Below are 72,089 nucleotides of genomic sequence, written 5' to 3' on the forward strand. Positions count from 1 at the left end.
CTTCCTCTTTTTATCCTATTCTTTCTCTTTCAACTTTCTCTCCCTTCTTGTTCAAAATTTCCTCTATCCTTCACTGTTTCAAACTGCCTTACCCGACTAACATTATTAACTACTGAACCCTATTAACCATCACCTCATTAATTCACCCTACTATCTTTTTACTTCTTTTTCATTTCATTACTTCGTTCAGTTTAATTCCACACCTCATCTTTTCTTTATCCCTCTCTTTCCCTTAAAATTTTTGTCTTTATACCCTACACCACAGCCCTCTACTTTTTGTCTTTGACTTTTCCAAGAAAATTTTTACCTCTCCAACTAACATCACATCACTTAATTTCAGTTCTCACATTCAGATCCATTATCATTACAAATAAATTATATCAATATTCTTTTTCTTACGTTGGTTTTATTTTATTCAGTACACTTTCAATATTATTTTCATTTTAATTCCATTCGTGTATCAACTGGACTTAACAGCTATAATCATACTTTTCTTTATCTCTAACTTCACATACCCTCACTTTGTCACAAGAATTCTCCCAAAACTTTTGAAATAAAATTAAAAAATAAAACATCTCATAACAATTACAATTCTTTTTCATTCACATATTACACACTTTTAATTATTTGACTGTATCCTAACTCAAATCCATTATTTACAAAAATTTGCATTTATTTTTTTAAATAACAATATTTTCCTTTTACATATACAACCACCAATACAATATAGACTATATTAAATTGCCTACCAATTTATTCATTTTGTACAATAACATTCCAACTAATACTGATTCTTTCTCTTCTCTCACCTTCATCTATTTTTATCTTTTTATCATTATTGACAGCAGCTCAACTTTCTTTCTATCAATTTGATCAATCTAATGTTATGGTATACAGTCAATATAAATAATCTTATATTCTAAATTAATTTTGTATATCACAAGTTCTTTTCAATAACCAATAGATTTAAAATGTTAGACATTTTCAGATATTAAAATTTTTATCATTTGTTGTGGGTCATGACCTTTTGGTTAATTAACTTTAAAATCGACTACCTTTTTCTCTACTGTCAATGTCACTTCAAACAGTTCCATACACACTAGTGTCACTTTATAGTCAAAGTTGGCCTAAGATGGTTGATTGAGGTTTTGGTAGGGTTTCACCATGTTCCCATAGGCAATATCCTGTAACATCGGCGTTTAGCCTGTTGAATATTATTTTTAAATAATGTAAATTGAATTTTAAATTCAACCATTGTTTGGTTCTGGGGCTATTTAGCAAGTATGCACGTAAGTAATCTAACCACATTTTTAGCTTTTTTAAAAATTTCAGCCATCTTTCAATTCTAATAGTGGGATTACTTATTTTATTGTAGATTCACTGATGATGGACCGATAGGTCTGAAAACGTTCTGAATTGGACATATTTTATTCAATCCATTGGGATTTTTAAGTTTTAATAAATATACCAATTTACATAGAAGTGGTTTTACTTCTTGTTAGAGTTTTTTAACTATATGGTATACAGCCAACCTAGGGAACTTCCCTTTTAGTTAATACTTATATGTAAACTTTGAGTATTGACACTTGGGCCAGTTTTTGCGCGATTCCGCAGTATGTCCAATATCAAATATTCAGTATTCATATCCGAAATTTGACAGTATCATTTTATCACCCAGTAGATCGAATGCATTTATTTGTTATTAAACACACACACGTAATTAATTAAATTCCATACACATTTGGTCACTTATCAATAATATAATTTGGACATCAGCCAAAAGTTGCTGACATAAGGTAAACAATTTACCTTAATTAGATACACAAAATCACGCGGGGCCCGTGTTTACATTGACCCAATTTAAACTTATATAAAACTAAGATCTCTTGTCTAGAAATTAAATTATTATAAATTCATTAACGCGAGTGATTGTCTTCAACGCTCATCATTTAAGTCTCTACTCAAAGTACCCCGGGTCAACATCCATATTGTAAGTCTCATCAATAAACTCTGCTACTATTATTTGGTGTTTCCATCACAACTTAAAGACCATCTACACTGAGCCAACGAAGGGATATTGTTCAACAATCTTAAAACCTGCGTGGACCTACGGCATCCAGCTGTGGGGAACTGCTAGCAACTCCAACATATCCATCTTGCAGAGGTTCCAAAATAAAGTACTGCGAACTATTGTTGATGCTCCCTACTACGTCAGTAACGAAAATATTTAGTATGATATCCCTTTAGAATCCATCAAAGATGCCATACATCGTTTTATTGTCAACTATAGTGAAAAAGTGTCACCCAAATCGGTTAGCGGCTCAACTAAACGTGCGCGATGCCAATGGAATCCGTAGGCTAAAACGTGTACTGCCATCCGTTCTATCTAAATCACACAGACTTTAGTTTAGTTTTTTTAAGGCAAATTATTGTAAATTCATACAAACAATATTTAACTTAGGTTTAGATATATTTAAAAGAGATTATTCATTGGAATAATACTCTACAACTCTACATATCACCAGCTTCATTGTCAGAAAAAACGCTTATTGCCTAATAGGCAGATTGCAGATCTCTCCAAGGAGTTAATTAAAAAACCAGCAACTGCTGGTTAAAATTGACTGCTGTTATAAAAATTATGTAGTTGCTAAATTATACAAATCTCCGAGTCTGTGCAAATATCTATTTTGAATATTGGTCAGAGAGTTATTCCCGCTCGGAATTTGGCATAGCGTTCGGAGGGACGTGAGTGCGGAGCGAGGTGTACCCTACTCTCCGGAGGAATTCGCTTCGGCGGCGGAGTCCCTTAAGTCGCGCAAGGCTCCCGGTCTAGATGGATTACCGCCAAAGGCGGTTAAATGTCTGGGCAATTGGAGCCTGCTTGGCTTTTCTTTTTCTTCTTCTACAGCCCAAATTGAGCCTTGGCCTCCTTTATTTTTTGCCTCCACCCTTGCTTGTCTGTGGCTGCTCTTCTCCATTCACGGACTCCTAAAAGGGCTTGTGCGTTGCTGTTTGCTGTGTCTTCCCAGCGCTTTCTTGGCTTTCCAACCGGTCTCTTTTCTGCATTCTAGCATTCAGTGCTCTTTTGGTAGCCTATCCTCTCCCATTCTTAGCACATGTCCAGCCCATTGCAATATTTGTATTCTAATGAAGTCTGCTTAGCTTTTGGGTCACATAAATGCCCTGCTTGAGGTACAGGTGTCTCCGGAGCCTTGAAAAATCTCTAGGCTCGTAGTACTCCTACCGAAAGGTGCCGAAAAGTATCGACCTATTTGTCTTCTTTCTAGCATAAACAAGCTGTACGAGAGGATGTTGCATGACAGGATCGAAGTGGTGATAGAGACATCCAGGAAATTGCTCCCAAGACGAATTGTATTGATTTTGTAAGGGTAAGAGCACGGTAGATGCGGTGATGCAGGTGTTTAGAGTGGTGAAGGGGAGGGGAGACCGCAACAATTGGGCGGTTCTGCTCCTTTTCGACGTTCGAAGCGCTTTTAATGCGTTACAGTGGTCCTCTGTGCTAGGTCCTCTAGCGGTGAGAATATTTGATAAATATCGTGTCGGACTGTCTTTCCGAGACGAAAATCGTAGTAGAAAGAGGCGCGTTTGTAGACGTTACGGCTGGAGTGCTCCAGGGGTCCGTCCTTGGCCCGTTGCTGTGGAACTTGGCATACGACGGGGTCATGCACTGCGAATTCGGAGAGGGGAACCCTCTTCGCGTTCGCGGATCATTCGTGGTGCTAGTAGCAGCGTGGGATACGGAGGAACTCCTGTTTCAAGTATGGTATTCAAGTGTGCTGATTCAGGACTGGATGAATGACCATGATTTGAGTCTCGCGGCGGAGAAGACTGAGGTGGTTGTCCTTAAAGGCCGGAGAAAGAGAGATAGAATGGTGTTTGATAGTGCGGGCGCGCGGATCACTCCTAATAAGTACGTCAAATACTTAAGAGTGGTCTTGCATACGAATTGTAGTTGGGCAGAACACGACCGGGAGGCGACCCGTACGGCAGCGGAAAGAGCGGCTGCGCTGGGGAGGGTAATGCCCAATATTAGGGGACCTAAATCAGAAATGGGGAAGGTTCTAAACGGTGTTGTTCAATTTATCATCCTCTTCGCGGCACCAGTATGGAGTGCAGGTGTGGAAATACAGGTATACAAGAGGCTCTTGGTACGCGCGGACCGAACTAGTCCGCTTCGGGTGGTAAGTGCTTACAGGACTGTGTCTGCTGCTCCCCTGTGGGTGATCACTGGATGTATCCCCTTACATGTGTTGGTGAGAGAGAGAATATTCCAGCAAAGAAATAGGGAATTACAAGGAGAGAACATTAGAAGTGAGAAGACGGCCACATCTATTCAAATGTGGTAGGCGGAATGGGATGTAACGAAGCATGTGGCATAGTGGACGAAGTCACTGATACCGAATCTGCGGAGCTGGCTAAACTGCGGACTTAGACGCCTAGACTTTTATCTGACGCAAGTGATCATAGGACAGGAGAGCTTCCGTAGCTACTTGCACAGATTAAAAAAGACCGAATCAGACAATTGCCTGTATTGTGGGACTTCGGACACTGTGTCACATACCATTTTGGAGTGCGTCAGATGGGCAAGACATAGGAATCAGCTAAAGATAGTGCTTAAGTTTGTGAGATGGTGGGATAAAATCCACAACTATGTGATAAAGGTGCTGTCGATAAAAGAGAACGAGGAGCGGGAGCTAGATGTGGAACTCGTCGTCAGGAGTTTTATGTTATAATTATTACAAATCATTTAAAACCATTACTCGGGGAGTTTTGGGGGTCGCTGAACATGAATTTCATAACGGTGATGGTCTCCAAGGTACCTGGTGCCCAGGGTGGAACTCGTCGTCTGGAGTTTTATGGTATAATCATACAAAATCAGTAAATAACCATTACTATGAGCGTTTTAAGTGTCGCTGGACACCAATTTCATGTTGACGATGGTCTTGAAGGTAGGTATACAATAATCTAAAAAATACGTGTTAAATTAAATATTAGTGCACGTATTCATAATCAATTTATTTGTATAATATAATAAAAAAATTAATAAAAAAGTAAAATAAAATAAAAAAATATATTTACTTACTTGAAGTTACACAAATTTCTCTCTTCCGCAATTTCGAAAACCAAAAATTATAAAACAGCGCAGCTATAGACTGAAAATACCTTTAATACCAATCTTAAACGGCTTGATATTATAATATTATTATTTATTTTGTAATTAACAAAACTAATAAGTAAAAAATATATGACTTTTTCAAAACACCAACATTAAAAACTTACTTTGCTTTAAATACGGTATCACTTTTTAGATGTTTTTTTATAATTAATTAAAATTTTTTAAAAGAACAGAGCTACATAAAAGTATAGCTTGGAGGTATTCACATATATACTATGCTTTCTTTTTAAACCAGGAGCAGTAAAATAAAAAGACAGATTCACACCCAAGAAAGTCAATAGAAAAATCACCATATATATTTTCTTTTTTGGTTGATCATATCGGCCTTCGACGGTAATCCATCAATATTATATTATACTAATACGTCGCTAAAGAGTTCTAAAAACCACTGTTTTTTTTATATAAAAGCAGACTAGAAATCTAAAAATTAAAATAATACCGCAGAAAACACAAAAAATAGCTGATATAACTTAATTACCCTTGAAATGCCAATTATGTCAAAATTTCTTAAATGTCATTAGTGTCAAAATTTAACGACAACTGCTTTAAAAGCGACAAAATTTTAAAATAATTTTTAAATAGGTAATTTTTTAGGATATAATATAAAAGTGTTATAAGAAAAATTAATAATGAAAAATATATTTAGCGAACCCCAAAACACCGAAGTAATGGATATTGACTGATTTTAAATGAATATAACATAAAACTGCAGGCAACCAGTTCCATTCTAGGCACCAGGTACTTTGGAGACCATCGCCGACATGAAATTCGTACTCAGAGACGCCAAAAAACCCCCGAGTAATGGTTATTGACTGGTTTTGAATGGTTACAACATAAACTGCTAGGCAACGAGTTCCAATCCTTGGCACCAGATACCTTGGGCACCATCGCCGACATGAAATTCGTACTCAGGTACTCTCAAAACCACCAGGGTAATAGTTTTTGACTTATTTTGAATAATTATAACTAAAAATTACAGGCGACGAGTTCCACTTTAGGCACCAGGTATCTTGGAGACCATCGCCGACATTAAATTCGTGGTTAGCGACCCCAAAAACCGATGTGTAATGGATATTGACTGATTTTTAATTATTATAACATAAAACTCCAGGCTACGAGTTCCACCCTGGGCACCAGGTATCTTGGATGCCATCGCCAACATTAAATTCGTGGCCGGCGACCCCAAAAACCGCCCGACTAATGGATATTGACTGATTTTTAATGAATATAACATAAAACTCTAGGCGGCGAGTTCCACCGTGGGCACCAGGTACCTTGGAGACCATCGCCTATATGAAATTCGTGCTCAGCGATCCCCAAAACCCCCGAGTATAAAAATTCAACTCATATCCGTCAATATTTCCCAAGTTCTAAATTTTTCATTTTCACCTCTTCGAGATGCACTTTTAAAATGCATTTTCTTATGCACAAAAATTTTTGCCCTAGATGAATTTAGTTCACAAAGTTGCCTGACACTCTCTCTAATCGAATGCAAAAAGTTCCATGACGATTCATCTTACTGCACAAAATTCCTAGGTTTTGGGCTTTTTAGTGCTTCGTTGCTTCGTCTATAAAGAATCGCTTGGATTGACATGCAATTTGGCATACGCATAACTAACAAGCTAAAGAAAAAAAAGTGATATTGTGCCCATGTGTGCTTTTGCCCTGGGGGCGAGTTTCACCCCTTCTCGGTAATGAAAAAATATACGTCCAAAATAAGTCCGGAATTAGTTAAAATGACAAGTCTAAGCAACTTTTGTTCTAAAGAGTTAACCTTTACCAAGTCCGTACTTTTCGAGTGTATAATATGTTCATTTTTTAACAAAATACCCACGTTTTTAGACGCTTTTTCGCAAATAACTCAAAAAGTAAATATTTTGTCGAAAAAAAAAATAGTCTTATCAAAAATATAGCCTGTAAAAAGTAAAAAAATGATAATGTATATATTGCTAAATACAGCTAATGAAAAATAGGTTCATATTTGTCATCAAATTTCAAATTGATTATTTTAACGTGAAATAACCAAAAAATAAAGCACTTTTAGGGGAAAACTCATTACAACTTTTTAAAGTGTTTACAAATAATTATTTTTGTTTTATAAAAAAATTTCTAGCATTAAAAGTAAACAAGTTGGTAAAAAAATCGGGAAAATTACTTCCTCATTAGCATCTCAAAAGAACTTATTTGTTACCACTTTACAAGTTGAGTTACTGGTGTATGTATTGTTTATACGATCTGTAAGTTTCATCGGCTCAACGTTTTTATTTTTGAAACGGCTGTAGTTGAAAGGGCTTCAACGAGTCACTAATCACGAATGTATTCAAATTTAGAAACACCAAATCTTAACCAATTTTTGTGTTGCAGAAAAACAAAGAAATACAAGATATTCAGAAAAGCAAAGCAGACTTTTTTCGTTGTTTCAGATTTTTAGTACCTTCAATATTTTTAAGGTATTTTAAAGTGAATCATTTTTTTCAAAATTATACTTTTTTAAATTTTATTTTAAAACCAATTTTTTTCAAAAATAAGCACGTTAAATCGATGAAACTTACAGATCATATAGAAACATAAAGAAAATATAAATAAAGCAACTTGTGAAGCAGTAACGATTTAAGTTGCTAATTAGGGGGTGATTTTCTCGATTTATTTTTTGCCAAAACAAAAGGGACCAACTGTATTTTGAGCGAAACTTGCTTACATTTCATGATGGAATCTTTTTTTTTTTATAAAAACCGAAATAAAAATTTTTAAATGTTCTAAAAAAGTTGTAACGAGTTTTCTCCAAAAAGTGCTTCATTTTTTTGTTATTTCACGTTGAAATATTTTATTTGGGATTTGGCGAATATTAACCAATTTTGCTTTAGCTATGCTATAACTCTGTTTCTACTAGGTCTAGAGATTTCATGCATACACCATTTTTTTTTTCGATCAAATACTAACTGTTTGAATTATTTGCCAAAAAATGTCTAAAAACGTGTTTGTTTTGTAGAAAAATGAACATATTCACTCGCAAATAACTCGAAAATTATCGACTTGGTGAAAATACTCTATAGAACAAAAGTTGCTTAGAATTAGTCAGTTTATCGAATTCCGGACTTATTTTGGACATATATTTTTTACCCCCGAGAAGGGGTGAAAGTCACCACCAGGACAAAAGCACACATCGGCACAATATTACTTTTTTCTTTGACATGTTTGCTACGCGTACGCCCAATTTCATATCAATGTAAGCAGTTCTTTAAAATTTTCAGCAAAAACCGTCAAAGAATGTTATTATGCTTCTTGCTAAATAATTTTGTTATCACTAGGTGGGGAATCTGCAAACAGACGTCGGAGGTAAATATCTCCGACAGTGCTGGGTTCCTGAGCTAAAACCTCATCAGTGCCACGTCGACCAGTTAAGCCCTAAGTAGGACCTAACCTCCCTGCCCTCCGTAACTCCAACGTGGCGGAGACGATCTTAACCATACTAGGGCGTCGGGGTGGAGTCATCCGTTAGAACATTACTTCTCCCCGATATTCTTCTCTTGCCCGATTCTCAGTCGCTCGCCATCACGCATCAACGTCCGTCTCTCGCACTCATCCGATCACCAAGTCCTTTATCCCTATGCTGTCAGCCTCTCTTTCTTCCTACCTCTGCGGACCCACTTCTGCCTCCTCGATACCTGCTGGAACTGAGAGAATTTCTTCCACTTTGGGCACCAGGTACCTTGGAGACCATCGAAAACATGAAATTATTGTTCTGCGACCCCCAAATCCTCAGAGTAATGGTTATTGACTGATTTTGAATGATTATAACATAAAACTTCAGGCGACGAGTCCCAGCCTGGGCACCAGGTACACAGGAGACCATCGCCGTCATGAAATTCGTGCTCAGCGACCCCCAAAACCCCCCGCGTAATGGTTTTAAATGATTTGGAATAATTATAACATAATACTCCAGACGACGAGCTCCACCCTGGGCACCAGGTACCTTGGAGACCATCGCCGATATGAAATTCGTGCTCAGCGATCCCCAAAACCCCCGATTATAAAAATTAAACTCATTTTTATCAATATTGCCCGAGTTCTAATTCATTTTCAACTCTTCGAGATGCACTTTTAAAATGCATTTTCTTATGCACAAAAATGTTTGCCCTAGATGAATTTAGTTCAAAAAGTTGCCTGACACGCTCTCTAATCAAATGCAAAAAGTTGCATGACGATTCATCTTACTGCACAAAATTCCTAGGTTTAATGCTTCGTTGCTTCGTCTATTAAAATTTAGAGGTTTTGCAATATTTTACCGTTAAAGAACGTACTAAATGAATAATTTTAGCTGCTAATCTTCAAATTAGAGGAATAATCGAAACATAGTAAGCAACTTGATTTCAATAACCTTAAAAAATAGAAAAAATCTGTTTTTTGGCTTAACAAGTTCCTTAGGCGTTGCCTTCATTGTGGAATAATGTCATATACAGTCGGAAAAATGAAAGAATACCCATGAACGAACATATAAAACACGCTGAATTTTCCTGTCACCGTGCCACAAAGAAAATTGCCCAGCGCAAGTACACGTAATAATAATTATTACATGTACTTGCGCTGGCCAATTTTTTGTGTGACACGGTGACAGAAAAATACAGCGTATTTTATATGTTCGTTCATGGGTATTCTTTCATTTTTCCTACTGTAATTGAGTTAACTTACAATCTGCATAGTGCGTTTGTGGGTCTGTGTCGTTATTCTCATTTCCGGTTTGGCTTTCTCAGCATTAGCAAGTGATAAGTACCGTTCATTTTTAAATATTGCCCTTACATGACATCTGATAAGTAATGCATTTGTTAGCCAAGAAAAATTATTCAAATAAAACTTCTCTAATTCCATAATATGTGATATGGCAGGTTGATACGCACCAAGTCTCGAATTTTGAATATTGGTGCTTTAGCAATAGCGCCTTATCATATTTTATGTGTGAATTTTAGGGTAAAACAATATCAATAATTAAAAATAAATACTAGAATTAGATAGCTACCTAGACAGTCAACACCAGTGTAGAATTTGGTTAACTATAAAGTTGTAGAGAAAAAAAAATGAAGAGTTCACATAATACATATTTTGTTTTTGCTGTCCTGAAAGGTACGTTTCTGATTTCAGGGTTATTTTACTAATTGAGTAACATCTAGTCTATTCTAGTCTATTCAGTTGCAAATAATTCATAAACTTTTTACTGCTCCTAATGAGATTAAAAAAAATATGTAACTGGCTGTATGGCAAACTGCCAAAGCCATAAAAAAAACTAATTGAGTACCAAAATATTAGGAAAACAGAGTACTTTTGTGGCAGGGTTAATATTCTGGTTGCTGGTTAGATGCATGAAGATAAAGCACTTGAGAAATTAAATACAAAATTGTATACGGCTGATATGGTTTTTAAGTTTTGTAAAAAAAAGACGTGATATAAACATTATATTCCGTGTGCGCTTACATTAAAACTATATCGGAAATATGTTCTTTTAAGATACTGAGACAAAAGAAGATATTAAGTTAGGATACTAACAAAAGAGAAAAAAAGTTAAAAAGAATTGCGGAGAAATCTAGTAGAAGTTATAACAGATATGTATAGACTCTATAACTAAGAAAGTACATTAACATCCACTAAAGCGAAAAAATTCAAATAATGAATTGCGTTTTGACGAAGTAAATTCGACGTTATTGCCTTTTTAAAGAACTGGTTATCCGAATAACCGGGGGAAATAAATGCGTTTCCTTGAGTGAGTACAGATCCAACAAAAATGTGATTTTTTCTTCATAAAAACATGAATTTTCCCAATTCGAATTCAACATCCCTGAACTTTTATGTTCAGTAAGTTGAACCTCTGCTTACAATTCAGGTCGCGAAATTATAATAGGTCGAGATGATTAAACCTCCAAATAAAAGAAAATAAATAAAATTAGTGTAGGCGGATTTCGGCAAAAAAAAGCAGTAAAAACAAAATACCGACATGGGTGATTTTAAGCCCAAGAGCCCGTGGTCGCTAGGCATTCCATATTTAATAAAAGCTGAAAGTTTCTTTGCGCATGTCCCCAACACAAGTAAAACGATCAGCGAGTCGGAATTTGGATCGTCGTTACTTGAGAACGTAATAGGTAGCAAAGTTCTGTAAAATATTATATTACTTTGCTTAAAGTATAAATGCTGAATTCTATATATTATACTTGGACTACTATCAAAAGATAATGTCCCAGTAGCCGGACAGTTTTAATGGTTTTTTCACCTTGCCGGACACATATTGAAAGTCTACTGTAGGTACGAGCGTGAGACAATATGTACTCGAATATATACGAACGAGTGAGATAGTGAGTTCCGTCTATTGCGATCTTTTACTGCGCATCATTAGTCGTATTACTTAAATATTATTATACAGGGTGTCCCAAAAGTAGTTGGATCGAAAAACTGAAACATACGTTTTCAATATTTTTCAAAAATCTATCGAATGACACTAAACGCGACACCCCTCTCACAGCCTGGAGGTGGGGTGGAATAACTTTAAAATCTTAAATAGGAACCACCATTTTTTATTGAAGATTTTAATACCTCATAAAAAAGTAAGTAACTTTATCCGAGACATTTCTTAGATGTTTTGATAGATGGCGCAAATAAATCGTGCTTTTCCAATTACAGCGCCATCTACCGCCATTCTTCTATCGTCCGGTCTACGTTTCCTTCTTATGTGATGGTCATACCCAGGTATTTATATGCGTCGCAATGTTTAATTATTTCGCCATTCCCCAGTGTAAGGTCCTGCTGTGTCCCACCGATACACATATATTCGGTCTTCTTTATGTTTATTTCCAAACCACCTTTTTTGTACTCATCTATTAATTTCTTTGTCATATATTCTATATCATCGTAGTCTTGCGCTAGTACAAGTTGGTCGTCTGCAAATGACAAAGTGTATATTGTATTGTTGTTGATCGGTAATCCCATGTTTTTGCATTTGCGTTTCCAAAGTTTTAGAGTTTGCTCGAGGTAGATCTTAAATAATGTCGGTGAAAGGCAGCACCCTTGTTTTAGGCCTTTGCTAATTTGGAATTCTCTCGATAGCCTGCTTCCAACTTTCACCCTTGCTGCAGTTTTGGTATACAATTTTTTCGTCGCTGTTATTAAATTTGCGCTTATATTGGTTTTCTCTAATGCTTCCTATAGTTTGTTTTGTGGGATGCTATCATACGCTTTTCTTAAGTCCACATATAACAGATACACCTCCTGGTTGACGGCCAGTTTCTTCTCAATAATCTGTGTAATACAAAACAGATGGTCTACCGTTTACCTCCCTACCCTGAATCCTGCCTGTTCTTCAGCTTCTATATCTTTATATTCGTTTTCGATTTTATTTTTAATCAGTTTTCCGTATATTCGACTGATCGAGTTCATTACAGCGATGCCTCTGTAGTTGTCACATTGATCCCGTCTGCCTTTTTTATGTATGGTGGATATCCATGATGTCTTCCATTCTTCTGTGATTTCCGCTCCGCTGATGCATCTTTGAGAGAGTTTAGCCAGGTTTTCATATAATTTTGTTGTGCCGTATTTTATTAGTTCAGCTGGTATGTTCCCTGGTCCTGGTGCTTTGTTATTTTTTAAAGACTTACATACTTCTTCTACTTCTTTTGTTGTTACTCGTTATGGTGAGGCTAAGATATTTACATTGCTGGTATCACTGTTATTTAAAAATTCCGCTCTGTCCTCATTTAGGAGTTTTTCAAAATATTCGTCCCATTGATGCGGTGTGATTGCTGATATTATATATCTATTCTTTTCCTGTCGTAGCGATTTTAATACTTTCCAACTTTCTGTACTTCTCCGTCCTCCTAAATGTGTGTTAATCATGTTACACTTTCGCTCCCAAGCCTCATTCTTCTTTTGGCATATCATTTTTCGCACTTTAGCTTGGACCCTCTTGTATTCTACCTAACATTAAATTGTATTGTCACTAACATTAAAATCATTCTAAATGTTATAAGTCTTATTGAGAATTTTTATTACGAATTGGCTATCTTAGCTTGTGAATAAGCTTACATTGGACAAACTAGTCGTTCTGTGAAAGTGCGCCTCATTTTTCATCGTAGTGACATCAATTGGAATAAACACTCCTATACTTTAACTAGTCACGTGTTGTCTGCAGGACGTCAACTTTTTATAATATCCAGATCCTAGATCGTTTATAGAAATGTGTCACATTGTGAAGTAGCCGGCAACTATAAATAGGCGCAATGACCTTGACCATCTTAGTGTAAATTACAACTCACTGATTTTACATAATAAATAGATTGATTTAGTCGTCCCTTGGGGAACCTTTACAACATTTTCACTTTTATAAACTATTATGAAATTGTTAAGAGTTCTTCCCTTCACCACTATCTACTCTGTTTTCTCAAACCTTGAGAAGTTACATTCGACCCACGAATGTTGCTGTGACTCGTCCTGGGCTGGTTTTCTCCTTCAACCAGCTTTTTCGTGAGAGAATTTCCTTATTTTTCATTGTTTAAATCCCCTTTTTTATGTTACTGTTAATGTAAATGTTAGTTTAACTTCCTAATGATATGATTAGTAATATTTTGTTTAATTTGAGCTGCACCTTAATAATTATCAGTCTATTACCTCTGATTTCCTTGGTCTGCTAGTCTTTTCTAGACTGGATTGGATAGTCTTTTCCAGGTTGTTCATTGGAAAAAAATCTAGTGGTGATAGCCTCGTGATGATTATGTTGCGTTTGTGTGGTTTATTAGACACTTCCGTTTTTAAATTTCAAAGCACCTGTCATTACACACCCACCGAGAAAAACTTTCCGACGGTATCGGTGTTTTTTGGGGCTTTTTTATGGACATTTGAACTGAAACTTACTAAACATTTTTATTAAGTGATACGTAACATTGTTTTTTAAATGATGAAAACTATCATTAAGAATTCTGTTTCGGGCGAGCTATTTCTTTCGATCGATAAAATTTTGCAACAGTGAATGTCGTCACTTGGAAATTGAAATTTACAAAAAATTTCCTTGACGATAATTGAAAAACAATCTTGGAACAACACTTTTATTTTCTTGATAATCAGAGCCTGGATTATAGCTGTTAATGATATTCTACTGGCACCTTGAGAATACTAAGACGCTTGATAATTTTATTAGGAAAAGAGCGACGCCTGAAAAGTGTAATTGGTCGAACTAATTTTTTTGCTTCGAAGTTATTTTTCATGAAAATAGAAGTAATATATCTTTGAAATTATACTTCTTTAGGTGCGATTGAGAAAAATGTTGAGGATGAATTTTTATGAAAATGACAGTATGAAATACGTGCACACCGACAGTATGAAGTTTGTGGCTAAATCTTTTAAGTTACGTATGTATCAGTACAAATTTAATGCGAAAAAACTTTTGGTATGTCGAAATAATTCATATTGGTATCAATTTTACGATCATAGCACATTGACTTATACGGTTGTCACCCGATAACCGTAGTCAAGCGGCCCTTAGGCGATTTTGGAAAGTACTTAGAAATAAATGTATTTTAATATTTAAATAAAATGCAAATAAACTGTTTAAAATATATTTGTTTCCTTGAAATCACACAACTATTTTTTTATTAGTTCGGTTATTATGTCATCTGGTTTCAAATTTTTTTTAACCTACGCTAACCGTTCACTAATGTAGAGTGCTGTATTATATTGACTGAAGTGTTTGATGTTTGATTTCCGAGTAACGTAAAATATCCTGATGCAAATCTGGATGAGTTGGAGTTACTAGCCATGCACTATTTCTAGATTACTTAAGTCCAAATCAGTTTAAGCAAGGTGTAATTAAAGATGATTTTATTATTCACTAATAGATTGTAGGATATATTATCATTCTGATCAATCAGCTGTTGATTTGTATACGTTACGATTACGAGTAAACTCCCAAACTTCGTAAAGCTAGCTTTAGCCGGATACTTTGGATATTATTCAAATTGGCGGAGAAACGGCAAACGAAATGATAACACTGGTAAACACACAGTTTGCTGCCGGAAATTTTTTGACTGTTTCTACGTAATTTGGGTCTGCTGAATCCAAAAATGCCACTAGATTTGCTCCATCAAATCGTTTTCAGAAAATACGACAACAGATCACATTTCTTACATATAGGGTGATTTAACGCAGCACTACCAACATATATGTAGTGTTGCTACCCATGAAATAAACAAAACACGAATAAAAAGTAAGATATTTATTGTACAACAATATACTTACATAAATCATGACACATATCTGCCAAAAAAAACTTAACTTTCCATCTAATCTTACCAGCGTCGCAGCAAAAATGTGTTATTCGGCGTCACCTAAAAACTTCCTTTTATATAATTTTCTTGCAAGGCTTTAAAAGGATGGTCTCTTCGAAGACTCCAGCAGTAATCTGCCATCATGTGATTGGCCCATCTCCTCTGATACCTCTCTTCCATCATTTTGATACCTTGGTGTAAGCGTTCCCCTTGTTCCTCACTAAGGTCACCAAGATTTTCTGGGAAACGGTCTAAATGGCTGTAGAGGCATTTCAATTCTCATATGACAACCGTGTTTGTTAAAGTTGTTGAGCATTTCTTACACTCTAATGGCCAATTGATATACTTCCATATTTTTTGCCATTATGTAGAAGGACACACTTGTCGCCAAGTGATCTGGTGTATATTCCGATACACCCATTTCTTCTAACAGTCCTTTAATATTGTTATAAAAAACCATATAATCTTGCTGAGAAAAAAAGGCAAAAGGTCTTTTTCTCTATTACGGTAGTATAGAATTTTGGTGTCTGAGTGAAGAACATTCTTTTCTTTTAGTCCGGAGGCAAGCAAATCGGAAGAGTCCTTTGGAAGGTTTAAATCTCTGATAAGATCGGTTAGCTCTTCCTGAGTAAAGCGCTCAGGACGTGTTGAATTCCCTTCAAAATCACTGTCGTATTCCTCAAATCTATTAGTCTGTAGTTCGTCAGATAACATTTTGACATTATCCTCTGGTAGCGTAGGTAGGCTGCTAAATATTGGAATGGGTAACTGCTCAAGCTGATGTGGAAATGGTCTTATTGCTGAACCAAGGTTAGGATGGTCTTTGCTAAATCGTCAAAATGATTTTTGGTTCCTTCCATACCATTGGAACACCAAACTTTAAACACTTTCGTTGTCCTTTCGTCCACTGTCGCAAGTTGTCAAGACAAGTTTTGCACACTACATATGGAGCCCAGGATTTATCTTGATCTCCTAAATGAACACCAAAATAGTTTTAATACGCCCTTTTGTCCATTTGCCCATTTGTCTTGGAATTTGTTAAGTTTTTTTACAAACATATTGCAATTATAGTGGTGGAATATACAGAAATGTAAGAATATTTAAGTATTTAATGAGTATGTTATATCTCGAAAACTAGAGCTGATACAAAGAAAAGGTTTGTATTTTTGGAATCAGGACATATGAATTAACTAAACTTAGTTGATTTTTTTTCGGCAACAAGACAAATTTTTTTTTTGTTGGGCTGTGTAATAATTATTGAACTTTGGTATAAGTAGAGGTCACCGTGTACTTTTCAATTCTGATGAATATACTCAACGGTTTCTTATGGATTTTTGGCTGCTGATTACGAATTTCGAGGGTGGATTTCGATCCGAGAGGTCAAAAATTTGTTATAAACAATTTAATTGTTTATAAGGCTCTGGCTCATAAACTAAAAGAGGATAACAAAATGTTTTAAATAAAATTTATCTACTCTATGTCATAATTATGTACAAGTTATTAGTTTGTGAAAACTGTCATTATAGATAGCAGTGCGTGAAGGATTTAAAGTGTGCGTGAAGTATTTTAAATGGAACTTACTTTTTCGCACTGTTTTTGACACACTTTCATATTTAATTAAATATCCTTAACTTTCGCGTTGTCATGATGATGACATAATAAGCAATAAATTACGACAAAAGTTTTGACAGTTTTGTGGTTTGAAAGAAGTTAGAATTTTTAAATGTCAAAGTTCTAAAAATTGTAGAATAGAAATGAATTCCAGTGAAAAAGAGCTACAGTTTTTTTATTTGTTTATGGTAGAGTATATAAAATATTGTATGAAACTGTTCGTTAAGTTCTTTTTGCGAACTTACGCGATGTATAGCACTCGCGCCGCTGTTGCTCGTGCTCTAAATATCGCGTGCGTTCGCAAAAAGCATACTTCACGAACTGTTTAATAAATAACTATTGTTCCTTAATAAAAAAAGAAGAAAAAAACGTTTACTACACTTAAATCCGAGAATCAGAATTCAAAATATTATAAAATAAGTGCACAATGCAAATTGCAAATTGCAAAATAATTATTTTTCGCAGCTTTATCGATCGTAACTTTGCTTTTCTACGCAAGCAAATGAGCCTTAGAAGGTCTCATTTTTTAAAGCCTAATTAGTAGTATGGTAGCTCCTACCTTCTGAGCCACCTTAGATAATTAAGGGTTGGTTACCCCCCGACCATAAGGGTTGATGTAGTAAATAACTCTCACAGGTAATACATTTATTTATACGTTGGAGTACTTAACGGTAAGTAGTTGGTGGTATAATATTTGATTTATGCGATGTTACCCGCTGGAATCTCAACTACCAATCGAATAATCTTTTCTCCGTGAAAGTGTAATTAAAAGTCGATTGTCGTGTTTATTGTTTTGATGGAGACAAAAGTGAGAGTGATATCAAAACTACTGACTGGACTAGATTACAAATAACATATATTAATTATTATTGCAACTTGACCTTGTATCAAAAACCGCATGCATTGATGTGGTAATTTAGGTCAATCGTATTTACTAAAAACAAACATATTTGTTTTTACCACGGGTATTTAATTATTAAAGAATTTGTCTTAATAAGATGTTTACTGAGATGCGGTGTATCCCAATACATCTCCCTTGTCTTCCGAAAATTTTCTGACTACGGAAAAGGAAGAAAATTTTTCTAATAGTACCACCAATTGCTTACTGCGTTTTACTAAGTACAATATATACATTTTTTCCTATAAATAATAATTAAATACAAAAAATAAAAGTGAAAATGTTCGTTATCAACATTGTTCCCGTTCCACTTGTCACTCACGGTGTTCTTGGATTGTAAGCATATAATCTATTCTTATGTATTTCCCTGATTTTATTGTTTTCCAATCTGATCTTACAATTAACATTCTTTACCTCTGTTATTGCGAAGGGGCCTACATATAGACTATCAAACTTACCATTCTCTTCCCTTTTTACCAGGACTAGGTCTCCTATTTTAAAGTGTTGTGGTGTTGTTTTGGGCTTATTTTTTCTTGCCGCTCTTTTTTGTTTTCCTTGCTTTCATTGCTTCTAGTGAATTGACTTATCGTGTCTATGTATTCTGTGTCCTCTGGTTTCGAAGAAGTGTCCGATATCACGGCTTCTTTGACATGTGTTTTTTTGGTTTGTTGATTTGACATTCATGGCATTGTTTAACGTATTTTCTTACGTCTTTTTCCAAATTTTTCCATCTAAATCTTGCTTTTAGCTTCTTTATTAGTCTATTTTTCTTTAAGTGTCCTCCAAACATCGGGTGATTATGATATTCTTCTATTAATCTGCGTTTTTCTTTGTCATCTTCTATTGTTTCTGGTACTTCACATATGTAGGTATATTTCTACATTCTTCAATATTTCGTTTCCTTGTTTAATAAATTCCTCAATTGTGCACACTTTAAAAATAATATCGTTTACGTATATTTTTACTTTACTTACTGCATTCTCTACCGCCAGCTTATCAAGCTGTGCCAACATTTGGTTTAAATCAAAATGATTGAACCCTGTGGCTATGCTCTTGCTGCACTTTATTTTGTTTTTGACCCTAATGCTCAGTCTTGGTGAGATTAGTTCTGCTCCAAAAGACAAAATTGGTAGTCTATGCGCCTCTAAATTATTTAGTACTTTTCTTACTGCTTGTTTGGGGGCATCTGGCTGTAGCGCGAGTTCACTTTCTGCCTTCGTTTGCAATGTTATTCTTGAAAGGCTATCTGCGTAGTTATTTTTCCCTGTTATCTACTCTATTTCGAAATCGTATTCCTCTAAATCTAATCTGATCCTTGTTAGTTTCGAAGTTGGTTCTTTCATTGCGAATAAATGTGTTAGTGGTTTATGATCCGTTGTTACTAAAAATGTTGGTGCTCAATATAAATAACATTTGAAATGATTAATTCCCCAATGAATCGCTAGTAATTCCTTAAAGATTATAGGTTTATTACATTCTCCTTTATTGAAACTTCTTGATGCGTATGCTATTGGTAGGTCTATTCCGTTATAATCCTGACTTAAAATTGCTGAACAACTCTCGTTGGATAAGTCTGTTGTTAGTATGAATTGTTTATTTAAATCCGGATATTTTAGGATCGGTGGCTTCATCAGAGATGATTTAAGCTCATTTAATGCTTTTTCACATTCTTCTGACCAAAAAAATTCTACTCCTTTTCTTGATAATCTGTTGAGTGGTCTGCATATTTCAGCAAAATTTTGAATAAAACGTCTATAATAGTTACAAAATGCTACGAATCTTTTTGTTTCTTCCGCTGTCTTAGGTGTCGGGTATTGTTCAATCGTTGCATATTTCGCTTTGTCTGGTGATACTCCTTCCTGAGAAAGATCATGTCCTAAATATGTTACTTCTCTTCTAAAAAATTGACATTTTCCTGGGTTAAGTTTCAAATTGAATTTTCGACATGTCTCGAATGTCTTTTTCAGGTTGTCTAGGTGATGTTTTTCGGATATTCCTATTACTACTATATCGTACATGTAAAGAAATGCTTTGTCTGGTGTTAATCCCGAAAATGCTATTGACATCATCCTTGAAAAGCTATTTGGGCTTACATCTAATCCAAGAGGTAATCTGGTAAATTGAAATGCTCCATTTTCTGTGCTAAACGATGTGTATTTTCTCTATGATTTTTCTAATGGTATCTAGTGAAAAGCTGACATTAAGTCTATAATTGAAAATCATTTTGCTCTTCCTAGTTGATCTAGTATCGAGTCTATCCTTGGTAAAGGAAATTTGTCTGTAACTATTTTCTTGTTCAGTTGTCTAAAATCTATGCATAATCTCCATGCTTTATTTCCATCTATCGCCTTTTTCGGTACCAGCACTACTGGGCTGTTGTATTCTGATGTAGACGGTTCTATTATTCCTTGGTCTCTCAGTTTTTGTACTTGTCGGTTTAATTCCTCTGTTTGTGCATGAGGTGTCCTATAGTTTTTAATGTATACCGGAGTTTGGTCTTTAACTCTCAGTTGCTGCTCGTAGAAGTTGTTACATGTTAGCATGTCATGCCTTAGGGCAAATATATCTGAATAATCTTCACATAAAGATACTAACTTATCGCGTATGTATTCTGGAATGTCTAACTTCAATGATTCCCGTAATTCCTTTTTCCTATCCTTGCTGTCGTTGATCAGTCTATATATGTTGAATTATTTAATGTCTAATGTTTTGATTGCGTTTGTCCCTACTTTTACTGTTTCGTAGGTTGTGTTCAAAATTTTTATGTACGGATTATTACTTGAAATAATTGCTCTCGCTATGAATATTCCTGGTTGTATTTCCTGTTGTTCCACTATCCTGTCATTCTTCAGCGTTTGAAAAAATTTTACGACTCTGTAAATTTCACATCTAGGCGGTATTACTATCGTGTCATTATCTGTATTATCCAAAATGTTTGTACTAATGTAACAATCGTTGTCCTCTTTAATGTGCATTTTAAGGTTAGCGTAGTCTAGTATGCATTGAAAGTTTGAAATAAAGTCTCTCCCAATGATTCCGTCGGTTGTAATAGGAAAGCTAGGTTCCACTAACTGAAAGATATGCTCAAATTGAGATCCTTTTACTTCTAGCGTTGTTTCAACTTCTCCCATTGTTTGTAATTCTCCTTTAGCTACTCCTTTTATTTTCGCTTTTGTGTTTGGTTTCACATGTTCCTTCATAAAATCTTGTGAACATTTCAGTATTGAAATATCAGCTCCTGTGTCTATGATAAAGGTATTTGTGTTTTCTAGGATTCCTGTTTTCATTCGTACAAAATTCGTTAGGTTTAAATCGAAGTTGTAAATATTATATTCCACTTCTGACTGTGTACTTTCCTTGTTTCGTTCATTCAAAACCCCAACTGCTGGTTTTCTGGTTCCTCTTGGCTGTCCTCTAACTCAAGTAGCCTTACGTTTCTGTTACGTCCTCCTCTCTGGTTCCCTCTGTATGTTTGGTTGTTAAATTGTCTATATCCTCTGTTCGGATAATTCCGTTGGTTTTCTGTTGCTTCTCCTTCGTTCCGTTGTCCGAATTATTTCTTTTTCCTCTATCGTATCTGTTATGGTATCCTCTTCGGTATTGCTGTTGTCCTCTCCTATTGTCATAGTTCGTCCTATAATTGAATACTCTTCCCTGTGTGTTCTCCTCTGCCGTATCAATCGATAGAAATTTGGATACTACTTCCTGCGGTGTTGTGAAATTACCTGCCTCTACTACTAACTTAGCTCTGTCCGTATTAACGTTTCGTTTCATTGTTGCTACGACTGTTTCCGTTGTGTATTTTTTCGCTAGCTCCAATGGCATTCCTTCCGCTATGTATGCTACCTTCAACTGCTCCGCTAATTCCTCTACTTGGGATGCGTACACTGCTGCATCTTTGTTTCCTTGCCTTTTCTTTGCTAACTTGTCTCTTATCGTTTTCGGATTGTCGCCTCTTAATTATTTCTTCAGTGCCGCTGCTATAAGTGGGATTGTATCCTCTGTGGTTATCAGGTTTCTAGCCTTATTAGTCAATCTTGTTTTTATTAATGTTATCGCTGTTTTTTCATGTCCTTCTGCTATTTTTCCAAGTAACTCTAATACGTCCAAAAATGGTTGTAATTTCCCTGCGCTTCCATCAAACTCGTTGGGCAATACCTTGCTTGCAATATTCAAAAATTCGTTGATTGTCAGAGCCATGTTTAATATTTTTATATCTTGTTTTATGTCGCTTTTTCCCTCTTTTATTTCCTCGTCAATTTTTTCCTCTATCTCCTCGTCACTTTTTCCTCTTCTACTTATTCGTCGCTTTGTTCTTCCTCTATTTCCTTGTCGATTGGTTGGTGTATTGAACTTGGAACTACTTTTCTTAAGTTTACAGCTTGAAATGAGCGTATAACCTTGTCTCTGATTCTTCCAAAATATTTGTTGCACGCTTCTCTTTGTTTCTCTGATAGTGCTTCCCAATTTTTCTTCGTTAAGTGTGTGAATTTGTTATACAATTTAATTAACTGTGTCGTTACTTCTTCTTGTATATCCTTAGATTTAGGTACTTTCTTCTTCAAGACCCTTCTACTTTGTCTTGTTACTTCTTGTGTAATCTCCTCAACTATTTTGACGAAGTCTTCCCAAGTAACTTTGTTGCTACTCATTTATTCATAATTTTCCTTATTCCTGTATCCGTAACGAACCCATAAATTTGACAGTCTTACGAGGTATAGTGAAGATATATGTATATAAAATATTATGTCAAAAGTAGTAAAAATACAATAAATTGCAATAAAAAATCATTATATCAATCAATATAAATCACCATAAAAATCAGTAGACCAATAAAAATGTAATAAAAATCAGTAGGTAAAATAATAAATGGATAAAAAGTCAGTAAAGATAAAAATATATGTTAGTAAATATATAAAAATCAAATAAAAATCAATATCAAATAAAAATGTATTATTACGTCCTATAAATAACCATAATATTTGTAAGAAAAATTCCTTATAATACCAATAAATTAATTAAAATAAAATAGGTAGATAAAAATAGGTAAAACTTAGATTATGTATCTTAAATTACTATTATATTGCGTTATTATATGGTTATACGGATCAGGAGTAATATCGTTGAAATACCATAATAATAGCTAATATGGACTTACCACTTTAAACGTTTGTGCTCGTATCACCAAAAGTCCTCGCTGCACGTCCCATAGCATTGTCCATTTTCACACGATGTTCCATCTCCATACCATAATCATCTCCATCTCGGGCCTGATGTCTTCATCCTTTTTATGTAGGCACCCCACTGTTATCTAGGGTGGTCGGGGTGCAGGAACATTGACGTTTCTTTAATTTCTCGTTCCAGACAGCTAGTTCCAGTGTTCGTCTCTGGTCTTGGATCGCCATATGGTGGCTCCTACCTTCTGAGCCACCTTAGATAATTAAGGGTTGGTTACCCCCCGACCATAAGGGTTGATGTAGTAAATAACTCTCACAGGTAATACATTTATTTATACGTTGGAGTATTTAACGGTAAGTAGTTGGTGGTATAATATTTGATTAATGCGATGTTACCCGCTGGAATCTCAACTACCAATTGAATAATCTTTTCTCCGTGAAAGTATAATTAAAAGTCGATTGTCGTGTTTATTGTTTTGATAGAGACAAAAGTGAGAGTGATATCAAAACTGCTGACTGGACTAGATTACATATAACATATATTAATTATTATTGCAACTTGACCTTGTATCAAAAACCGCATGCATTTATGTGGTAATTTAGGTCAATCGTATTTATTAAAAACAAAAATATTTGTTTTTACCACGGGCATTTAATCATTAAAGAATTTGTCTTAGTAAGATGTTTACTGAGATGCGGTGTATCCCAATACAGTAGGCTTCCAAACAAAGTTTGCTAAATTACTTTATCCTCATTTGTTTTAAAGTTATACCTGTTTATAATTAAAATTTATTAAAAAATTGATGTTATAAACAAATTATAATGTTATATGAAGTTATAATTTTCCTAAAAAAATTGTACATCAATTTGTTTATAATGGTTTCAAACAAATTTTGAGTTATAAACATTTATACTTTAATTAACAATAATGAAGCGCAAGATCGGCTCACTCTCAAGTATTTTTCGACTCTTTATCGATCGTAACTCGGCTTCTACGCATGTAAATGAGCTTTTCAAGGTCTTATACTTTATCTTCATTTGTTTTAAAGTTATACTAGTTTAAAGTTATAATGTTCTTAAAAAATTTGTACATTAATTTATTTATAAGGGTTTTTAGTAAATTTGAGCAATAAACATTTATACTTTAATTAACATTAATAATAGAAGAACTCAAAAGGAATATTTTAAGAATAGAAAATTATCTATTAATTTAGTGCTTAGTCTATCAACTAAGGTTTAAAATGTGACCTTAAAAAGCTCATTTGCGTGCGTAGAAGTCGAGTTACAATCGATAAAGCGTCGAAAAATACTTGACAGTGAACCGGTCTTGCGCCTCACAGCTCGCCATAAAAACACGATATCTTGGCCAAAAATAAACAACTTTATAAACAACAACTTTATAAGCTTAAATTTTTCCTTTTAAGTTCTTCTATCATTATTGTTAATTAAAGTGTAACTGTTTGTAGCTCAAATTTGCTTGAAACCCTTATAAACAAATTAATGTATAATTTCTTTAAGAAAATTATAAATTCAAACGGGCATAACTTTAAAACAAATGAAGATAAAGTAATTTAACAAACTTTTTTTGGAATCTTACTAATGGAATTTTAGAATGAGATCTTCTAAGGCTCGTTTGCATGCGAAGAAGCCGAGTTGCGATCGATAAAGCTTCGAAAAATACTCATTTTGCAATTTGCATTGGGCACGAACTTCACAATATCTTGAGTTCTAATTGTTTAATTTAAGTTTTTTAGGTTTATTTTAAGTTAAGTTTAAGAAACGTTTTTTTCTACGTTTTTTTTTATTAAGGAACACATTTTATTTTAAACATATTTTTTATCTCTTTTAGTTTATGAGCCAGAGCCTTATAAACAATTAAATCGTTTATAACAATTTTTTGGCCACTCTGATCGAAATCCACCCTCAAAATTCGTAATCAGCAGCAAAAAATCCATAAGAAATCGTTGAGTTTGTCCATCAGAATTAAAAAGGACACAATGACCCCTCTGGCGCTTAGACTAATACTAGTTAGGTTTACATTGTATTTGCTTTCTTTTCTTTATTAAGAATTTACTACATAATTATTGTTTAAAAGATACAACTAAGAAAATATAATAGGCTATTGATTATGTTTAAAATAAGAGAGCTAAAAGAAACTAAAACCTTAAAGGGGTTTATGGTATCATATGGTCAATAGACCTATACTTATAATTAACCGCAGAGTGCTACCGTTTAAACGGGTGCATTTTGAGAAAGGGGTGAATTACTAGGCACAGGGTGCATTACGTTGAGTTTTATGCACTTTTGGTACAAACACATCTACAGACAAATTATTCCAGATTAAATTTATTATCAAAATATCAACTTTCAAAGTTAAAAATATTTTTTTAAAAAATATATTCAAAAAAGCCAAATACGACATGAAAATAGCCATTATATTTTTTGTCCCATAACTTTTTTCCACGGGTATATATAGGTGTCGCTTCACAGGAAAAAAATTCTATCCTTCCGCTTTAAAAAGCGTTTCGTAGAAGTCTTTAGGATTTATAATTTCCGAAATATAATTTTTCAAATTTCGCCAGTCACAGCATTTTTGGGTCATTTTCCCTATTATTTCGCAAATATTGTTCTGTTACTTTTTTCTAGGAAGTTTAAGGTATATGCAATGGTACATTTAATAGGACTAGAAGTCAATGGCCTTTAAAGTGGTCTATTACGAAATAATATATGACTACTTTTCAGCAAGATGTGGTTTTCAAAGTTTAATACATTTAACGATTTTTGATATGTTTTACAATTATTTTAAATTTCTTTTTATAACTTTTTTCTTCTACATTTACATAGGTACACACATTTCTGAATAAAGAAGCAAGAATATTTTCTTTACTTTAAAATGGTGTACATATTGTAAAAAATTCTAGGACTATTTTTAAATAAGATTTGTGTTTTCAAAATAAATGACATAACTGTATGTCGCACTAACTGTATGACTCCCCGTAAAAGTAATTATGTTAATGATTATAATATTACTAAATAACAAAGTCAATAACCTTTCAAACGAGCTAGCACACGACCCATATTCTCATTTAAAAAATCATCGATTACGTCATCGCACCCAGATGGATGACGTCACTAGTATAATATGGATGCCAAAAAATCATAATTTATAAATAAAAATCAACTTGTTTCCATATTTTCCCTAAAGTCGCCGGTTTACGAAATATCGAATTTATTCTTTTATTTGCACCATACTGTATACCTATATTTTAAAAATTTTAAAAATTTTAAAAATAATCATAAAAAAATCAAAAATCGTTAAAAGTATAAAACTTTGATACACACCTGGCGGATCACAAGGGTCTTCACATTTTACTCTTTTTCAACTAGTCTTTAGTGAAATGTCTTTCTTTAATCTTTCCTATCTGGTGAAGGTGAAATGTCTTTCTCTTGGCTACATCTTATTCGTCCGACCCCGAATAGCTATTAGGTTTCCGAGGGCAAACGAGTCACTATAATTTCTTTCTATTACATACTCTTTACCGAATAATTGCCGGTATAAGCAATCCCCCACTTGCTGACCAACGGCTTCGGACGGATGAGTTGGTAAGTGGAAGGGCACTCTTTTGTCCTGAGACTGAGAAATCGGTCTCGAAGGCGAATGAACCCCACATGATGGTCAACGGCATAAGAATGCAGAAGGCAACGGTAAACCACTGCATAAAAGACTCATGGAGTATCTCTACAAATCGTCATGGCTTACAGAAATGACAATCAACAACCTACTAATCATGGTTTTCGGATGCCAAGATTCGGCAGGGGAAGACACAACAGTAATGACAGGGCTTCCCAGGTCGTTAGTCAGCGAACTAAATGTTCACTAAATATATACAAGTCCACCTACATAATCGCTACATGGAATGTAAGAAGTTTGAAGAACCTGGGAAACTGAGCAATATACAGCCAGAGATGATGTGAATAGATATTGATATATTAAGAATAAGCGATACAAGATGGGTCAGGTCTGGCAAACTCAATGCAGACAATGGACGAATCTATTACTCTGGAAGCAGCGACACCCAACACAGATATGAAGTTGCTATGATGCTCAGTGAAAAAGTAACGAAATCAGGAACAGTCGTCGTTTCGATGTCTGAAAGAATTATAATGTTGCAGTTATTTTATTCGCCAACTGCTGACAAAAATGAAGAAGTAGGTAATAGAAAACTTTAATAGCGAACTTCAAAAAACATTACATCTCATAGCATCTAGAGACATAACAGTGATCGTGGGTGATTTCAACGCAAAAATTGGCGAAGGAAAAGGCTACCCTAATGTAGGATCATATGGGCTTGGTGAAAGAAACGACAGATGGATCGCCTAATAGAATTTTGCCAGAATCATAATGTTATAGCCGCAAATACATTCTTTAAATTACCTAAGCCATGCCATTATACATAGAAATCGCCAGCTGACAAAGACAACAAAATCGTCAGAAATCAAATTGAGTGCATCCTAATAAAACACAGATATCACAACTCAATTCAGATAGTAGAGGCATATCCAGGAGCGGACGTATCTTCTGATTACAGGCTTGTTATTGCTAGGTTTCAACTTCAACAAAAAAAGGCGCAAAACATCCGCAACAACAATAAACATAACATAAAGAAACTAAAGTCGGAAGAAACAAAAGAAAATCTGAAACACGAAATCAACTCAAATGTAGACAGAAACCGATTAACTAATAGCAACGTAGAACAGCAGTGGCAATTCTTCAAAACCTCTATATCAGAGCCAAGTAAGAAATTATTTACAACAACCAAAGGTAAGAAAAAAGAATGGCTGAGAGAGGAAATTCTAGAGTTGATGAATGAAAGGAGAAAAGACAAAACCGTCAATAAGACCCACTATAAACATCTTCAAAACCAAATAATATGGAAATTAAGGGAGGATGAAGAAACCTACTTCTCTGAAAAATGGAAAGAAATAGAAGAACTGCAAAACAGATATGACATCTTCAACCTACATAAAAAGTCAAACAACTAACCGGAATAGGAAATAGAAGAACCTCAAATATATTTCCCGACAAAAATTTAAATATTATAATGCAGACAGAACAAAAACTACGACGTTGGAAAGAATACGTCCAGGAACTATTTCATGACCAGAGAGAAGTTAGTATATCCGTAGATAGCCAAACGGGAGATGTAGGCCCAGAGATAACCAAATCACTTAGTCAGTCAGGCCTTAAACTCAATAAAAACCAATAAATCTGCTGGTCCAGATAAATTATCAAGCGAGCTATTAAAGTTGGTCAACAAGAAAAACCTGGACATAATAGTAGAACTATTCAACGCTACCTATACTAACGGAAATCATCTCTAGAGAAATGTTGACATCGGTATTTTTGTGTTTGCTAAAGAAAGTGAATCCCAAAGAGTGCAGTGATTATCGAACCATAACCTTAATGTCACATACCTTGAAAATTCTGTTAAAAATTATCCATGCAAAATACACTTTAAACTGGAGATGGATATTAGTGACACTAAATAATATGGGTTCCGCAATGATATCGGTACCAAAGAGGCATTATTGTCCTTCAACGTGCTGACACAGAGATGTTTGGATGTTATCGGTCGTCTTTACGTCTGTTTTATAGAATACAGTAAAGCGTTTGATAAAGTAAAAACATGATCGACTCCTGGAAATTCTAAAAAATAAAAACCCAGGTAAAATAGATTTAAGGCTAATAACATACCCCAATTAAAATCAGCGAGCAATAGTAAGAATTGAAAAAGAAACATCTGAAGAAATGGAAATAAAATAGGAGTCAGGCAAGGCAGCTACTATCACCTCTATTATTTAACGCTTATTGTGAAGAGGTAATTCGAGAAAAGAAACTCTGGAAGATGCAACAGTCGGCATAAGAGTAAATGGAGCCTTAGTTAACAACATCAGATATGTAGATGATACAGTAATAATAGCCGATAGTTTACAAGACTTGAAAATGCTCATGAATAAAATAGTAAGGTATAGTAGGGAGTACGGACTCTCTCTCTCAACATGTAAAAGTTCCTATAGAGCAAAGATTTAACATTAGCTCTTTAAGTACACCCAACAAAATGTTACGTATATACTATGAAGTTGAATCACGGACTTGGGTTTGAAGAACAATAAAGTACTGAAAAGAGTAGGTAAAGAGAAGGAAGTTAAACTAACAACTAAAGGAAGAAAGTTACAGTATCTCGGACATGACATGCGCAGCGAGAAGTATGGCATCCTGCGACTCATAATGCAAGGAAAGATATATGACAGAAGAAGTATCGGAAGAAGACGAATTTCATGACTGAAGAACCTAAGAGAATGGTTTGGATGTAGCTCAAAAAAACTATTTAGAGCTACTGCCTCAAAAATTAAAATAGCTATGATGATTTCCAACCTCCTTAGCAGAGCTTGCAGCTAAGGAATCAGAAATAGTTATACCTAGATATAAATACCAAGATATGGAATAATGGAGAAAATGGCCCAAAAATGCTGTGAGCGGCGAATTTTGAAAAATCATATTTTGGAAACAGTAAATCCTAGGGACTTTTACCAAACGTCATTTTAAATAGGAAGGATGGAGTTTTTTTTTTCTGTGAAGCAATGCCTGTACCTATATTCCCGTGAGAAAAGTTTTTTTAGCAAAATCAAAATGTTTTTCTTTTACTTTTTTGTGAATATATTATTGTAAAAAAATATTTTTGACTATAGAAGGTGATATTTCGATAGTAAATTTAATCTGGAACAATTTTCCTAAAGACATGTTTGTACCAAAAGTGTATATAATTCACCCAAATGCACCCTGTGCCTAGGGACTAATTCACCACTTTCTCAAAAACGCACCCCTTTAAATGGTAGCACTCCGCGGTTTTTCATACTCAAAGGTCCATTGACCATATAAAACAATAAAACCCCGTTAACGTTGTAGTTCCTTTCTAAAGTACATAATAGACTATAACCAAGTATTAAGACATTAATGCATTGAACAGCTCTAAAAATCTATTAATTTTTTCTCCAAAGTAAAAACAGTTATTCGGTTGAACAGGATAACATTGTTTTAACCAGATAAATCTGGAATACAACGAAATATTCACTAATATATGGCTTTATCCACTATGTGTGATAATTTTAACTCTATCCGGGTAATTATCAGTAGTAATTGCACAAGAGCTCTGAAATTATTGAATTTTTTCCGAGTGACACTTTGACAGTTTTAGTTTCACGAGCCTTCGGCTCGTGAAATTATGAAAAAGTGTCACGAGAGCAAAAGTTCTATATTAATTTCAGAGGTCGAGTGCAATTTGTTGCGATTATTTCATGAATAAAACTGTTCAAAACCAAAATTTTATTGTAATTTATTTATGTAAGTACCATTAAACACACAGTTTTTATAAATATTTGACGATTGAAAGTCATCACTTCTATAATTTTTAAAACATTAATTTTCATTAATGTCACTGAATCTATTTTTTCGTAGCAACGAAGGGCATCTGACGTAATAAATTTAACGACGGGAGATTATCAAAAATTATCGATTTAATTCAGATTTCTGTAGCTTTCTATTGGTCAGAATCTCCTATGAATGAAATAATCAGTAGTAATTGCACAAGAGCTGTAAAATTATTGAATTTTTTCCGAGTGACACTTTGACAGTTTTAATTTCACGAGCCGAAGGCTAGTGAAATTTTGTCAAAGTGTCACGAGGGCAAAAATTCTATATTAATTTTATAGATCGAGTGCAATTTGTTGCGATTATTTCATGAATAAAACTTTTCAACACCAAGATTTTATTGTAATTTATTTATGTAAGTACAAATTAGTACAATTAAACACACAGTTATAAATATTAATTTGACGGTTGGAAGTCATCACTTTTATAATTTTTAAAACATTAATTGTCATTAACCTTCGGATGACCAAGCGGGGGAAATTATGACCTCAGCGTATGTTTTTCTTTAATAAATTCAAAAGTATTTTTAATTTTCAACTCATTATTTTTTTATTTGACTTTAATATCATTTCAGATTATCATTAAGGTACTTTCAGGCACGGGAAAAAAATATTTTATTTTTACCCTATTTTATGTGATACACTTTTGGCACTTTCTCATCATATCCCATCTGACTTTATTTTAAAGACAGAGAAATAAATATCAGAAGAATATTATAGAGCTTTGCGCCATCGGCATCAACTTTAATGGATTTGTCATAATAATTATCGTCATAATCATCTTCATCGATACCGCTTTGGTAGTCACTCTATTTTTCCCTAAAATTTTTAGTAATGTTCTTCAAGCGTGCTCGTGTTCAGCTTCTGTAATATTGGATTATATTATCAGTAGTAATTGCACAAGAGCTCTAAAATTCTATATTAATTTTAGAGATCAAGTGCAATTTGTTGCGATTACTTCATGAATAAAACTGTTCAAAACCAAAATTTTATTTTAATTTTTTTATGTAAGTACAAATTAGTACAATTAAACACACAGTTGTTATAAATATTTGACGGTTGAAAGTCATCACTTATATAATTTTTAAAACATTAATTTTCATTAATGTCACTGAATATATTTTTTCGTAGCAACGAAGGGCATCTGACGTAATATACTTGACGACGGGAAATTATCAAAAATTATCGATTTAATTTAGATTTTATTTAGCTTATTTAGCTTTCTATTGGTCAGAATCTCCTATGAATGAAATAATCCAGGTAAAGTATTATCCGATATTCGCGTTTTAATCGTAACACTATAATATATACCTATACCTCGTCCAATTTACTTACCGTTGCACGTCATCCGCGCCATAGCCTGTGACACGATACCAACACGAAATATTTAGGCGGTGGGTGTGTTCTTTTTTAGAATCAAAATGATTCTAAAGGGGAACACACCTACCGCCTAGATATTTCGTGTTGGTATCGTGTCACAGGCCATGGCGCGGATGACGTGCAACGGTAAGTAAATTGGACGAGGTATACATCCGTATGAAGCTACATTAAAAAAGATCAAATTGTTTTATTTTCACACCAACTTATTTATAGTGAAATTTCAAGATACTGAATTTAAAAAAATCGGTAATATTCCATACAAATCAGAAAAATGATTGATCCAGTACTTTCAATTATCCAGATTTCTCTAAAATATGTCTACCATATATGATATGATAGACATGTCTGAATTTCTGAATATTCTTGAAAATATATCACTGATTTTTCTACCCGACATATCAGTGATTAATAATTGTAACATTCTTTGGTACTATAGTTTGTTTTTAAACCAAGAGGAGTGATTCAAATTTACCGCGCTGTAATGCTTGTTTCTAATTGGTCCAACCTCGGCAAGTTTACTCCACTGTTATCAAATTTTGACACTAATGGCATTTATCAAGTTTTGACACTTTTGGCATTTCATAGGTTAATTCAGTTATATCGGCGATTTTTTGTGTTTTCTGTGTAATTTCTTTAATTATTAGATTTTTAGTTTGATTTGATATAAAAGCAGTTGTTTTTAGAACTCTTCAGCGACGTATTAATATAATATAATATTTATGGATTACCGTTGAGGGCCGACATGATCTAGTGACTTTCTTGGGTGTGAATCTGTCTTTTTAGTATACTCCTCCTGGTTAAAAATAAACAGTAGTAATAATTGTATTTGTCGAATTCGGAATATTGTTAATTATGTTTTTTGTGTAAAATACATAAACACACCAGTTCCAGAGCCCCAGCTTGCGTACTTTCGCTGATTTTCCCAAAATAGTAATTAAACTGTCGACCAGTATTAATTTATAGTTAACTGTGTAGAGAGAGAACCTAGAATCTGAGAGGTCCTGTTCAAGAGCCCTTAAAATAGCAGATAATTTAACGGTTGGACTGACACCATATAGCTATCATAAGTATATAAGTAATACATACTTACATATAACTATACAGGGTGTCCAGAAACTCTACCGACAAATGAAGACAGAAGATTCTTCAGATAATTTTAAGACAATATAATCCAATTCCCTTAGTCCGAAAATGCTTCCTAAAGGAGTTAGAGCTCTTTGAAAATGGCGTCTTGTAATGAGTTTTCTTAAATACCTCCAGAACGCTTCTGTTTATAAAAACAAAAATTGGTACGCGTATTTATCTTCCAGAGGTAAATATATTCCATCCATTGCGAATTTTTAGTACCGATCATAGGCGTCCGTTTTAGGTTGGGTAACGGTTATTTTATGGCACAACTTTCTTATCTTTAATTTTTAAGCATTTTTGACCCTGAATTATTAAATTGTGAGGTATTCTAGTACTAAAAGGTATTCTTGCTTTAAGTCGATAGGATACACCGTTTTCTAGAAAAATCGATTTGAAAATTTTTCGTTCTTTGGATTTCAAAAAAAAATTTCAAAAAAAACCTATTTAGAAAGACGAAAACTGGTACATTTATTTATATTCCTGAGATGAATCGATTTCATTAATTGCGAATTTCTAGTACCAGTCATAGGCGTTCGTTTTGGGTAGGTCAACAGTTATTTTATAGCATAAATTTTGTCTTTAATTTTTAAGCATTTTTGATACTAGATTATTAAATTATGAAGTATTCGAGTACTAAAAGTTACTCTTGCTTTAAGTTAGTAAAATACATCGTTTTTCTGAAAAAATTTTTTTTTTCAAATTCCAAAAACGAAAATCTTCAAATCGATTTTTCTAGAAAACGGTGTATCCAACCGACTTAAAGCAAGAGTACCTTTTAGTACTAGAATACCTCACAATTTAATAATCCAGTGTCAAAAATGCTTAAAAGTTAAAGACAAGAAAGTTATGCGATAAAATAACCGGTACCCTACCCAAAACGGACGCCTATGACCGATACTAGAAATTCACAACGGATGGAATCGATTTATTTGTGGAAAGTAAATATGCATACCAATCTTCGTTTTTCTAAATGGAAGCGTTCTGGAGGTATTTAAGAGAAACTAATTACAAGACGCCATCTTCAAAGAGATCTAGCTCTCTTAGCCAAGCCGCACACCAAAGAAACATGAAACGAAAAACATGAAACATGAAACGAAAAACATGTTTCATGAAACTAAAATACTGCTAAACAAATCTCAAAGTCCGCCTACCAATGAAACGAGTGTGATTCATGCTCATGACACATTTTTATTTTCGGAGAGTTTCATAAATAGCCGGACGTATATTTGTTTAGCAGTGGTTTATTTCCATGAAACGTAATTTACGTTTCATGTTTCTTTGATGTGCGGTCGGGCTTAGGAAGCATTTTTAGACTAGGTGAATTGGTTTAAATTGTCTTAAAATTATCTGAGAAATCTCCTGTCTTCGTTTGTCGGTAGAGTTTCTGGACACCCTGTATAAGTAATACATAGGGGAACCACACAAGATGCGTTCGAACATAGAACGGAAACATTAATTACATAAACATAGAATGAGGAGTGCATCAAGGATGCATTCTGTCTTGAAGATCGTCCTGAAGGTACCAAAGTCAATGGAATCATCATGAACAATGTAAGATATGCCAATGACACCGCAGTATTAGCGAAAAGAGAAGACTAAAAATATTAATGAACATATTATCAGAATAAAGTCACCAGCTGGGATTGGACATTAACTTTTTTAAAACCAAAATTATGGTACTCCACAAAATCTTGCATGAACAAATTACACTCAACATACAAATAAATGGGAGGTATCACCCTACAGAGTTCCTGAGTTCCTAAAGCTTCATATACTTTAGTAGAGAGCTAAATAGTCAACTAGACCACATTGAACGATTGACGCATTGAAATAGCAAGGTCTAGTTTCATGAACATGCGTAAAATGCTCTTTAACTCAAAGGTGTTAGTCACAATAAGATTGAGAACACTAAAGGGTTATATGTGGTCTCTATTACTATATGACTGTAAGACCTGGAAATTAAAACAGTATGACGTCAACAAATTGAATTCATTCGAAATGTGGCTGTACCGCCGAATGTAAAGAATAAGCTGGAACAGCAGAACTACGAGTGAAGGAATATTGAAAATGATGAACACACGTCCTCATCTGATCAATACTATCAAAATTAGAAAGACGTCATATCTAGCACATACGAGCCCCTTCCCATTTCAGTTGGCCCACTTTGGAATTTGCAATTTATGACGATTACAATACACAAGTGATAATCAACGTATTTTTATAAGTTCCCATATTAATTGTTATTGCACTTTTTTCTAATATTTATTGAAAACATTACCTTTATGGTTTTTTTTTATTTATTTCAAACAATAATAAAAAATCGCTAAATCGTGGCTTTTAATTCAATTATATCAACATACATTGATTTTTTCATAATTATTAACTTAAAATCAGAGTTAGGCTATGGAAAATGATATCAAAACAATTGTCAATTAATGTCAAATATATTTTGTGATATTATAAAGCCTATTGCCGTTTGTCGGGATAAATTCATCGATGGGAATGAGTGAAGGTAAAGTTATGGATGAGAACATTTGTTCAATCATCAATAGATTTTTTAATTCTCGAAAATCAATTCGAAATATCGAATCAGTATAGTGTAAGAAATATAGTTAAGAGATACAAAATCTTAAGTTTTGTCATCACAAAACCTATAAATGTAGGAAAAAGTAAAATAAGCGAAGCAGATAGAAGGCGATTAAGACGCATTATAGTGAAAAACCGACATGCAACTTATCTAGATTTAAGTAGTTTTTGGAGTAAACTGGTTGAAACGCACATTTCTAGATCGAAATGTCACTGGGAGGTCCACAAATTAAGATTTTCTACTTACAAAATAATTGATAAAGTTAAAAAAATCAATACGAATTCTTCGTGAAAATTTTAATTTTATCTCAGACTAACTGAAATCCAGTCTTAACATTACAACACAAGGAAAATAAGTTAAAAATGGTCAAAAGAGCATTGAGGTTGGACAAATTCACTAAGGGATAGAATACAATGGAGTGACGAATCCATATTTGAAGTTTGTGTTGGAGTCGAGTTGGATACAGTAGGAGTCGAGTTATATGCAGGAAAAGTAAAGCTTTTCAGCTTGATGTTTTAACAGAAACGTCAAATTTCCTACGTTTATCAGGGTCTTGGGCAGCATGCCATCGAATAGTTTGGAAAAATTGCATTTGATTGGAATAATTGCATTTAAAATATTATTTGAATGTTTTAAATAATTTGTTACCGATTGTAAAGTCGAAACAAAGTCGTTTCAATAAGTTTAAATTAGCGAAAGATTTTGTCTTCCAACGAGATGGCGTAGGTTACCATACCTCAAAAAAGAGTTTAAACTGGATTGGTGACCACGGTATACTACTTCTGGAATACGTTTCTAACAGTTCCGACTTGTCCCCGAGGAAAATTTTGCGCCTCTTTTTTACGCGAAATAAAAAAAAAATATTGAGGAAACATCCTGCTAGATCCGTCAAAGAATTAAAGCAAAACTTGCAAAAAATATGGGATCCATTTACACCAGAGTGTTGTCAGAACTTTATAAAAACTATTCCTTGAAGAATTTTGAATCTAATTAAAAATAAAAAAGATGACACTTAGTTGTAAACGTCCACATTTGTTTTGTTAAAATTAGATATTTTTGCGTTTTTTTAAATTTTTTATTATTCTGTTTAATTAATCGTTCTTATTAATTTAAAACATATTTTGTATACTTCTGGAAATCCAAAAATTATCGATGAACTAAAACTTTCACAGTTTAGGTATGCTGGACTTTTGTTTTTGTTCTATAAAATTGGTTTCCTTTTAAATCTACATTGGGCCAACTGATATGGGAAGGGGCTCGTATATGTATGGGAAATTTGAGCAGCTCCAGCTAATATTAGAAGCAAAGATCGAAGTTAAAAGGGGTATAGGAAGAAAGAAAAAACCTTATTTGCGAGACATCAAAGATTGGACCCACACAACAGAAAATTACTTAATTCATCAAGCCCAGAACAAATTAAAATTTGCCGTGTTAACGGCCAACCTCAATAGAGAGGCACTTAGGAGGAGGAAACTGGGCATATTAAGCCCTAACTACCCCTATTGTAATTTACATCCAGTTCAAGTTTACATACCCAGGCATTACACTACCTAGCTACGGAAGACTCGAAACAGAAGTGGAAGATCAAGTGAATAGAGCAAACAGAGCCGCAGGTTGCCTGAATGACACAATATCAAGAAATAAAAATATCTGAAAAGAAATGAAAGGCAGAATTTACAAAACAGTCATCAGACCAGTCATGACATATGCTACAGAAACACGATCCGACACAGAGAGGACAAAAAGATTGCTCGAAACAGCGGAGATGAAAACCCTTCGAAAAATCGATGGTAAGGCTCTATGGGACAGAGCTAGAAGTACAGATATACAAGGGAGATGCAAGGTGGATAACATTAATAATTGGGTAAGAAACAGAAGAATAGCATGAAATGACTACATAAGCCGAATGATAACAAATAGGGTAGTCAGGACAGCGAGAGAGGGTTCCCCAATAGAAAGACGATCAGTGGGAAGACCACGAAAACGATGGAACGACAACTTACTAAAGGCACATTGAAAACACAGACAGATTCATGTCTATACAAAAAGAAGAAGAAGAAGAAGAAGAAGAAGAAGAAGAATAAGAAGAAAAAGTAATTTACATCCTGTATGAGAATGTAAAATTCAAGGTACTTTCAGGCACCGGAAAAAAATATTTTATTTTTACCCTATTTTATGTGATACACTTTTGACACTTTCTCATCATATCCCATCTGCCTTTATTTTAAAGACAGAGAAATAAATGTCAGAAGAATATTATAGAGCTTTGCGCCATCGGCATCAACTTTAATGGATTTGTCATAATAATTATCGTCATAATCATCTTCATCGATACCGCTTTGGTAGTCACTCTATTTTTCCCTAAAATTTTTAATAATGTTCTTCAAGCGTGCTCGTGTTCAGCTTCTGTAATATTGGATTATATTATCAGTAGTAATTGCACAAGAGCTCTAAAATTCTATATTAATTTTAGAGATCAAGTGCAATTTGTTGCGATTATTTCATGAATAAAACTGTTCAAAACCAAAATTTTATTTCAATTTTTTTATGTAAGTACAAATTAGTACAATTAAACACACAGTTGTTATAAATATTTGACGGTTGAAAGTCATCACTTATATAATTTTTAAAACATTAATTTTCATTAATGTCACTGATTGTATCTTTTCATAGCAATGAAGGGCATCCTTACGTAATATATTTGACGACGGAAAATTATCAAAAATTATAGGGTATAACATCAAAAGAGAGTGAGAATAAATTGAACATAATGCGACAGTTTTTCGAAAATTTGTTGTCTGGCAATAGACACGAGAGCCCGCATGGCTCGAGTGGGTATTGCCCAATGACAACAAATTTGAGTAAAAATGAAGCATTATTTTCTTATTTATTCTTACTATCGTGTGATATTCGTAAGATTATTTTTTAATACGTATATTATGGATATTTTCTTAAATGTGACAGTTGTCAAAACTAGGAGACTGGTTGCCATTAAACAGAAACAATCTACTTAAAAAAATTCTATCGGTAATTTTCTACAGTAGAAAATTCTCAGTATAATTTTAATCTGATTGGACAGAATTAAACACGTGATCAAATGTCTTACTATACGATTGGAAGTTAAAATCATTAAAAATAATCGGGTATAATATTACAAGAGAGTGAGAATAAATTGAAAATAATGCGACAGTTTTTCGAAAATTTGTTGTCTGGGAATAGACACGAGAGCCCGCAAGGCTCGAGTGGCTATTGCCCAATGACAACAAATTTGAGTAAAAATGAAGCATTATTTTCTTATTTATTCTTACTGTCGTGTGATATTCGTAAGATTATTATTTAATACGTATATTATGGATATTTTCTTAAATGTGACAGTTGTCAAAACTAGAAAACGAGTTGCCATTAAACAGAAACAATCTACTTAAAAAAATTCTATCTGTAATTTTCTACGGTAGATAATTCTCAGTATAATTTTAATCTGATTGGACAGAATTAAACACCTGATCAAATATCTTACTATACGATTGGAAGTTAAGATCATCAAAAAATAATCAGTTTAATTTTTATTTCTATTGGTCAGAATCTGCTATGAATAAAATAATCCATATCTAATTCAACCTATAGTATATAAATTACTAATGCCTCGCCGTAGCGATGACGGTGACGAGTTCAGTGCTTTTTGCTCAGCGAAAAGGAAGACTTTTTCCGCCTTAACACTTACTGGTTAAGCGACTTTGACTGGATATTAATTTGCAATAATGAGTATATTATACTGCCGTCCTAAGCAAGAGGGCGGTATCTCCAATTTTTACAATTTTCGAGTTTGCTCTTTTATATGGGTTATTATACAATTATTAATAAACCTAACAAAGTTAGAAAGCAGTAAGCCTTCATTCCTGGGTCTGGTAGACTATTAAAATTGCAGTAACTCAAGTTGTTGTTAGGTATTACTTAGTTAAAAGGCAGTAAGTATCTTATACAAGCCTAAAAAGCAGTATCTCCTACAGAAAAAAATGGAGATACTGCTATTTAATCTAGCAACCGCTTGACTACTTTTACTAATTTTAAACAAGTGTGTAATAACATACCTTGTTTAAAAGCAGTAACCGCCATTGCGCCATTTTCATATCTTATTAAAAAGTAAACTTATCCAATGATATGAAACAGAACTACAACGCAGTTAAGCAATTCTGAAACCCATAAATATTTTCATGGTGGCTCAGCCCTATTTATTAAAATCTGCATTATCTCGAAACTTACATTTGTGGCGATACTGCCATCTTTCTTAGGACGGCAGTATAGGTATCAATAAAATCAATCTATGTTTGAGTAATATTATATATCTAAAAACTACATTTATAGTGTCATTTAATATTCTATGCACTGACATATTTTTATAACCTGTCAACCTACATTTAAATATAAACACCGAATTCTACTCTATTCACTATTTTTCTCGATGGTTCGTTAGCACAACATTGTATAGCTATAAATATAACACTCTACAAAATTTTTATTCTCCTGTCTCACACTCTGCTCTAGTTATTTGCCGGTTAGAGATATGTTTAATTAAATAAACCTCTCTTGACGTTTCTGCATAATTTTGCATTTTCCATCATAACTTCGCACCAAGTTCATAACAGATTTCATTATTACGGCGTCGCAGTTAATTATATTAATAGGTATATGAGTAAGCTTGCTGTTTTAATAAAAATGGTAGAGGTTATTTTTAAAACAATTAGCTAGCTCGTAATTTCAAAGTCATGTTGTTTTTATATTAAGCCGCAAACAAAACAAATCAAAAGCGTAGGGATTTATGATTAAACATGATTATAAAAATTGAATTGATTGCAATCTATTCAAGTGCATAAAGTGGTACTTTTTTCACGAATTTAATAGGCGAATGCGGCAATTTCGTGAGTGAAAAAATCACTTGATGCATAAATTAATTAAAAACCCTCAGTGAATTACTTTCACTGATAGGGGAGTCAATAGAAATTTTGACTTCGGAAAAAATCAAACAAGATAGAATCCTTTGAAATTTGATTAAGAAATGTTTAACAAACAACACATTTATCAAAAAGTTCTACTCCAGAAGTGGGTGCTTAATTTTTTATTAAACAAATGAACTGCGAAATTAGTTGTTTTCTTAATAACTCCGAAAATATAAATCATAGATAAAAACTGACCTGACCATTGAAAAACTCAGAAACTTTTACGAAAAACCTTATAAATTTTTCTAAATTTAAATCTATAGCGTTGATTGATAAATACGGAAAGATACGAAACCCTATGCATTATTTTGTTGTCTCTAAACCTGCCCGTATAGTGGCGCGCCTAGCTTAAATTTGTTGGAACTAGCCTTAGAGGGAAGTGTAAAATTCTCCCTACTCAAGGAACTAGCCAAGAACACGCGGTTATTTTACGTGGCCCGTATTCAAAATTTTAACGCAGCAGTCACTATCATATTAATCTGTATTAATTTTTTTTTGTTTTTGTTTCTGCAAAAATGTTGAAAATATAAATTGACTATAGAGTTTTTTTCACTAGTCTTGACCTCACAAGTAAATACTTTTCGAGATATTTGCGAGTGAATATATTTATTTCTCAAAAAATAGTACGTTTTTAGACGGATTTTCGCAAATAACTAAAAAAGGAAGTATTTCACCAAAAAAACATTCATAGCAAAAATACAGCTTATCAAAAAGTGAAAAAAATGTTTTATATAAATATGACATATTATGAAGTCGTAGACCCAGTAAAAGCAAAGTTGTAGCTAATGAAAAGTAGGTTCTTATTATTTGTCAAATTCAAAATTGAATATTTCTACATGAAATAACCAAAAAATTAAGAACTTTTCGGGGAAAACTCATCATAACTTTTTTAAAAAGTTTAAAATAAGCTTTATTTTTATGAGTTTCTGGTAAGTAGAAGAAGTATCAGAAGTAAACAAGTTGCGCACAAAATAAAGTTGATCCTTTTTTTTGTAAAAAAAATCTAAAAATCACCTCCTAATTAGCATCTCAAATGAAATTAATCAGTAGCGCTTCATAAGTTACTTTACGTATGTATGCTTATTATAGAGGATCTGTAAGTTTCATCGGTTCATAGTGCTTATTTTTGAAAGGCTGTAGTTAAAAGGGCTTCAATGAGTCACTAATCACGAGTATATGCAAATTCGGAACAGCAATATCTTAACCAATTTTTGTATTACAGAAAAACAAAATATTCAGTAAACCAAAACCTTTACACTTTGGGATATTTCGTATCACAAGTTATTTAAAAAAAGGCATTTTTTCAAAATAAAAAAAAAATACTGTAAAACTAAATTTACGATGAAATTTACAGATTATATGTATTATAAACAACACATAAGTAAAGTCACTTGTGAAGCGGTAACAATAATTTGACTTTATTCGTCTTGAGGGGCCAAACGAAAAACACAAACTACTTTTTTTCTTTTTAAATCGTGTTCTGTTGTGATTTATAGCAAATTTATAGCACCTCTTTCGAAATAAAAATTTTATGCAAGTTCTCTTTTAGAGGGTGATTTTCACGCTTTTTTAAAACTATTTTTACAAAAAAGAACCAACTTTATTTTCAGCGTAACGTGCTTACTTTATGATAGAAACATTTTTAAAAACAAAAACAAAGCTTTTTAAACACTTAAAAAAGTTGCGATGAGTTAGCAAATTTATAGCATCTCTTTCGAAATAAAAATGTTATGCAAGTTCCCTTTTAGAGGGTGATTTTCACGCTTTTTTAAAACTATCTTTTACAAAAAAGGACCAACTTTATTTTCACCGTAACGTGCTTACTTTAATGCTAGAAACTGTTTTAAAAACAAAAACAAAGCTTTTTTAAAGAAATGTGCTTTATTTTTTGGTTATTTCACGTTGAAATATTCGATTTGGAATTTGACGAATAAGAACTTACTTTTTTAGCTACAACTCTGCTTCTACTGAGTATAAAGACTTTATACAGACATTTTTTTTTAATTTTTTATAAAGTATATTTTTATTGAATACTTTTTTCGATAAAATACTTACTTATTGTGTTATTTGCATAAAACCGTCCAAAAATGTGTTTTTTTTTTGTTAAAAAATAAACATATTCACTCTCAAATAACTCGAAAAGTATTAGCTTAGTCAAAAAACTCAATGGAACAAAACTTGCTACAATTAATCAGTTTATCCACTTGATAGATACTAGATAGTATTAGACTTATTGATATAGCCTTATACAAAGTGGATTTAGAAAGTCCACATCTACATTAGACAACCTAGTGGATATTGAATCTGTAATTCATAGGCCATTTGGATGTGATAAAGTATGTTTGGCTTATGGCTATCTTTTATTATATTTTATAACGCGTGCCATTTGGGGATTAGATATAAGAATTCTATTAAGTTGGCCAATTCCAGGAAATATAAAATTTATTAGTAATTTCCTATATAGACGAAACTTATTCGAATAGATCTCGAATACTCGTTGCACTTTTCCTTATTGCAATCAATGACATCGCTAAATCACTTAACCTACTAGTCATTTAGAAATTAGAGAATTGGTCAAACACTACTGGCCTAGAATTTTCTCCCACTAAAACGAAAACAATAATCTTCAGTAAAACTGCAAAGAAGCACATTATACTACCAAAAATCTACCTAAAGTATTTCTTCTTCTACTTTTTCTTTTATATAGGCAGTACTGCCTGTTTTTCTTCAACGGTGCCTTTCATTCTGTCCCTAAATTGTAATTCCATCTTTTCCTTGGGCGTCCTATACTTCTTCGGCCTAACGGTGAGTTGTCCCTGGCTATTCTTATTATCCTTGATTCAGACATCCTGCTTATTTGTTGATTCCACTCTTCTTTTCTATTCTTTACCCAGGTATTTATATTGTTTACCCCACATATGCATCTGATTTCCTCACTTCTTACCCTGTCCCGTAGTCCTTTTCCAGCAATCCTTCTTAAAATCTTCATTTTGTTGGTATCCAGACGTCTTTGTATTTTGCTTGCATCTGGTCTTGTTTCGGCAGTGTAAGTCAGAACTGGTCTAATAACTTCAGTCAAATGACTTATATATTCGGTCCTTTGTTTCCACTCTAAGGTATTTGTTTTTCCAAATTGTGTCGTTTAGGCATCCGGTCGTTCTACTGGCTTTAATTATTATTAGTCTTTAACCTCTTCTTCGATATTATTGTCGGCTTATAGATTATTCCCAGGTATTTACTTTTATTGTCTAAGTCCAATTGACATCTTATTGGTTCTTTGGATATTACTAAGCTTTTTGTTTTTTGGGCTGATATTTTCATATTCATTTCTTTTGCGTTAATGTTGAATTCGTGCAGTAATCTTTGTAGGTCGTCTTCGCACTCTGCTACTAACACGGTGTCATCAGCGTAACAGAGTATTTTTATCTCTTTATCGCCCATTTTTTACCCTCTTTTTTTCTTCACTTGTTTTATCATTGCATCCAGTGTTATGTTAAACAGTAGAGGGCTTAGTGAATCTCCTTGCTTGATTCCTGTCTTTGCTTCTATATGGGTTCTGTTATTATTCCATTGACTTTCATTTCTATTTTATTTCGTACATAAATGTTTTCTATCAGTTTTATAATATCCAGTGGTAAATTTTTGTCATATAGTAGGTGTATCACGTCTTTTAATTGTATTCTATCAAACGCTTTCTCTAGGTATATAAAACAGAAAAACCCTCACTTGTTATACTCTAATGATTTCTCCGCTATTTGTCTTATCACAAAAACTGTATCGTTATGATCTTCTCCTTCTAAATCCTTGTTGTTCAACCGATATATTTATGCACGCCATTATTTTCTTCATCAGTATTTTTGTTGGGAGTTTCAGTATAGTGCTCCGTAAATTTATCCCTCTATAATTACTGGGTTCTGCCCTATCACTTTTCTTAAATAACGCTATCATCTGAGTGGTACTCAATTCTTCTGGAATTCTTCCTGTATTTATTATTTTACTTATCAGGATATTCAGTTCTTTGTGAAGTCTCTCTCCTCCGTATATTAAAAGTTTATTAGCTATTCCATCTTTCCCTGGTGCTTTTCGATTTTTCATCTGTTTTAAGGCGTTCGTTATATCTTCCTCTTTAATTTCTGTGTGCTCATCCGATTCTAATCCTGGTTTTCCAGTTCTTCATGATTAGTTGTTTGATACAGGTTTTCTAGGTAAGTTGTCCATGTATTTGTATCAATATGTTTTACTTCTATCAATTCCTTCATCTCTGCTGTTTGACCTCTTATCATTTTCCACATTTCCTTTTGCATCCCGTATAAGTCGTGCTCCATCTCTTTTGAAAATGCTTACCAATGTTCTGTTTTCTTCCTTCTTACTATTGAGTTTAACTCATTTCAAACTCTTTTATATTCTTCACATATGTTTGTCTCGTTCTTTTGAATTTTTATTCTAGCTAGATTTTCTTTTTTCTTGGCATTTTATTTTTATTTCTTCACAGATCCATGGGGTGTTCTCGTTTTCTTTCGTATATGTTTACTTATCTTACGTTCTCCAAGTACGTCCGTTGCTGCCATTTTGATTATTATCTCTAATCTTCCTCCAACTTTCTTCTATGTCTTCATCTGGTGTTGTGTAGTTTTCGTTCAGTACTTTTTGCAGTCTTCTCTGGTATAGATCTCGTGTTGACAAGTCTTGTAGCTGTTCTACCTTTATTCTTGTCTCACATTCAATAGGCTCTTTTTTCCTGTTTTTTTGTAGATGTATTCTGATTTTTCCAAGTACTAGGTTGTGATCACTTCCGATATTAGCTGCACTTAAACATCTTATGTCTAGTACTTGAGAATGATGGATGTTTCAGTTTGTCAATATATAATCAATATCGGATCTGTGTGCTCTTGTATTTTTCAATGTATATTTTTCTTGATCTTTGTGTCTGAAGAACGTATTGTTTATTCGAAATTCGTTCTGAGAGCAAAAGTTAATAAGTAGTTCCTAAAGAGTTTATAATAAATTATTCAGAATTGATTCACTTCTTGGGAATAAAACTGGATAATCGTCTATCTTGGTAAGACAATATACACTCACTCCGACTGTCAGTTCAAACGGGCTCAACTTAATGAAAAATATCTCTCATAAACAATGGGATGTCGACGTCCAAACTCTTATGACTGTTCACTGAAATTTGGGTTTCAACCTGAGATACAGTCGGAAAAATGAAAGAATACCCATGAACGAACATATAAAACACGCTGTATTTTCCTGTCATCATGTCGCAAAGAAAATTGCCCAGCGCAAGTACATGTAATAATAATTATTACATGTACCTGTGCTGGCCAATTTTTTGTGTGACACGGTGACAGGAAAATACAGCGTGTTTTTTATGTTCGTTCATGGGTATTCTTCCATTTTTTCTACTGTACAATACGCTAAAGTGTTAGGTTGGCTTGTTCTCTTGTATGTAATGAAAGCATGGATAATAAAGGCCAGTTCCACTAACAAACTTGAAGTCTTTGAAATGAGGTGCCTGCACCGAATGCTTAAAATATCACGGACATACTTAGGGACATATTGCGAGGAGAACGATATACTTGTCGGCAACTGGAACTCGAAGGAAATATAGAGGGTAAGAGAGGTCTAGAAAAATATGTCATGGCTGGGTAATATTCGCCAAATGATATTAATGAAATTACTCTTAATAAAATAATGTAATCGTGACTATCTAATATATCACCTGACAATACAATGCACGGTGGACGCCTACGCAGAAATACACGGCACCTTTAAGAAGTAAAGTTAATAATAAATAATTCAATAATTATACTTAGTCACTATTTTCCCCCTAACTCGGAAAATATCGACGGCACGAAAAAACTTAGAAGAAATTGTTGGAAATCGCGATTGCAACCATTCATGAGTCCTTACCATTTTTCTCTCGAAGAGTTTAAAGTGGCCGAGCGGGTTACTAAGTCAATTTCATTTAAGTAAATACGTTTGCAATATCTCCAAACAAAATATACAATTATCAGAAGAGACTGTAATTAACGAAAATAACTACCTATTTTTTATCGAAATTATGAGGCAAATAAGAAATGTACAATATCTAAAATCACCGAGTGAGTATTTTTCTCGTTAAATAAATTTTTTATTAAATAAATTATAATATTATATAATATAATATTATTAAATAAACTTTAGAATATTTAATGATTTGTTTCAAGAATTCAAATTAGAAGACAAATTACAACTACAAAATTATTCTTGCTAATTTAAAAACGAGTTTAGAAAGTAATACATAGGTACACTCCAATAATTATTTTAAAGATTGCCATTGTTATCGTTGAATGAGAACTCAAATTTAAATGCATCAAAAGAATTAAATAATTTTTATTTTAATCCGATCGACCCGACCGACCCCAAATTCCGATAACCAAAGCTACCTGAATACGTCTCATCGTTGTCTCAGGTAAATTCAATCTCGCACCTAGAAAGCTGCTAACGCCATCTATTTCTAAAACCACTGGTGTCGTACATAAACGCTCATTTAGTTTCGTATCTTCCAGTATATTTATCAGTCAACGTCTATAGCTTCTATAATTTTTTATTTATAACGCTAAAGTCACCCTTCTCACAAACATTGGCGCACTGTATACTAGCTTCGGTGAAGCGCACTGTTGAGTTATTTGAATACATATGAGTCTTTAACTAATGGATCAACTGAAAATTTACAAAATGGACACGAAAGAAGAATAATTATTAGGCTATCTTATGATTATACTAAAAAGAAATAAAATGTATGGGAATAAGTACGGAGTGGGCGGAAAATGAGACTTACATGAATTTTGTTTAAAAATGATTTAAAAATGTGTAAGTAACACAATTTTACCTATAAAACTCTCAAATTTGCACAACTTACCTTTCAAACATATTACTAAATGTTTAAATGTTTATACAAAGTGATCAAAACTTTTTTACTGTAAAACTTATCTAAAATACATTTAATAATAAGCTTCAACAATAATAAATGTTCAACAAAAAATTTTTTGAGCTCTTATACAGTATCTCTGCGCAACTTGGAACCTATTGATAACTTTTTTATTATCATTTTTAAGGAAAAAAATTGATTTTTATAAAATACTCCTCATCGTATAAAACCTAAGATGCAACCATCATATATCAAATGTTATTAATTTTAGACGAGTATGTCAAAAAATGTGAATTTCACTCAGGAGTAAAGTATAATTTCACTCAGTATATTTCATAGTATCAAAAATTGTTATAACGAAAAGTTTTTTGGAATTAAAAACTATGTTTTAATGTCCAATTACATCTTTCGAATTGAAATATTGTGAACTATAAAGGCACTTAACTGTTAAACGAAATTCATATTTTTTACATACCTCCTATAAAATTAAAAAAGTTTCATATCTGATGGTTGTATCTTAAATTATAGACCAGGTAAAACATTTTATGAAGAATAACTTTTTTACGTAAAATTGATAATTAAATATTTATCTTAATTGTAATAAAATGATGATGGGTATTCGTAATATGAGAAAAAATTGAATTCAATTAGAAGGATGTAATTGTATATTAAAACATAGTTTTTAATTGCAACTTATCATAACAACAATCTTTGATATCTGGAATATAAAGGTATTTACTCTTTAACGAAATTAATATTTTTGACATGTATGTATACACCGTTCTTAGGCGTCAACGCCCTTCGGTAGGGATCTATGGAGGAGTATCACCAAGCCGCAAGCCCTTGTCCCTTGCCGTACCGCTCCTCCATAGGCCGATCCGACGCCAGTTTATCCAGACCAAGCCGTAGACTCTATTGAGTTTTATACTACGGCGTTAGCCTTTTATAAATTTCATGACCTAGCTGAGGCTCGAACCAGCGACCGCAAATCGCAAATCCACTAAACTTGTCGATCGACTGAGCCCCAGCCAACTGGACCGTCAAGACCGACAATACATACCTCGTATAAAATTGATAAAATTTGATACCTGATAGTTGAGTTTTAGATTTTGGACTATGAAGAGCATTTTATGAAGAATAATTTTTTTTCCTAAAATTGATAATAAAAAAGTTTTCCATATAGTTCCTAGCTACGCAGACTTACTGTATAAGAGCTTCTATATAAGAATTTTCAAATTGTCATGCCACATTCGGATTCAGCATAATCAAAATCCAAATATTAGAAACACATTTTTGATCAAAGTATAATGATGAATGCAACGATATTTTTAAAATAATTTATACAAAACAACTGTTATTGTTTAAACAATTACTAAACAATTAGTGGCAAAATGCGTGAGTAAAACTTTTTACTTTAACATGTATATAAACTAACAAAAAAAGTTTTAGAACAATATAAGCTTGTTTGAATTTTTCCGAAACAATGCATGCTTTCGTTCTATATTGACTCCCATATGATGAATACCTAGTGATTGAATTGAAAGTTATAGACGAAAATATAAAATATTATGAATACAGTAAAACCTCGATATAACGGACCTCTATATAACGGACTTCGGATATAACGGACGAAAAATCCGGTCAAATGTAAAAAAATTAAAAACGTCCTGTTGATATGATACATGCTTAACCTGTCACATACCAAGATACATTGAACACCAACGGGGTCCCTGTGGACCCCAAATGCTACACCTACCTAGAAACTTTAGTTGTATGTTTTTGCCAAAAATACATCACATATTCAACCCATGGATCAGGGAATAATTTTGGAAACCAAACGAATATCTAGTAAAAAAAAATTGTCTGTTGGCCAAGATGCAGACATAAGATTAGAAGGGTTGGAAATTCCTGATTTCTGTAAGACAATACATATCTAATAATGCCGGAGAAGAAGTAGGTAGCTGAGATGTTTTATTTTACAATGGCTAGAAGTAGATGAAGGTGTGCCTGGGTATAATATCACGACTGAAAATGAAATATCAGATGAAGTTATGTACCTAAAACATGAGGATGGAAGTGAAGATAGCAAAGAAGGCAAAACAACACTGCAAAAAATAAAGTTCTCAGAGGTAAGATCGCATCTTAACGATCTAAAACATTTATTGATTATTCAGACAACAAAGTTCAACTGTATTATACGCAATTTCGTAATTTTAGATAGAGAGTTGATGATAAAAAAAAAAGAGCAAACTTCAAAAGTGCAAATAAAACTTGATTCCTTTTTCAAAGCAGGATTACCGAAAGCAAGCGTGTCGATATCAAACAACGTCACTTCACGACGAATTTCTGAAGATAATTAAATATAATTTTGTTTGTGCTTTTTATTTATATTTAAATACAGTGTACATTTTTCAAAAAAGAAGTTTTTTTATTTATTTTAAACCTATTCTTATATAACGGACTGTGGGCTTTAACGGACACCCCGTCCCCCCAATTAGTCCGTTATATCGAGGTTTTACTGTATTTCTTTTATTTCGCAATATCCATATAGATATTGCAAAGCAAAGTTTTTTGGTTGACTGATGTGAATTTTTGATACAACGACCTTTGTTTATGTTTGAGTTATGGATAAACATTTAATTTGGAATATTTAGAAGTTAACTTCGTCTCTGTTTGATTCAAAAGACTAGCTAAATGATGTTGAAGTTTGATTAAAAATACTGCTGATAAATATTAGGTTTTTGTAAAATTCTTGAAGCATAGTTCATTTTTGTGTTAAATAAATTGTTAACATTTCCTTTTGTAACAGTACTCGGTTCTGATTCACCATGTTGCTTTAATTATTATAAAGTAGGTATCTCCATCCGAATCAACTAAAAGATGTGTAGTTTTTTGAATGCAGTATATTTAAATATTGCGCAATTACCGATGGAATCTTAGAAAAAGTATTGATACCAAATACTTGTTTTGTACCCTTCTACTTCTATATTATGCTGGAAAGAAATGGTTACTGGTTGTGTTATTTGGTCTCAGACTAGCATATTTTGATAGAAATTTATTAAATTAATAATAGACGAGGAAAAAGTTTTCCTGTAATTGGCTGTATAACATATATATCAAAAACGAGTAAAATCCTTTACAAAAGGTATATTTGTTAAAATCTCTAAAAAAGGCTAGATCACAGAACTAGTTTTCGATCGAATGACCGATCATCATCAGTGCTTACATGATTCTAACATGCTAACTACGAAAATACAAATATATGTGGGTAAAAACCCTTTATAATAATTGATCAGTCATGGAAACATAGATAAAATATGTGAACTTAAACATTGATGTCTAAAATATCTAATGTATTATGCTCCAGGTACCATTTCAGCTCCAAATTAACTTGTGCTAGGTGGCAAGTGACCATATAGTCAACATGTGAACAAGACAATTTGGAGCTCGAATGGTACCTGGAACTCAAGTGGTACATAATACATTGGACATTTTAGACATCCATGTTTAAGTTCACATATTTTATCTATGTTTCCATGACTGATCAATTATAAAGGGTTTTTACCCACCTATTTTTGTATTTTGGTGGTTAGCATGTTAGAATCACGTAAGCACTGATGATGATCGGTCATCCGATCGAAAACTAGTTTTGTGGAATTTTTAGGAATTTCAACAAAATATACCTTTTATAAAGGATTTTACTCGTTTTATTAAATTAATAGTTGTACTGGTTCCTGCGAGTTGTACTTGTATGCATTCTTAAATCTGGAGTCGTGTAAACTGGATATGGTCTCTTATTTTTAATATGCTTTGTACAATTTTTTTTTATTTAGATAGTATCGAACGTATATTATTTAAAATAATCTTGGTATATTTCGGGTTCTCTCGGTCAGGAATTAAACCACTTCTACTATTTGCCACCTAATATTTCGCAAATTGGTTCTTGGCTTTATGAGGATTGCACTACAATTTTATTAAATCAAAGATATTTATAAGCAACATAAGAAAAAAAGTAGAGTCGCCTCGGAAATGGGTTGGAAAATTTAAACCGAATATAACAAAATTTAGACTAGCAACACTGTGTGAGTATCAAGTTCAATAATAGTACCAGTTTCAAAATTTATCTTTTAAAAATTTTTCCAAAAAATTTTATTGTTGTTTTTAAATACCTCCGCTAATTTTTAGGTATCAGTTTCACTTGAAAACGACTAGAAAGGTAATTCCAAAGGCTATTAAAACGCGTTGAACTTATTCTTCAAACCGCTTATATTTTTAAAAATCAAAGGTTAAATGGCAACGGTTACATGGTTTTCGCAGCAAAATTTAAGTTTTAAACGTTTCTACCTCGTTTATTTTTCACCCTACAGAAATAGTAAAAAGGCAAAATATTTGATGTAGAAAAAATAAAATTTGGTTATATATAATATTTTATGTATATCTAGTATTTTTGGAGTTATTATCAAAAGAAAATGAAAATGACGATAATTTCAAAAATTCAGATTTTTTAAATTATATCTTGTTTAAAAAAATATGCATTCTAAACCGGTGAAAATTATTGAAATCATTACTTATGCTAATACAAAGAAATTCTTGTAAGGATTACTATAAATTTTAATTTTTGTGGAAATGGCGTATGTTTTATTTTTTAATTTTTCCTAAAAAATTCGAAAGGGTTCGCATATTTTCATCATAACTTGCTTAATTTTGATGCTATTAACTTCTTCTGGAGCTCATTTGATAGGTATTCCGAAGTAATGTGACAATTGTTTTGTAGGTATATTTTATAAAATGCATCATTTTCCCGTTACTTAAGCTTGAATACTTAGATTTAAGTACTCGTCGTAAAAAATATACATTTAATTACCCATAACTTACTTTGAGTTACCATTAGTTTGAAGTAAAGATTGTATTCAATTTTGTATTATCTTCAATTTTGGTAGTAATAGCTTTTTTGTAAAAGCTCATAGTTTTTAAATTATACGTGAAAAACAGCTTTAAAACATGTATTTTTTTACGAAAAAATGAAATATTTGATCTTTACCAGCTCAAAAAGTATTAATTTATGTTAATAACTTAATATAACAAATTTTGCTAAGAATTTGTCCCTCTATCGATTTGAGGTATTATTTGTAATAAAATAGTTTTCACCCCCGAAAAGGGATGGCATCCACCCCCAGGGAAAAAGCGCAAGTTGACATTATGACAACTTTGTTCCTTGAAGTATCCTCTAACTGCTAACTAATTTTCATGAAAATCGATGGAAGTTCAACGAAATCGGAGGTGAAAACCTTCAGTGACTGCACTAATGTGCTTCTACCATATGGCTTTTAACAGGGAAATTTTTTAACGGGAGCCCGAAAAAAAAATCTATCCTTAAAAATATTCGAAATTGTCAGATTAAGATAAGATAAGTTAAGTATGTACATGCAAAAGAGTGTATATTTCAAGAATTTGACGATTTGAGCAGGGCGCGTAAAGAAATGGGTGAGTCAAAAAGTTTCACAAAAAAAACGGGAATATTTCGCGAAATGAACGTCAGATCGAAAAACTAAAAAATATACCTTCAATATTTTTTAAAAATTTATCGAATGGTACCAAACATGACCTCCACGAAAAGGGGTGGGGGTAAATTAAAAATTTTAAATGCAAACCCCGCGATAATTCACAAAAGGAACATTAGATCGAAAAACTGCAAAATACACTTTCAAAATGTTTTTGAAAAATCTATCAAATATATAAAATGGTATCAAACACGACACCTCATGGAGGTAGGGTCGGGGGATACTTTAAAATCTTAAATGGGACCCCCAAATTTTTATTGCAGATTTGGATTTTTTACGTAAAAATAAGCAACTTTCATTCGAGACATTTTTGAGAATTATGGATAGATGGCGCTATAATCGGAAAAAACGATTGTTGGAAATGGAAAATTAAATTAAAAGATGGAAGTCTTTTAGGACCTAATAATCACAACCCAATAGGTCCCCATAACGCTCGAGTGACTGAAAATTTAGCATATTTTGCTCCCCTACCATTGGCATCTTATCGTCACTGTCTGACTGACAATATTCTGACAATAATCTATTCGACTCAGTGCATTGTATGACAAAGATAGATTTGGAAAATATTACCTCGGACATTGTTTTCATTTTTTCGAATCCTAAAACAACAATAAATGTTTTTAAAAAATTTAAATGCAGAATGAAGGACTAAATTATTACCGAGGGCCGAAAGTCCCTTAGAATAAATTTAATAAAAAGTATATTTTGAATGAGATATTTGAAATTAAAAATCACATTAAATTTTCTCTTAGGTTTTCACCCCTGTAACTAATTAAAATAAACATTATAGAAGTTCTCAGGGACTTTCGGCCCTCACTAATAACGTAATATTTCATTCTGCTTTTCAATTTTTCAAAAATACTTATTAGTTTTCTCAGGATTCGAAAAAAATGAATCTTATTTGACTAGCATTGGAGCAGAAACTATGTACCGATCCCCTTAAAAGTAAAAACATACAAGCATAAGTTAACACTTACAAGTATACAGGGTGGTTGGTATAGAATGGGCCATAGCTTAACCTTAGATTCCTGAGGTCGAATTAAGCTAACTTACCTTAGTACGAAAATTGATAATAACCGAAATACAGGGTGTGAAACTTAAACTTTTATTTTATTTATTCTTGAATATTTCCTAACAGGCATGGGATAATAACGCGAAATTTGGTAGTAGGGAGTTTTTTAGAACGTGAAATCTAAATTTGCCGCCAAAAATGATGAATTACCCAGAGGGCGCCACATCAACTCTGCATACTTTTGGAACTAAAACTTTTATCCTCTTAATATTTTTACTTAAAAAAGGTATACTACATTAATTTCGCTAAACTCAACCGTTTTCGAAATAAACGCATTTTAAATCTGCGAGGCAACATAAATTTTTGCATAATATCGTTGTAGTTACACCCGAAAAATAACTTAAAACCACAAAAATTTACAAAAATGTACCGCAAATTTCTTCAAATGGAATTTGCGATGCAATGACATAAATATGAGAACTGATAATTATGGTTTCAAGTTTATTTTTTGGGTCTAACTAAAATGATATGCACAAAATTAAGTTGTATTGCAGATTTAAAATGCGGTTATCTCGAAAACCGTTGAGTTTAGCGAGATGAATGTAGTATGCGTTTTTTAAGTAAAAATATCAAGAGAATAAAAATTTTGATTCAAAAAGTATGTAGAGTGGGGTATAAAAAAAAAATGAACCTATTAAATGGGCGCTGTATGTGGCACCCTCTGGGAAATACATCATTTTTGGTGGCCAATTTAAATTTCTCATCCCAAAAAACCCCCGCTTACCAAATTTCGTGTTGTTATCCCATTCCTGTCAGGAAATATTCAAGAATAAACAAAATAAAAATATAAATTTGACACCCTGTATTTCGGTTATTATTTACTTTCGTAATAAGGTAAGTTAGCTTAAATCGACCTATTTTAAGTTCAGAAATCTAAGGTTAAGCTATGGCCAATTCTTTACCAAACACCCTGTATACTTAAATTTCAGACTGTTTATTCAAATATAAATAAGTAATATATTATCCTTATAAGTATTAGCTTTTGTTTATAAGTTACTACTTCTAAGGTAACACTTATTTTTATTCAATAGACCTATTGGCTTAAAGCTGAAACAAACTGTTACCTACTCAGCACAAAAGTGACTGCCCCAAGTGTAAAAATACATGGGCTGTTTTGTTGAATACTTCATCAACACAGGTCACCAGTTTGACTATACTAATGTTTAAATCTTAAAAACAGTGAATAACTACAAAACCAGGCTGTTTCTCGAAATGTTTTACATCACCAAAACAAAAAATGTGATCAATAATAATAATTATAAAGCTGATATTAACCAATTAAGCAACATAATAATAGTCCAATCAACAGCCATTTGCTCTTGGAATTTTGAGAATCAAAGGTGGATTTCCTTGAAAATTTGGATTTAGGTAGTATTTATAACCTTTGTCAAAATCTACCCTAGGCCGAACCGGGCTTTTGCCCTGAGGGTGAAACAACCCCATGTAGGAAATGAAATTTTTTTAATCAAAATAACTATTAGACAAGGCGAAAACATCGAGTTCGTTGAGAAAAATATTCCCATGAGATTTTTTTGCATAATCACATTCGTGAGACATCCCAGAATAAGGTTCAAGAAGTCGCCCACGTGAAAAGTGGTCCAAATTTTTTTTAACAATTTTTTTATTCAAATTTCAAAAATCAATATTTTTGACCAGGACAATTTTTTGGACCATTCCGGATAAAAAAGGTCTCTTATAATTTTTCTCTAAAGTTGATCATTTTCGAGTTATAAGCAATTTAAAATTGAAAAAAAAAACGAAAAATGGCGATTTTCAAGCTTAATAACTCGGTTAAAAGTTATTATTATGAAAGTCAGAAAGTGACTAAATCAAAGTTTAATGCCCCCCCCCCCTCCCCCCCCCAACCCTACAAGATCCTGAAGAAATTTTTGTCATTATTTTATTACTAAGCTGTTATTTTTAAGTAATTTTAAGTAATATTAATGAGCGCCATATACGTGTTAGGCGGCCGTAAATGTTGAGTGCGAGAGAGATGCCATTCCGACAGTCCAATTGTGCATCTTACTTGCACTCACATTTACAGCCGCGTCAATACGATCTAACCGCCCATTGTTATTAATTAAAAATAACAGCTTAGTAATAAATTTCTAACACAGATTTCTTCAGGTTCATGTACGGAGGCTTTAAATTTTGATTTAGTCACTTTCTAACTTTCATAATAATAACTTTAACCGAGTAATTAAGTTTAAAAAGGGTCATTTTTGCGTTTTTCAAATTTTAAATTGCTTATAACTCGAAAAAGATCAACTTTAGAGAAACATTATAAGAGACCCTTTTTGTCCAGAATGGTCCAAAAAACCCAAAAAAACTTGTCCGAGCCAAAAATATTGATTGTTGCAATTTGATTTAAAAAATTGTTAAAAAAAATTGAACCACTTTTCTTGTGGGCGACTTCTTGAACCTTATTGTGGGATGTCTCACGAATGTGATTATGCAAAAAAATCTCTTTGTTCTATAAATTTTTTTGTAAAGTGGATACATTCCAAGTTATTAGTGATTGAAACTTAGATTTTAAATTGAAAAAACTCACGTCTTATAACGGCTTTTCAAGGAGAACTTAAAACATTTTAATTTTATAAAAGGAATCATTAAGAACAAAATTGTAGCTACTAAAAAACTTAACAGACTCTCGTCAGAGAGATCTATGTAAACCCAAAAACGACCGAGTTATCGCTCTTTAGGATGGTTATTTTCGAAAAACCTTGAAATGGAGAACCTTCAATGTCAAATAACTCAAATGTGTTGCTATTTTTTGGGAAACTTAAGGGAAATCTTTTTAAAGCTCATAAAAAACCTTTCAAATTAACTCTGATAAAAGTTTTTTTGCATACTGACTGACTTATGACGAAAATAAAGTCGCTCCCTACTTTTCCGTCTAGCCGCCGTATTATTTACAAACTTTAGTTCCAGTATGCCTTTATCTTCAATCAGAAGCCTTTTCTAATTCGACTACTTTCATAACTCTAAAAGTTTATATCAACAACTTTCCATGATACAAATTACCATAGTTGTGGTTATAAAATATTCAAAGAACATCTCATTTTAAGATAAAATCATTGCTGGGGTATACATTGTGTAACTTTTGTTCTGTATAAGAAATATAAAAATCCAAAAAAAATTAGATAGCAGAAAATATGTTACCAGTGGATCTAAAAAAAATTATTCAATGTTTTCTAAATTTACTAACAAAATTCAGTATCATTATCTTTGCCTCTATACCCACATGTTGTGATCGGAGTCTTCAATGACGTTTTTATAACTTTCTACCTTTTGTGGTACTTACTTTTTTTGTTTCTTTTTATCTTCTTCCTTATACTTAATCTATTACAATATAACGTACTCTATTTTTGCATCTTCAGCTCCCTGTTAATAACACCAAAAGAACCTTTTGTCATTGGCAAAAGAACATGTTGTAACCGTCAAACGCTTTTTAAAAGTGATCTATCTTTGGAGCAAATGTGAAGGAGACGGCAAAGTGAAGCGATTTTTCTAAGACTCCCAAATAGTTTTCAGATTAAACACCATCTTTTACTAAATGAGAACATATTGGGAAGGCGGAAAAAGCTGAAATTACAACGTGATGTGGACCAAGAATCTAATCTTTATAGCAGCATTTTTACTTTTTAAGAGTTTATTACTCCAATTTCTTTAATGGAAACTGTTACGTAGTCGACTTAGATGATATAATTAAGTATGGAACTGACCTATAACTTTTGGAAAGAAAAAAACTGGCTATTATTTATGATCAACTCGGTTTCAAGTAAAGCTTATACCATAAATATATTTGAATATAGTGTATATTTTTTTATTTTATAATAATGTCAATAATCCATATACGGGAGGAATTGCAGAATATTTCCATTATAGTATAATATATTATATAATCCAATATATTGTGTACATTTTTTTAAAAAGTTAAACATGGAATTACAGAAGAGGACTGGATCAAGAAACAAAAAGGTGTAGATGTTCCGTTGATAAGGGACCTTTTTTTATTTTACAGTGTTTACGAATTCCATACTTCACGTTCGGGTATATTGAAAACGAGTTGGTTTTGTGTTTGTTGGCTTTGGTGGTAGCGGTATAATTAACTAGAGAGCTGTTGCTTGGGAAGGATAAAGAAAAAAACAACTGATAAACTTACCGGCAAAATTAACCGCCTACCTTAAAAAGGCTTCAGTTTTGATGTCTCAAATTTCCTAAACCTGTTGTCCGATTTAAGTGATTGTTTAATATGTTACAGCGTTATTCCTTATAGTCCAGAAAGCCACTGCGCATCCGCTAGGAAAAATATTCTAATTCGGATTTTTTGCACAATCTTACTCAAAAAGTACTCCTTTTAACAAATTTGCATGTTGCCAGGATTAAAGGTGGTCGAAAATTTTTTAAACGTTTTTTTTTTGTTTTTTTCCTAAACTTATTTTTTTTTGAATGGAAAAAAGTTTTTTTAGGTTTTTTGGATCATTCCAAACAGAAAAGGTCTTTAGTGACTTTTCTCTAAAAATGATAGTTTTTGACATATAACCGATTAAAAATTGAAAAATTGCGAAATCGGACATTTTTAACCCTGGAAAACTATGTCAAAAACTGAAAATTTTAATGTTGCCAAGGAAGGTAGATATTCTTTAAACATCGATTGATGAAATCCCGAAGAGTTTTTTGCAATACAATACTCAAAACACCTTTGTTTTTTATTTGGTAATCAAGCGTGCGCGACACTATTTTCCACCGACAGTATGGTGCAAATGAAAGGAATAAATTCGTTATTTCGTAAACCGGCGATTTTAAGGAAAAATCCCGAAACAGGTCGATTTTTATTTTTAAGTTATGATATTATGGCATATATGGTATACTAGTGACGTCATCCGTCTGGGCGTGATGACGTAATCGATGATTTTTTTAAATGAGAATAGGGGTCGTGTGGTAGCTCATCTGAAAGGTTCTTCAATTCTCTATTCAGTAATGTAAACATTTACATAATTATTTATACAGGGTGTCCTTCTACTTCTTTTTTTGTCAAATAATTTAATTTAATAAAAATTTTTTGGACACCCTGTATAAATAATTATATAAATGTTTATATTACTGAATCGAGAATTGAAGAACCTTTCAAATGAGCTAGCACACGACCCCTATTCTCGTTTAAAAAAATCATCGATTACGTCATCACGTCCAGATGGATGACGTCACTAGTATACCATATATGCCATAATATCATAACGTAAAAATAAAAATCGACCTGTTTCGGGATTTTTCCTTAAAGTTGTTGGTTTACGAAATAACGAATTTATTCCTTTCATTTGCACCATATTGTCGGTGGAAAATAGTGTCACGCACGCTTGATTAGCAATTTAAAAAAAAAGGAGTTTTGAATATTGTATTGCAAAAACCTCTTCGGGATTTCATCAATCGATGTTTAAAGAATATCCACCTACCTTGGCAACATTAAAATTTTCAGTTTTTCACATAGTTTTCGAGGGTTAAAAATGGCCGATTTCGCAATTTTTCAATTTTTAATCGCTTATATGTCAAAAACTATCACTTTTAGAGAAAAGTCACTAAATACCTTTTCTGTTTGGAATGATCCAAAAAACCTAAAAAAACTTTTTTCCATGCAAAAAAAAATAATTTTATGAAAAAAACAAAAAAAAACATTTAAAAAATTTTTGACCGCCTTTTGGTCCTGGCAACATGCAAATTTGTTAAAAGGAGTCCTTTTTGAGTAAGATTGTGCAAAAAATCCGAATTAGAATATTTTTCCTAGCGGATGCGCAGTGGCTTTCTGGACTATTAACAATATCGCTATAATAATATTGTTGCTAAACATGTAAATTTTTATTATATACCGGGTATACTAATCAAACTGTGTTTTTTCAAAGTTCGCATCACCATGGAAATTTCTAGCATTTATAAAATACTGAAATTAACACAACTATAGCCTCATGTTTTCTCAACATTCAGTTTTTTTTATTCATTCACTTATGTTGGACCATAAAAAAGATAGATGCTTTAACAACTAACAAGCCATGTTTTTTATTAAAACAGCGTGTTTTTAAATAAGTGTGGTAAAAATTTAAGGAGTAGTTCTGCATGAAAATATAATGACAGTTTGCTTTATAAACGTATGTCCGCAAATGCTTCGTTTCCGAGATAGGGGGTGTTCAATTTTTTGTACAAATTGACGATCTATACAAATTTTGCAGATGATCTAATTATTACAGTAAAAATACGAAGATGACGTTTATAAGAGCAACTGAGAAATTAGATAAAGAAGCAAAGAGAATAGGACTAGAGATAAACCAGCACAAAACAAATTACATGATGATAGAGAAGGAACACAACTCAGAAATGTCTAATAACGCAGAACCATAAATTCGAAACTATATCCACCTTTAGTAACTTGAGAGTAACGATAGGGAAAATCGGAAAAGAGGGAACAGAGAAAATAATCCTGAAAGGCAGAAAAACTTATTATGGAATGACTAGAAATCTACTGAGAAACAAAACTTTAAGCAAGAGAACAAAGATGAATATATATAGGACCTTTATAAGACATGTTGTTACATATGGGATGGAAACAAAGACAAATAACAAGAAAGAGAACCAAGAGAAAAATTATGAGAACGATACTGGGCCACAATGTAACAAGAGAGGGAGAAATAAGAATGTAAACAAATGCCGAAATTGAAGAAAGATTAAAGGGAGAAAATATAGTCAGGTACATAAAATCTCTTCACTTAGAATGGATAGGACATATGCAGAGACGCCCATACAGATATGTTGAGGAGGATAACTTACTGGACACCACTATGGCCCAAGTGTAGAGGAAGGCCTAGAAGAAAATGACTGAATGATGTAGAAGAAGATATCAAAGCAATAAATGTTAAAGACTGAAAACTTCAGTAGAAGGACAGGAAGAAACGGAAAAGAGCCACAACATAAGCAAAAACACACAAGTTATAATTGACATAGAGGAATAATCCACCTCACCTGAGAATAGGATTTTTAACGCCAAGGAGTAAGCTATAATCCCTAATAATTCTAATGCTTTATGATGATGATGATGATGTCAAAATCCGTAATATTATATAATTGTTAGATTTTATAATGTGATGCGTATTTATCTACACGTTTAGAACATTAATAGGTCACAAACAGCTGTGCTGTTAAAAAACATTTTAAAATAAAAGCCACTAGTTTTTAGAATTTTATCTATAATACAAATAGGTTTTATCGTAAATGTGGTGAATTTATAAGACTGAAAGAGATATTTCCCTTTAAAAATAAACATTAAACCCTTTTCGTCACTGGACATATTTCCAGATAGGCCATACATATCCAACCTCAAGAAATAAAGGAAAATTGACTGTGACACGTGTAGCACAAGAACTATATGAAAGGATGACGGGCATATCGCTATTCGCCTCACGAAGAGCATATTTCATTTTGAATTTTATATGGATATATGTTGAACATGCTTATTGTGATGGGACCAAAGTAGATAAAGTAATCACTGCACACGGAGGCTTTTGTAGGGCGGTCTCTTTTAGAAATACTTTTTGGCAGAGTATTATTAAAGAGTATGTTAGCAGCTCATAAATGTTCTTAGAATATAATCTACGAGGTAACAAAATAAAAATATAAATACATATTATTATATTTTTAATTCTGAAATATTTTATAATAGTTGCAAGTAAGAAATATTTAGCTTTTGTTAACATCTAGTATTAATAAAAGTACAGTTCTCTCCTGAAGAAATTTTATTGAAACTCAAAGTTCAAAACATATAAGATACGTCAATATGGTATGGCCTACGTGTTAACCTTCATGGCTACCGGGCAAACAGGGTAAACAGGTAAGCAAAATATATGACACTGTTTTCTTGTCATATATTTTTTGCATTCTGCATTGTATTATCCAAGTAGTGATCTCTCAAACACGCACTTTAATAATCACGAGACACATCAGAACAGCTAGGTATCTGAGTTAAATAAAAAACACTTACATGAGTCATCAGGCTCTCATACCTAACTGGAAAAATACCCCAAATCTGGTTAAAGTCAACCTTCGTAACTTTACCCAAAAAAGTAAATGCCAAAACATCTGAAGACTACAGAACAACTAGCCTAATGAGCCACTTACTCAAAACGTTTGAAAGTGATACACGGCAGAATATAAAAAAAATGCGAAGAAGAGGTATCATGGACGCAGTTTGGATTCCGCGATGCCTTAGGCACTAAAGAGGCTCTATTCGCTGTCCAACTGTTTATGCAAAGATGTAGGGATGTTGACTGTGACGTGTATATTTGTTTTATCGACTACAAAAAGGCGCTTGATAGAGTAAAACATGATAAACTAATAAACATCTTGAAAGAAGCGGGAGTAGATGATAGAGACTTGAGAATCATATATAATTTGTATTACAACCAAACTGCCAATATTAAAGTGGATTACCAATTGACAGAGGCAATCTCCATAAATAGAGGATTGAAGCAATGATGCATCCTGTCCCCGGTGCTGTTTAATATATACTCTGAATGTATCTTCGAGCAAGCGCTGGGACAACTACAGGAAGGCGTATTAGGCAACAGCCGACGATGCTGTAGTTTTTGCAGACAGTCTAGATGGTTTGCAAAGAATAATGTCGCGCATATCAGATATAAGTAGATAATACGGACTTGATCTCAATACGAAAAAAACAAAGTACATGGTAGTTAGTAAGCGCGAAATATTAAATACACAGCTTTTGGTTAACCAACAACTAATTGACAGGGTCGACAGCTACACATACCTTGGTACCAACATAAACAGCCAGTGGTACCACTCAAGTGAAATAAAACAACGCATAGGAAAAGCGGGATCCGCGTTCATAATGATGAAGTCTCTTTTCAGAAGCCACGATTTACCTCTTGCTACCAAAATCTCTATTATCAGATGCTATGTATTTTCTACGTTATTATACGGAGTAGAGGCCTGGACATTTTCCGAGGCTTCTTTGAGAAAACTCGAGGCATTAGAGATGTGGTGTTACAGGCGCATTTTGAGAATTTCGTGGGTGGATCGTGTGACTAATGTTGAGGTTCTACGTAGAATAGGCAAGGAATGCGAGATTATTAACACAATCAAAGAGCGTAAACTCTTGGCCATGTTATGAGGAATGAACAGAAATATGGCTTGTTGTAACTCATTCTTCAAGGCAAGGTATTTGGAAAGAGAGGACCAGGGAGAAGAAGAATATCTTGGCTTCAAAACCTGAGAAAGTGGTTTAATACATCGACAACCGGAATATTCAGAATAGCAGCAAGCAAAGTTAGGATAGCCATGCTGATCGCCAACATCCGGAACGGATAGGCACCTTAACCGTTAACTACAGAGATCCGGTATTTTTTACCGGCGGGCATTCCCAAAATGTGGATTTCATGTTAACCTCACCACTTACAAGTTCATGTATCTCTGTAACTCTCGGGTGTTTGTATAACAATAATAGTGTGTATTGGCAATATTTTCTTTTCTAGCACACATCAAAAATCTTAACCGGTAAAAATTACCGGATGTCTGTTTTAAGTAAGTATTTTTATATAAGTACTATATCTGTAAATCTGAAATGTTTATATTATTTTTTTGTGTTTTTAGGAAAAAAAGTAAAGAAATGGACTGTGGAAGTCAACCTGGACCTTCAATGAAGGTTAGATTCGACGATAAAAATTTTGAGGCCACTTTGCAAAAATGGAATTGCCATTTAATTCTATGATAATTTTACCCCTTGCAGATTTTTTCTCATGGATGTGAAAATTTTCGTAAATGATTTTTTATGTTTCCTTTGTCATTATATGTTACGTTTATTTGTTAAAAAAAGTCTAAATTTTTGTCCATAGCATTTATGGCCGTTTGTTTCTATAGACCAAAAATGTCACCAAAATTCTGGTTTAACAGATTATTCTTTAAAAATCTTGTATTATATTATTAAAATCATACCATTTTACCATTTTACCATTCATTTTACCATTTTTCCCATATTTAGAGACTCCAGAAAAACACATAATGCATATTTTTTTGTTTTTTATTTTATTATTAACTTTATATTTTGACTCTGTTTTATAATGACCGGTAAAAAATACCGGGGCTCTGTAGTTACGTGGTAATATTGGGATGTCTGTAGTTATGGGTTAAGAAGAAGAAGAAGAAGAAGACATGGGCTCTAAATTACAACTTAACACCACATTTTATACTGTACAGTTCTTGTACTGATATCTTGTTCAGTTTCCGAAGGGCCTGACGATAACATACATATTGTGAATGCCGAAACGGGTCGAAACACCTTTAATAAGATTGTGAGCATTAGACCCTTTGTACCCTAACATATTCATTATTCCCAGTATATTTTTACTGTCTATTCATTAACAAATTGTTTGCGTTATTTAATCTTAAGTCAGCTTATATCTTATATTAATAAATACATAAAAAAGAGGAATTTGCTTTACAGCAATAAAATTGATAAACTTCAAAACATTTTACAGTTTTTTCAATATAAACGTTTTTTCGCTTTCACTACATACCACAATAACGTCGTATATAGCGCAGTTTTCACTGAGCTATGAATAAAAATACAGCCGGTCTGATCTGTATACTCAATTGTTTGACTCTACGATGTTATGAGAAAACAAATCTCAACATGAAAATCCCTAGATAGGGACTGTTTTTATCTCATAACCACCTCTTCAGCATTTAGGTAGAGATTGAGGATGTTACCAGCAAGTGGTTCCACGAGAAATTTCAGATTTATTGTTTAGATCTGAGACTTCTTATTTCCCTTTAAAAATTTGTCTGTTGATATCGTTTGAGGTAAAAAAAGTCTGAAAATATGCAGTTTTTATAAATGCATAATATGCACTTATAAAATTTATCCAAAATATGCAAATATGCACTTAATATGCATTTTGCATATTTCCCGAGCTCTATTTATTATTAACTTTATATTTTGACTCTATTTTATAATGACCGGTAAAAAATACCGGGGATCTGTAGTTACGTGGTAATATTGGGATGTCTGTAGTTATGGGTTAAGAAGAAGAAGAAGAAGAAGACATGGGCTCTAAATTACAACTTAACACCACATTTTATACTGTACAGTTCTTGTACTGATATCTTGTTCAGTTTCCGAAGGGCCTGACGATAACATACATATTGTGAATGCCGAAACGGGTCGAAACACCTTTAATAAGATTGTGAGCATTAGACCCTTTGTACCCTAACATATTCATTATTCCCAATATATTTTTACTGTCTATTCATTAATAAATTGTTTGCGTTATTTAATCTTAAGTCTACTTATATCTTATATTAATAAATACATAAAAAACAGGAATTTGCTTTACAGCAATAAAATTGATAAACTTCAAAACATTTTACAGTTTTTTCAATACAAACGTTTTTTCGATTTCACTACATACCACAATAACGTCGTATATAGCGCAGTTTTCACTGAGCTATGAATAAAAATACAGCCGGTCTGATCTGTATACTCAATTGTTTGACTCTATGATAGTATGAGAAAACCAATCTCAACATCAAAATCCCTAGATAGAAACTGTTTTTATCTCATAACCACCTCTTCAGCATTTAGAACCACTGTGCAGAAGGGTGAAACTTTTTATATTCTTTAATTAAACTAATGGTATTGGAGGAAATAAAACTCCCAATAATGGCAATGAATCTATAACTACAACTGTACATAAAAAAAGTAATAAATTAAACCTAAGAAACCATCGCCCAATAACGCTTCTTCCTGTTTTCTACAAATTAATGGCTAAAGTATTAATCACCAGATTATCACTAATGGCATAATTTGATGAATATCAATTAAGTGAATAAGCCCGTTTCGAAAAAGGATTTAACATTGTAGACCATGTCTATAATAACATTTAAAAATTATAAAGGTCTAACACGAGTACAGGTTTGATACTAATATACACATATTCAAAAGTTATGCATCACCTAATATTATGCTCATTATCATAGTTGATTTTTTCGTGAACAGATTAACGGAATCCTCCATTTTTTATTATTTTAGAATTTTCTTTGGTATTTCCACAGTTGGGCAAAGGTTTACTAAAAGTTCTTTGCTGAACTTATACCGGGTGGAAGAAGAGGAATGTTTTTCTATGTTAAGTTCAAGACACTTTGTTGTCCCTTGTCCCCCGAGGGAGGACAAGGAATAATTATGGGCATAGTATATATCAGAATCGTTTTGTAGTTTTACGTTTTTTGAACATTTTGTTTTTTATATATCCCTGATATCTTTCGAAACAAAAAATAAATTATTCTTTATTTTGCGTTTCATGCGTTTAAGTGTAAAGACTAAATTAACAATAAAAAAACAGTTATCAAAACTTTAAACACAGAAAAGCACATGACGTTAACAATTTTGGGTGACAACTTAAAAGTTATTTGTCGACCAAGTGAGCGGTATGTACAGCGCAACATTAGAGAGATGAGATTGTTTAATGGATGTTCTGTGATGGTTTGGGGTGGATTGAGAGTAAGTACAGGTTTGGTACCTACGTAGATGCTCTGTAAATAACGAGAAATACGTTGCGCAGATTTTCTTTCTTTGTACACTTTGTTCCTTTTGCATTCCCAAGTAGCAATTTGTCGACGCGACAACGTTGTCTACTGCGTGGCAACGTTTTTTTACAACGTTGTTATTGCCTAGAAGACGACCCTATTCTGCACTAATTTGGTGGACGATTTTTTTGACGTTGCCTAGGCAACCTCCTATGAAGCAACATCGTTTCGTAAGCGTTGCATAAGATAACTGAAGCGACTATAAAAAGAACCTGCGCGTGCAATGATTGCTCAAGGAGTCAGACTAGTTATGTTTTTTTACCTATATTTTTAACACCTCTATGGTGAATGCGAAAACCAAAAAGGTAACTATTTTGACATCTTATTAGGTACAGTCGGAAAAATGAAAGAATACCCATGAACGAACATATAAAACACGCTGTATTTTCCTGTCACCGTGTCACAAAGAAAATTACCCAGCGCAAGTACATGTAGTAATAATTATTACATGTACTTGCGCTGGACAATTTTTTGTATGACACGGTGACAGGAAAATACAGCGTGTTTTATATGTTCGTTCATGGGTATTCTTTCATTTTTCCTACTGTATTTAAATTTATATAAATACATAAAGGACATAACAAAATTACCTGATCTGAAATTTATAAACGCATCTCAGATTACCGTCAAATATGGATATTTCACCTTTAAAACACACGCGCTACTTTTCTACATTTTTGACAAAAAATATGCAAATTTAAAAAACCAAATTTTAATATAAAAGTCAAAATTTATGTTAAAAATGTTCTGTATAAATTTAATGTATTGATGGTGCTTTTAAAGGTATCAGAAAATGCCTGCATTTTTTATATTCTGTGTTTTCATTTTCTTTACATCCCAAAAATCTCAAGTAGAACCAAAATGGTGCATTAAACAATATTACCAATATTATTAAAAAAAATACCTTATTACTAACCCTAGACCGATAAGGCAACTTAGAAGTCCAATCGCCAACCAAACCCGGCCGCGCTGACTATCCCAACCATTTTAGAACGCACCCTCTTATTGGGTGACAGAGAGGTCATGTGACCAGTGTCAAAAGTGTAGCATTCTCCTTAACAGCTTTGCCACATTTAGGAGATTTCTACTTTTTTGGTAGATTTTTGATATTTTTTAAAATATTCTAGTAGGTAATATTTTTTAGTAGATTTTTGGTATATTTCAATATTTTGTTATGACTAAAATAAAATTTTCATTTTAATAGTATTTACCTTATTTCTAAATTAATTTTCACACATTTCGTTACAATTTCCCAATCCGAAAATAAGACCGAAAATGAGATTCCGAATAAATAGGTCATTACCGAAAATTAGATTCAGGACGTAGATGATGAATATTACAGAGATATGAAACTGGATTCTTGTGTAACAAACTTGCAGATTTCAAGTAACAGTGCAAGCAGTATTTCAGGTATTATTGAAGAGTTCTGGCATTCGGTGAGCATTAGAAGCTAACGATGGTAAACTAGAATATCTAAACATATGTAACTTTGCAAAACACAAAATGTTGTGTTCACGTGTTTCTAATGTTAAATGCGAAACAATTGTTTGAAGAATTTGATCCAGACACGCAGCTGTTAAAATTAGTGGATGACAAAATATTCTATTGGTTTATTTGTTAAATGTACCTATTCATTTTTTTCGAATCATGATGAAACTATAATCAGTATTTTTGAAAAATTTAAACGCAGAATGAAAGACTGCATTATTTAGAAAAACCAAAACGTTTCTTTTGAATGAGATATTTGGAATTAAAATGACACTACATTTTGTCTTTATTTACATTTTGTCTTTTTTTCACCCCTGTAACTTATTAAAATAAACATTATAGAAGTTTTCAGGAACTTTCCGTCCTCGGAATAACGTAATCTTTCTTTCTGCGTTTAAATTTTTCAAAATACTTATTAGTTTTCTCAGGATTCGCAAAAAATGAAAACATTTAAAATACATTGAACATTTTAACGGGCGACATTTTGCGCCTATCCCCTTAAGTTAGCTGTTGTTTTTATTATCAAAAATCCCAAATATATCCCAAAAATCCTTAAGTATATTTTAGTTTTTGATTTAGTAGATTTTAGCTAAAAAATGGTAATTACCAGTTGTTGTTTTGGAATAATTAGGTTTCCAATTTTTTGGAATTCCTATTGGGTCAAGTTTTTTTCAAAAATCCGCCATATTTTATTTCGTATTTAAAAGCGATATAAAAAATTCAATCAATTCAGACAAAACTTTTACTAAAATAAAACATTTCAGTGAAAACCGCATATTTTATCTTGAGCCGTTTAGAAGTTATAGGCAGTTAAAATGGGGGAAAATATAAGTGGACACCCGGTATTATAGCATAGAGGATAAATAAATTTTTATTTTGTGTATTACACTTCCACCTAACAATTTACATATTACTTTAGATAATCTTTTTATAATTCAGATTGAGCTAATTTGTGTGATTTAAACCAGTAAAAAACTCATTTATATTCCAATGTAATAAATTGAATACACATTTCCAATATGTGGGACGGCATATTCTATATCGGTGCCTGTCTCGTCATCCTCTTCATCCTCGTATTTGAATATTTTGAGCCGTTTTATCAGTTTTTTTTTAAACTTTGTATATTTCGATTTTAATTGGCGATCAAACGTGAATGGATTTTGGATTAAGAGTTTTCTAAATGGTAGGGTGCCTGAGGTGTATTTATTTGTAATGGGGATAGCACATTTTTCTTCATAAATGTTTTCAAATAACTGTTTCCTCAAAGGTTAATATTGGTATTTCCAAATCGAATAATTCTTTAATTGGTTTCATTATGATTTAGAAACGAATTGCCAATTTTGTTCTTTTTAATATCTTTTGATTCTAGATTGTGGATTGTTAACACCCCCTCTCAATATACACACAACAAAATGGTCTAGGGGACAAAGTGATCAAGGAATAATGATAATTTGACATAATTTTTGGAAAATATTGAAATTCGAAAAATATGGTTAAAGACAAATCGTGAATGACACAACAACCGCCCGTAGTATATGAACAGTTTAAAAAATTAATAGAAAATAATTACATAAAAATACTTAACTAAAATTTAAAAACAAAGTCGTAGGCGCTTGTTAGTAGAGTGTATGATAACCTCTATTTTTAAGGAGAGCTCTATATAGATCTAGCATACCTATTTCAATTTGTTATCATTTCTCTTGGATACAGTCTTGCAGCTCTTTTCTTGTCTGGAACACTAATCTTGGCTATTGTACATGTCTGTTTAGCATAACCCAAACGTGCTCGATGAGATTAAAGTCAGGGGATTGAGCACGAGCGCACCAGGACAATGCCTGAATATTGTTCTACTCCGAAAAATTTCTTACAATTCTTGCAACATGCGGACGTAAATCGTCGTGCATCAGCACAAACTTTTCTCCAAATTGGGCATCATATAAGAATGGGAGAGGATAGGCTACCAAAAAGAGCACTGAATGTTAGAATGTAGGGAAAGAGACCGGTTGGAAAGCCAAGAAAGCGCTAGGCAGACACAGTAAACAGCGACGCGCAAGCACTTTTAGGAGTCCGTGTATGGAGAAGAGCAGCCAGAGGCAGGCAAGGGTGGAGGCAAAAAATAAAGAGGCCAAGGTTCAATTTGGGCTATAGGACCGTAGAAGAAGAATATATGAAAAATAGGTTCAAGAATATGATCTCAATATTCATTTGCTATTAAAAATCCTTCAATATGAACAAGATCTCTTCGAAAACCTATTGGAACTCTAGCCCAAATCATCAAAGTTCCTGCTTGATATCTGTCAACTTCTTGAATGGTTTGCAAGCAAGATGCGTTACCAGGTGTTCGCCACATCCTAGACCTTCGTGAATCGGGTTGTAAACCAAACGTGGATTCATCGGTTAAAAGAATGTTGCCCATCTCGTTCTTGTCAAATTTGATGTTATTCAGCTTATTTTAATCTCCTTGTGCGATTCCTGCGGGATAAAATTGGAAGTTTATTGGGACATCTAACGTGAATATTACCCCATTCAACCTATTCCTGACAGTTTGAGCACAGAACTAATTAAATGCTATGAATGTTTTGAAGCTCTTTTCTTAGCTGGCTAGCAGTAACAAACCTGTCATGTATCTGTTGTGTTGCTCTTACCAGACCAGTGTGTTTTTCCCTTACATCACTAGTTTCTTGAAAACGCCACCATAACCGTCCAACAGTACTTTTGGTAGAATGCACAGCTTCTGCCACGTTGCGAATGTTCATACCACTCTGTATCATAACAATAGCTCGTAGCTGTGTTTCACGATCAAAATGATTTCCTTGCATATTAACTTAGTTAAAACCACAATAACAGCAAATTCTTATTACACAGTACAAAATTTGTACTGAAATATACTTTTAGAGGAAAAGATAAACAATTTACCTTTTCTTAAGATCAATAAAAACACAACCCGATATAATAAATTGTAATAAAATATATTCAAATATAGATTCAGCCAATATACCAGTTCAGTCCAGAAACTCTACCGACAAACGAAGACAGGAGATTCTTCAGATAATTTTAAGATAATTTAATCCAATTCACTTAGTCCGAAAATGCTTCCTAAGGGAGCTAGAGCTCTTTGAAGATGGCGTCTTATAATTAGTTTTTCTTAAATACCTCCAGAACGCTTTTATTTAAAAAAACAAAAATTGGTACCCGTACTTATCTTCAAGATATAAATCTAATCCATCCACTGCAAATTTCTAGTATCGATCATAGGCGTCCGTTTTGGGTCGGGCAACGGATATTTTATCGCATAACTTTTTTATCTTTAACTTTTATGCATTTCTGACATTGTATTATTAAATTATGAAGTATTCTAGTACTAAAAGTTACTCTTGTTTTAAATCGTTAGGACACACCGTTTTCCAGAAAAATCGATTTGAAAAGTTTTCGCTTTTTGAATTAAAAATTTTTTTTTCAAAAAAAACTGTTAAAAAGACGAAAACTGGTACATTTATTTATATGCCAGAGGTAAATCGATTTCATTAATTGCGAATTTCTGGTACTGGTCATAGGCGTCCGTTTTGGTTAGGTCAACAGTTATTTTATAGCATAACTTTTTTGTCTTGAATTTTTGAGCATTTTTGACATTAGATTATTAAATTATGAGGTA

Source organism: Diabrotica virgifera, chromosome 6 (genome assembly GCF_917563875.1).
Source record: "Diabrotica virgifera virgifera chromosome 6, PGI_DIABVI_V3a".
Lineage (NCBI taxonomy): Eukaryota > Metazoa > Arthropoda > Insecta > Coleoptera > Chrysomelidae > Diabrotica > Diabrotica virgifera.